The sequence below is a fragment of the Alosa pseudoharengus genome, unplaced genomic scaffold (assembly GCF_046254945.1).
Source record: "Alosa pseudoharengus isolate Yale_2024_CS ecotype anadromous, Long Island Sound unplaced genomic scaffold, YU_APseudo_1.1 YU_APseudo_1.1_scf_32, whole genome shotgun sequence".
NCBI lineage: Eukaryota > Metazoa > Chordata > Actinopteri > Clupeiformes > Clupeidae > Alosa > Alosa pseudoharengus.
This window is the reverse complement of record NW_027468729.1, coordinates 458,171-530,000: the sequence shown is the minus strand read 5'-3', so window position 1 is coordinate 530,000 and position 71,830 is coordinate 458,171. Positions and strand designations below refer to the sequence as shown.

Sequence of the window (71,830 nt, the reverse complement as noted above, 5' to 3'; positions counted from 1 at the left end):
TCCATTTCTCTCTTTCTGTTCTGATTCAGTACATTCCTTCCATTCGACTTCCTTCCTTCACTTCAGTCATTGTAGTCATATAACACTGCCCAGAGACTTTGATGAAAGAATCGTCCCCATAGATGTGCTTCACACCATGCAAGTTTCGCTATGGCTCCACTATGTTCCCATAAAACATCTCTCAAACACAATAATGAACATTCCTACACATAAAACATCTCTCAAACACAATAATGAACATTCCTACACATATAAAAGTCCCCATGCTTTTTACGGATAACAGCACTATAGCCATGTTATGTGTTGATTCATACACATACTGACCCATGTGCAGGGGATTTCACGACGAGACTAACAGCCCCAGAGGTTTGATTGTGACCAACCAGCCAAAGCCTTTTCTCCTCCAAAACAGTAAGTTTAGCAGGGGTAATGATGTGTGGACAGAGGGAATGAATCGAAGCACAAGAGTGACCAACTGTTCCTCTCTCCATATTCTCACAAGGGCTTTTGTTTGTCTCTTGTAGATGGAATAATTTAAGATAATCAACACACACAAAGGCAACAAAAAGTCAGAGCTCTGGGCGGGCTGTTTGGCCAGAATAATGAGAGGAGGGTGCCAATGCTCGCATTGCATGCAAGAGGGCCTGAAAACAGATGTGAGTTTGGAAGGGAGGGAGGGAAGGAGGGAAGGGAAGAGGGATGGCTGAAGTGTGTTTGGGGCAAAGAAAAGAGCAGTGGTCCTGTGAGCAGGTCTGCAGCATGGCTGTGATTCTGTTTCTCCTCGGCTAAATGTGCTGCTTTTTTACTCTCTCACTCGGCCAAATGGGTGTAGAAGGGGGGTAATGAAGCTCAAATGAGTGGCAGTGAAAAAGAGGATCCCTTTGCCAAATATTAGGCTACATGAGCTCTCTGGAAACGAAGTCTGCCGACCACTGTCTGCGTATGCACACACACACACACACACACACAGAGAAAATGTATCATTACTGCAGTTGGCACAATTTAAATCTGCCTGTTTATAGCTATCTCTCTGATCTTTGTGGGTACAAGGCAAACGAAAACCTTATGCAACACACTGAAACTAGAGAAGTTCTTTTGGGAGTGCAGTCTACTATGCATGTCATGTTATTCTGCTGATTTGATCAGTCATTTCTTTTTACATTGAGTGCAAATGAAATATCACCAAGTGATGAAATATAAAACATCTTTGTGTGTGTGTGTGTGTTTATGTTTGTGTGTGTGTGTGTGTGTGTGTGTGTGTGTGTGTACACGTTTGTGTGTGGCTGTGTGTGGGTGGGTGGATGAATGTGATTCACACATACACACACCCACACAAACACCCGCGCACACACACCCCAGCGCTCCGGCCCTGCCTCTGAGCTGTCAGCACTGATAATTAGCCCTTGCTCCTTAGCGGGAGGTGGAGTGCACCCCAGAGAGGAACCTGCTCTCTCCATTGTCCCTCGTTTTGTGATGTCATCTGGAGCGTCCCCTCCCACTTGGAGCCCTGCATGACACGGCTACAGGTCTCTTTCATCCCCCCGTGTCCCCATGCATTCATGAGCATCATTGACCAAGCAGGGGCCTTTGTCCCACGCCCAAGCCCCCACACATCTCGCCGGGGCCAGGATCCCAGTCGCCATATGGCCCCCTTAGTGAAAGGAACCGGGAGAGACAGAGAAAGTGGGAGAAAGTAATAAAAAAGGGCTAAAGCCACAAGAGCAGATGAAATTGATTTAAGGTTCCCTCCGTCTCCGGCTCTCCGTGCCTCTCCCACTGTTGCCTGGCCGTGCCCTGCCGAGAGGAAGAAAGGGTGAGAGTGAAGCCAGAACAACTGGAGAAAGGGAGAGCATGACAGAGAGGCAGGGAGGTATATGGGAGGTATATTTTTTTGTTGTTTGTCTCGAGGGCTTATCGGCTCACATCAGGGATTTGGAGCCATTTTCTTTTTTTCTGCACAGCCATCAGTCACTTTAGAAAACGCCTCGTCTGCCATCGTAGTTCTTCCGTAATCTGTTATTCACTGCATGAGCCTGCATGAACCCCCAGTCATCCGTGCTCATGACATCTACCAGTTTCCCTGCGATACAACTGCCCATGAGGGCCAAGATATTCAACTAGGTGTCAGTGTCCCACACATGTACATGCAGTACAAATAGACCAGAGCATGTACTACTTCCCTAGCGCTTGCAGTACAAATAGACCAGAGCATGCACTACTTCCCTAGCGTTTGCAGTACACATAGGCCAGAGCATGTACTACTTCCCTAGCGCTTGCAGTACACATAGGCCAGAGCATGTACTACTTCCCTAGCGCTTGTCGGTTGATTATGTTGTTGCATATAGCTATAATAAGGTGAGTAAGCACAGACCCTTCAGGCCGGATGCCAAGTCTGTATGCATTTGTCTTCACATAATTTGAGATGAACGCTCAATAGTATTGCTCAGATGAGACAGTGAGTAAGCTAAGCAGGTCTGCAGGCAAGGTGCTGGTCCAACCTGCTAGCTGTGCATCACTACAGGTCAGAGTGTAACCTGCGGGCAGAGACGCCGAGAGAGAGGCAATGTGAGGGCGGGATAGAGGAAAATCCATAGCCTCAACAGGCTAGATCCTGACCCAATTAAGTCAGCTTAGATCAAAATTCAACATCTCACAACCTCTCCTGTTTTTTTCTCCCTCTTTTTCAGCAGCCCTTGGCACTTGAATCAGAGGTGAGAAGAAGGTTTAAACGAGCGACTCCCCCCCCCACCTTACCTCAAATCCTGTCTCTGCGAGCTACTAAAAACAGGGGGTGGAAAACAGCTATTACTAATGAGCACGGCTAAATGCATCACTGACACGCTCTTCCTCAACCCCTCTTTATTCCAACAATGGTTCAAATGGAGGTGAGCAGAGCCTGAGAATGACTTGCCAAGGAAATTACCAGCTCCACCTGACTCCACAACAGCCTCCTGCTCCGCCGAAGACAGGCACAGAACAAGTGCTGTATAAAGCACAACAGTCAACAACGCTACTCACTATTCGCACCGTGCACGGTTTTTGTTTTCTGTAGGAGTCTTTTCTGAATTTAATCATTTGCAAATAAATCTCTATTTCCTGTGTGATTTTGAACATTACCCAAAAGCACACATTATTTCATTAATGCACAACAATACTGATGAGGAAACAAACTAACAACGGGACATATTTGATCCACTGATTCTTTTTACTTGTCATTCGAGCATTTTTATATCGATATATTGGTTAATGTTTTCTTTTCATTCACATTGCATTTTGTTGTCTCCTGCATTTCGTTGTCTCTGTACTTGTACTCTGCACAATGACAATAAAGTTGAATCTAATCTAATCTAATTCTGTGTTTCTCTTTGACCCACTCTTTGAGCCCAGCCACATCCTGCATATGGAAAGGCACAAAAGATTTTGACTTTGAACATACTGTATGGGATCTGAATTTGGATCTATATGTGTATCATACTATAGGCCCAAATTACTCAAACTGGTGTACTCTGTGTAAAGAAAGATCTGAGTTACTACGATGAGCAGACCTACATGAAAGCACATCACGGGGCATAGCTATTGCTCAGCTCTCCGTCACGCTGTTGCCCTAAATGTCAGGCCCTAAATATGGCACAATGTCAGTTTGAGTGTCTCAAACCAGCCAAAGAGATGTTGGGAAGAAAAGCAGAATAGCACAACTCAAGGCAAGACAAACACGTGAACAGAGTGAACAAAGTGCAAGGACAAGATAAGAGTTCTACTTGGCATTTCAAAAATCTCATCCTGTGTATGAAGCTGTTTTCAACAGCTGACTGTGTGTGAAAGGCAGCCCTGAAGACACGACACACCGAGCTTGAGAGAAAGGGGAGGAAATATGGTGGCGATCAGTGTGAAATAACGACAAAAAACTCCTTCAAGATTAACTTGTGTTTCCTTCCTACGCTTGCATTGCTCCCAACCCTATACCTACCCCCTCCATTACCCTTGTTCACTTCTACAGCATTCATCTGTACCTTTTCCAATTAGCCTGCCCTGATGCCGCCCTGTAGAAGATAAGATAGAAGCTGATATGACACCATTTTGTTATCAGTGTCTCGCTCGCTCACTCGCTCACTCCCTCCCGCCTCGCCCTGCTCCACTTGTGGCATTTCGGCGGGAACAGAGTGACAGCTTTGGCTGGCCGGATGCTGTGGGCTGATAGCAATTTCATCAGCGCTGCCACAGACGTCCTGGCCAAGAGATGCTGCTGTCTGATAGCCTTTTTTTTCATTAACACTCGGAGATCGCCGCCCGACCTGACTCAGGACTGGACAGGCTAGAAGCTTTGGCTCCCAAGGCCACAAACAGCTCTTGACGACAACAAAAGATAGAGATATCATTAGATGTTAGCATTAGGCTGCATTTCCCTCTTTCCGTGGATCAAAAACTAAAATCCTTCATAATCAAGCAGTGAATTTATATATATATATATATACATATATATATATATATATATATATATATATATATATATCTTCCTCTCAACTATTCCATGTGTAAATACGCTATGTGCACGACAGGCTCTGTGTGCTGGTTTGATTCCGGTGGAGCCAGGTGTGTTTGAAACTGGCGCTATTGTTAATGTAATTAGTGTCTACATGGACACGGTTGGGTGTTGCACTAGAGAATCAGCACGTTACGATAAAGAAGGATTTATGGGTGTGTTAAAATTGTTATTATCAGGCAAACAGGATATTCAGTGTCGGAGTAAAAACGTAAGGAGAAAAATATAATAGAAGATGTCATTACAACACAGTTAACCCTGCACCAGAAATACATGAGCGTACAGGAAAACCCTTTCATGCACATAGTCTATTCAATATGTCCCTCACATTAACCCAATGTGCAAATGCTTTAACCTGCAAATAAGATCAAATTTGCAGAAAGCAAATGCAGAAGTGCAATCCTTATTGCTGTAGGCCAGACAACTGACTATGTTAATTGGCTCTTGTGGATTGCTGTTTGGTGACACACTTTGTGACTGGGTTGACGGTGACAGGGTCCCTTTGTAAGGCTCCACGATGACCCTCTGACCCTATAAGCCCCTTTGAATAATAAAAGCCTTTTCAGCCTCTTGAGCAGTGACAACAGTGCCGAGGACAGAGGAAGACTGAGCCGTGATAGATAGCTCATTTTTAAGTCTCCCTCTCTCTCCCTCTCAGAGACTCTCCATCTCTGTTTTTCCCTCCTTCAATTGTGGGAGGTAAAGATCTCCCTTTCCAACTCATTATGGGTAGCTAGCCTGCTGAGGATGTGATTAGAAGCCCCCTGCTTTAATTAAACGTGCAGAGAAGGGAGAGTCAAATTAAACCTGTCGCACTGAATAGCCCATTACCTCCGAAAAAAGAGTTTCTGAAAGAAAGAAAGAGAAAGAGAGAAAAAGAAAAAAAGAAAGTAAGGGAGTTGAGGGAGGTGGTTTTCACGTTGCAAACAGTGCCGTGACCCAGAGATTTGAGGGAGTGTGGGGGGATTTTTGAATGTTTGATTATTTTTTAAAAGTTGCAAAAGGGAGGCAAATTATCGTTTTTCTCATTACATGGGGAACTAACTGTGATTATGAGGATCAGTGTGATTTGTATGCTTCCCTATGTTAACGACATGCACTGTGTTATTGGTCCCCAGACATCCAAATCTTTTGAACTTGGATGTTGTGTGGAAAGTCTATTTAGACTAGCCCTCTCTTGCGAATTACTCTCTCACTCACTTACTCGCTCACTCACTAACTTCACTTACTTGAACCCTCTGTGGACACCACAGCATGGATGCTTATGTCATAGTATAAAGAAGTAATGGAACAGCCATGTGGTCACAGATTGTGTTAAAATCTCTGCAATACTGTAGGCTGTCAGTGTAAATAATATGGGATGAAACCCTTATGACTGTGGTATCTTCATGACATACAGTATATATGAGTTCTGTCAGTCTTATGGCACAGGGTTCAAGTTTACAGACACAAAACACAGGGTGATATCTAACCCATAACAGATGCAGTGAGCTTTTGACTTCTGTTTCTCACTTATTCACTCACATACTCTCTAACATGTATCCATCCATCTAACACTACTTCAGTCTTTGGCATCCTTAGCGCACACTATAGGCTATGTAGTCTCAGAGCCAGAAAGACATTCTTGAAAGGACTACTTTTTTACTATTTATCCAATGCAGTCTGGCGCTGATTTGAATGAATTGCTCATTAGTGAAATCACTAATGCGTCCTGGTTGGTTGATTGGCTTCAGATTTTATCGGAATGTTTCTGTTTGAATCCCTTCCGAGCAAGCATGTATGCTTTATTTTGGTGTGTATGACACTTGACAAGTGACAGCTTTATGTTAATCACAGATGGTTTTCATGTTTTGATGTCAGTCAATACCGTGTTTTTTTTATAGCATTGGCAGGACCCCATAGGTCAGGATCAGAATGTCAGTTCTTGAGGTGATGTATGGTTCAGTTTGGTTTAAATTAAATTTATAGAGCATAATGAACAAATGGTATTGTTGTGTGGCACTGTGCTGAGCCTAAAGGCTTATTTATGCTTCTGCGTCGACTCCATGCATAGATTACGCCGTTGCCTCGACACCGGCGTGACCCTTTTGAAGTTCTGCGTGTTTGGGTTGCTCAGCACCGTAACGGTAGTCAGAATGAAAACTCCATAGACTGCCCTGCTGAAATATTAATCTTATTTGTTTACCCTTTTCTTGCTTAGATATTGTAAAAGTTATTGAGAAAATAAGTCTAAGGTTATTTGCAAGGTGTCTGCCAGCCAGTTTGTTATGTTAGCAGAGATTTTCTAATGAGGAGACACCCCACCAAATCCTCCATAGAAATGCATGGGGTTTGTTTGTAACGCCAATATGGCCGTTGTCTACACATATCCCACCCCTTCCTCGCCAAAACATCGACATGTGTATACATTGAGCCAATCATGTGGTGTGATGTGACTACATTGAGCCAATTATGTGCTGTGTTGTGCAGACATCGTGCCAATCATGTGTTGTGAACTCGTCGCTGGAGTACAGTTGGTGTCGTGAAGCCTTGCGCACGCGCATCTCTGCCGAATAGGATGCCCGATGAGTGCCCAAAAAGTGTTGCATTATGGCTGCTGAGTGGAGGGACTTGCCTAAAAGGGCTTTGATGTTAGCAAGTGTAACAGGACAAGGTCCACGCCCCTTGTCTAGCCCGGTAGTGCCATTGCAAGTAGCTCTTAGCATTCGGAGGTGAGCCAATCAGTTTACAAGAAGTGGCTATATAAATTTTTACTTTTAATTTAAATGCCGACGTCCTAGCTGCACAACGTTGTTGTCCACCTGACTCCTGCCTTCACCGCAGGATTCCTTGTGCGGTATTGGCCTCCTACGAGCTGCGCATGCATCCAGTGACATTTCTGGTAGGTTATTGTGGCATGGCGTTCGTAGTAACTTTTCTGGTGTCATGTAGGCCTATAGCTAACTCAAACTTGGGGGTTTTAGGACTGTTGTCGGCCGCAGAACATGGGCCTCATAACCGACCTCAGCTGATTGGTATGCAATTTTAACTGTTTTCAAAATAATATGTAGCTTGCGTGGGTTTTAATTGTATCTTTTTTGTGTAGCAGAGCTTGCGGTAACACAAGGAGCGGCAACATCAAGGCTACCTTGGTTCAAGTTCCGAACGCTGCTGTTTTGTCTGTGTCCAAGTTGTGTTGGTCGATCTTACATGTTTGTTGTTTTTGTTTATTGTATGTTTGCATTCCACACGGGTGAAGAACTGTACACCGGACACTCTCGTCCGGCGTTATAATGTTTGTTAAAGTGGCTTTGAACGCCCTGTGAGTTGAGTGTTAATAGAAGCTGTGGTTGCGAACTGAATGTGTGCTTCCAATTGAGAATGGACATTAACCAGAAGAGTACGCAGGCCTAGCCCGCGTCATGCCAACGTACGAGAAGAGCATCAGGCCTGCTGCATAAGATAAGATGTTCATCCCACTTGTGTTGTGAGTGCATATATTGTGTATTGTGTGTATTAAGATTAGTGGCTCCTTTTTTTAATCTTTCTTTCTTGCTGGACAGGAGCTGCAGGCCAACTGGGGTGGCGGGCTATCTCAAGGTGGTGGCGTCCCTTCACTTTTCCTGCTGTGGTGCACCTGAGTATTGATATTGACATGTTCACATGTGGTGTGTCTTTAGACCCTCTACTCTGATATACTCTCCAGCCCTGGGTAAGCTCCAGCCCTGTTCCTGGCTCTTCCCATCCTTCCACAGCCATTAATCTAATGAGCACATTCTGGTCTGTGTGCATGTATGTGTGTGTGACTGTGTGTGTATACGTGTGCGTCTAGGCCTTGTAAGCCATTTGTGTCAGTGCCTTAGTGGCAAAGGTTCTGACTGTCTGGAGAGAACCCACTCCCTGTATGTTTTTAATATTTGTTAATAAAGACAGAGTTTATTTTTGGAAACACGCCTCTAGTTTTCTGTGACCACAAACCTGTGTTGCCTGGTTGGGCTTCATGTACCAAGTTATAGTCCAATTGATGGAATATTCTGAGGGGCAGGGCCTCAGATGGCGTAGTCGACATTTCGTAATTAGAGAGCTAACCTACCACTTGCCACACAAGCAAACTTTCCCACAGAGTACTGCTTGTTGGTGAAGTGCTGATTTCAAAATGTTACTGACAAATAGACAAACGGATAACCCCGTCATTGTAACCAAAAAATGAGTTTATTTGCAAAGCTTATGTCAGTGAACTAGCATGTTGCTACTCCCCACAGTAGGCTGCTTGAAGCAGTCGACTATCAACACAGGGGAAGTCGACCAATCACAGTCCTTGCAGTCTTCGTCGCCTCGGCGTAAGATTAAAATGTTTTGCGGAGGTACGCCGTCGATTCGACGCTGAAGTATAAATCAGCTCCCTTAAACCCATGCTAGGCTTATTAGAGAAAGTGGGGGGAGGGAGGAAAACCGATTCAAAAAATTAATGTCATGTCCATATTCAACATTAAGACTTCTGCTATGTCAGTCGATCACTACTACAAGCAATGAATTTGGTATCTCCAAACAAGAGGCCACCCATTTGCCAAATATTGTCGTTTTACTACCGGTACATACAATCTACATAGCATCTAACACTCCTGTCATTCTTTGTTTCTTGAGTTACCACCAAACCATACCAAACTTCTTTCGAAACTTAATCCTTTTTTTTTTCATTTCAGTGCCTCTAAAGCATGAGCAACTAGCAAGCCAGTTGCTAAGTTGCTGTAGTTGATCATCTATATGCTCATTAGTAAAGGATGTTGAGTTGTCAATGTATATTAATTCTCCTGTATATACAAACATGACTTGCATCTAAATTGCTCAGATCTAAGATTAGTTTCATCGATCCATGCAGTTATTGAACATTACAGTTTAAATAGCATATATCATATGAGCATAATTAGTAGAATATTAGATTGGATTTAGTCATCATGACTGAACAGTGGAAGGTATGCTGGTAGATATGCACACATATACTGTAACATAGTCACATTGGTGGCAGGAGGACTGTGCTCAATGCAACGTTTATGCACCAGCCTATGTACTATATAAAGGATTTTAATCCTACTCACAAAGACTCCTTCTTTTATATACTACCATACCCACAGACGACTTGGAGACTGTGTCCACACACACACACACACACACACACACACACACACACACACACACAGAGGCTTGTTTCTAGGGAAATGATGGCCAACACGTAAGGCCGCAGATGCACCCCTGTGCAGTACTAGGGCAGTGGTTCTGGTCTGCAGCTGGCACTGTGCTCCATAAATCCCTGGCTCCCACATGGAGCCCCCCATCAGAAGGCAGCGCACCCAGGGACCCCTAAATACCCAGCGTCTTGCTGTGGGGCTCTGGAGGTCCTCACCATTTCCATTTCCATCGCCCCAAAAGCCTGGAGCCAGCATGTGGTGATGTTTTAAGTCATGCCTCTCTTTCCAAACATACACACACACACACACACACACACACACACACACACACACAAACACACACACACATGCATGTAATCAGTCCCTGTTGCTTGTTGGAGGAGACGTGGGGTGAATGTTGGAGTAAATGGAGAGAGAGGGGTCTTGTTTAATGGAGTCCAAGCATTGAAAGGACTAACAACTGTTTTCTGTTAATGATCTACTCACGTGAGGTTTGAGTGCATATGTGAGTGAGCTCATATTTGTTCATGCTAGTCCTTTTTAAGGTTTTATGAAGTAAGAAGAAACAGCCGACGAGTAAGTCGACTGAACATGTAAACTACTCCCCACCTTATTTATTTTTGCATGCTCGGCGCCATTCTCTTAAAACACTGCTTTTAAAAATAAACAGGCTCAACTGACTTGTTGAGTAAGGCTGTGTTAGCGCACAGTCATCGTCTTGATGAAAAACATCATGCCATGACCTGTTTCAGCAAATTCCAATTTTCAAATAGTCACATGCTTCTCCAGTAATCTGTCTCAGGCAAATTAAGTGTCAATCACACTATGTAGGGACACATATCCAGAGTAGCTGGACAAATCACTGGCATGTCAGTCCCGGCTTAATAGTGCCTCACAGAGAACATTTCCGACTGCCTTCTAAATGACTTGGCTTGTTTATTTGCTTTGTTCAAGGTGACTTCCTGTGAATCCAACATAGAGAGAAACAGAGAGAGAGAGAGAGAGAGAGAAGGCATGAGGAGAAGGTTTAAGAAACAGAGAAAGGAACAGACAGAGAAATAGGTGAAAAGGAAGAGCGGAAAATGTAGGAGGCACAATGTCAGGCTCAAGAAGCAGCGGGTGTCATGAGTAGTTGTTCTTTTTACTGTCCCCTCTGTTCCTCTGGAAGCCTTGCAGTTTGTTGCTCAAAAAACAAACAAGCAACCTCAGTGACCGTCAATGTCAGGCCGATTTGTCTCTTCTGAGTGTTCCTGCGCTGGAAGCAGGGCATGCTTTGGTTAGTCATAGCCTGGCCACACAGGAAGGCTGCCGAGATGGCAGTAGGCTCTGTTGATTCACAGACTGACACAGAAAGCCAACTCAGAAGTAAGGGTGGGGTGTGTGTGTGTGTGTGTGGGGGGGGGGGGCATGAGGGGGAAGAAAATAGGGAAAGAAGGCTTAACACATTGTACAAACCATCCATAATGAACACGTAATAAATGTATTAATGTATAATAATGCTACATATTGCAATCATATTCATATATACCTATGTATGAATGTGGTTTAGATAGTGGGTTATCTAGTCATTGCAAAATACAGTGTAACAAGGCGCTGTAATTTTGCTCCTTTGCTCAACAGACAGAACAGACAGTTGACACAAACACAGCATTCAAGTCTAATATTTGTTAACATTCTCAATTGGGTGCCATGTAATTGGGAACAGCAAGTAGCCTACTGTCTGACTTAATATAAAGGCCCCTCCATGGAGTTGTTTACAGATGTTGAGGTAGATTTTGATTTCAGCACCACCACATTGGCTGCAGTGTTTTGTGCTTAACCGCGGAGTTGCCCATTCCCCATGCTGCGCAGTCACAGTCAGACTACAAGGAGTCTTTCACTAGTCTTTCACAGCGCTGCAATAAAATTGTCGCCCTCAAGTCGACACAAATCTCAATATGGTCATTGTAAGCGTGCGCACTGCATGCATCACCCCACCAAACAAGCCTGTTATCCTTCATCACGGGCCGCATTGGGATCTAACGTCTCATAAAATCATAAAAAAAAAGTCGATGCTAGTGAAAGCAAGGGAAAGTTTGGTGTGTGGATGAATAACAATGAGCTTTGTCGGAGGCCTTCACGAACAGCGCTTATTGAAAGGCCAGACCATTCAAAAAGTTCTACCGGTCAGCTAATTGAATGAGGGATAATCAGGCAGACGAGGCGACAGATGCTCGCGTGCCTTTACAACGGTGGCTCCAGGACGAGCGACTGGGCGCATTCCGCTTAGAAAAAGGAGGAGAAAACTTTACCCCCACAGCTTGAGTCGAACCTCATCTCGATTGTACCCCCACCTGCTACGTCTATTGTCTGGACGGAGCAAAGTTCAGCATATCAATGACAGCCTTAAATGCATACCCTGACTTTATTGTCGAGGGAGGGCTGAGCAGCAGCAACGATGGTCTTGGTCTTTATTCAACATGATGATGATGTGTTATAAAGTTGTAGCTTACACCATGATAGTCAACTTATTTAGCTTGACTATTGCTGTTCTCTGTCTGTCTGTGGACAATGTATGCATTCATTCACCAATCCATCAACACATATCCCACATCTTCCTAAATGTGAGGCAATCTGAAAATAGCAAATACTTTGAGGAGTGGAAAATATTGCTCCATCTCTCAGCCAGTTTTTTTTTAGATCGACTGTCATCCTTGACTAATGCGTTTGTATCATTAGTGAATTTGTTCACACGTTTGAAGAAGTAAGAGTTTAAAACAGAATAGGGGATTTCTATTGAGAGACCATGCCTAAATGTATTAAGCTTGCATCTGCTTTTACTTAGCATCTACATCTTTTTTCATAGGAAAGGGAGGGGGCATTCCAGCGCCCCTTAAATGTGTGGAAATTCTGGCGGACTTTGACGTCTTTGTTCTGCCAATGTGATTAGCGCTTCGTCCCGCGCTAGGATAATTGCATTACAGCTCTCTGTGCTTGCCGCGCCAAAGCGAGCACCCGTCCGTATCAAACTAGGTTAAAAATGGAGTCTATGTGTTTGGCAAAGAAAATGCAAACGTTTTACAAACATAGCTGGTATGAAAAGAATAAATGGACAAACAAAAGAAAGGCATTAGGCGATCCCTGCCTTTAGTATTCCAAGGGCACAGGCACCCAAATTTAGGGGCCACTTGCTTAGTAAGTATTCTAAACAAAACGGACATTTCAGGCAGAATGAAAACGCATCCAAGTCAGAACTGGTTCAGTGTGGTTAGATGTAATAATAATATTAAGAAGACGTAGAAGAAGAAGATGATGATTATGAGGATGATGCTGATGGTGAGGAGGATGATGATGATGATGAAGAAAAACAAACCACAAGCCAGATTCAATGGCACCCACCATGCACAAACATTTCCATCCTTAGATGTTTAATAAAGCTGGTAAAATGTCATGCCATTAATACATCTGCTGATGCTTTTAAAAGGGCTTTCAGAGTGGTGTTCTTATACTCTTTCATCACTCCTTCCTGAGGGAGCAAAACGTGAGCTAACGGAATAGGATTTGTTTCGCTTTGTAAAGGAAACTAATTTTGGTCTTAGTATTTTGAATAGGAGTTTGTTCAAAGATGAATCTGCACAGTGACCGGGGTTCGGTGCCAGCGACCCTCGCCAGATGGCAACGGTATTGCAAGGTCCCAGTTGCGCATGTTCATCTTGAAAAGCTCACACGGATATTAATTTTTTGGAACTGATCGGCTATTCATCAGGGTATCAGAGCTTTGTAAACTGACATTATTCACGGGGACAAAAATGTACACCGGCGTGACTCAGTCTTCAAACCATTCGTGATGATTTGGTGGCGTGCTTAAAGACGATGCACGCATGAGAAAACGTCCCTTTCCATACAATTGAATTTAATTGAAATTAAGTTACTATTTGTCAATCTTAATGCTATGCGAAATATGACACTGATTGGAGCACATGATCGACCATAATACCAATAAACTGTTTTTAAATTCCTGTTTATAGGCTACTCCTTAATGTTACTTTGCGAGAGAGTGCATATCTGGTATATCTGTTGCACATTACCGCTTTCGTGTCTACTCAACCACCAAAGACCTTTTAGCCCGTGTCGATGAATAATTAAGACCCAACCAAACGTTGATGGCGAAAGTTTGTCTTGAGTTATTTTGTCTTGCCTCTGTTAGGCAGGAGGAGGGAGATAGGGGGTGTGGGGGGGTGGGGGGTACCCGAAAGGGCGGGGTTTGCCCCCCCCCCCCCCCCCCACACACACACACACACACGCACACACCTCTTACCCACTCTGTCGCTTTAATATGGATCTATAGCCGGTCTGTATTCAATGGTCACTGACTGGGAGGGTTGAGGGGCAGTACTTGATTTAGGAAGCGTTTTGTCCTCACGGAGCAAGGCTGAGGCGCATTTTTTCTCCCCAAAGAGCTGGGCTATTTGGGCCAGTCAGTCTGAAGTGGCAACCCAGACAGCGGGAGGCACTGCATCGAGCGCACATACACACATACTAACCACAACCTGCGCTCTGTGCTTAAGTGGATGCATGCAACAGATTTCTCTCCGGATAACACAGAAGATATTGTGAGTGTGGTCACGTTTTCAATAGATTTCGTTGGGTACCTCTCGCGTTTTTCAGCACACAGGGTGACCATTTCTGTGAAAATGCTTTTGAATCGATAACTTTGGGCACAAAAAAGTAATTTGGTCTGCAAAGCATTTTTTTCGAATTGGGTTCACTGAACATAAAAGAGAAGAACTGAGAACATGGATATCAACAGGAATGGTGCGTTTATTTTTATAAGAACATTGAAACTTCTTGTGATGATGATACTGATACAACATGTAACTGGCAAGACACTGAAGTACCAGGTTTACGAAGAACAAAGGATTGGAACTGTTATTGCACGACTAAAAGAGGATGTAGCTGATGTTTTGTCGAAACTTCCAAGCTCGGTGTCTTCGCGTTTCAAGGCAATGCAAAGAGGGAGCACATTACTGTCTGTGCGCGAACAAGACGGCGAGATCAGCATCAGGTCAAAAATAGACAGAGAAAAACTGTGCGAGAAAAATGTGAACTGTTCTATCGAATTCGATGTGTTGACCCTGCCTACGGAACATTTGCAGTTGTTCCACGTCGAGATACAAATACTTGACATTAACGACAACGCTCCTCAATTCTCGCGGTCAGTAATTCCCATAGAGATTTCTGAAAGTGCGGCTGTAGGCGCACGGATTCCCTTGGACAGCGCAACGGACCCTGATGTCGGAGATAACTCTCTTCACACATACTCCCTGACCCCAGCAACGGACTTTTTCATGATTGATATCCTCACACGAACCGATGGTGCCAAATATGCGGAGCTCGTTGTGCTTAGGGAATTGGATAGAGAGACACGGTCCAGCTATGAACTTCAGTTAATTGCATCGGATAAGGGCGTTCCCCCAAAATCTGGTTCCACACTCCTTAAAATCAACATTGCCGACTCAAACGACAACAACCCTGTCTTTGAGAAGCCATCTTATGTGATTAATCTATTGGAAAATTCACCTATAGGCTCCATGATAATTGATCTGAACGCCACAGACCCTGACGAGGGCACCAATGGAAAAATAGTCTACTCTTTTAGTACTCACGTGTCCACGAAAATTCAAGAGACATTCAAAATAAACTCAGACAATGGACAATTGACTCTGATTAAAAAGGTCGACTATGAAACAACCAACTCTTTTGATATTGATATACAAGCACAAGACCTTGGCCCTAATTCAATGCCAGCGCACTGTAAGGTCATCATTAAAGTTGTAGATGTGAATGACAACAAGCCAGAGATCAGCATCAATTTAATGTCACCAGGAAACGAGGAAGTGGCATACATATCTGAGGGCGCAGCTGTGGACACTTTTGTTGCCCTGGTGAGGGTGGATGACAAGGACACAGGGCTCAATGGAGAGGTGATATGCAGGCTTCATGGACAAGGGCACTTCCGGCTCCAGAAGTCCTACGAGAAAAACTACATGATACTGACTGATGTTGCTTTGGACAGGGAGAAGAGGTCAGAATACAGCCTCACCGTGGTCGCCGAGGACCGAGGTTCACCCAGCCAGTCCACCATCAAACACTTCACAGTGCAAGTGCTCGATGACAATGACAATGCACCACGGTTCGAGAAGAGCCTTTACGAAGTCTTCAAGCCCGAGAACAACGCACCAGGTGCATACCTCACCTCCGTGGTGGCCGTGGACCCTGACCAGGGTCTCAACAGCCAGGTGAGCTACACTATCCTGGAGAGCATGGTGGATGTCAGCTCCATCTCCACCTACGTGACCGTGGACCCGTCCAATGGTGCCGTGTACGCGCTCCGCTCGTTTGACCGCGAGGACGTGAGTCGGGTAGTATTCACCATCCAGGCCCAGGACGCGGGCAGCCCACGGCTGAGCAGCAACGTCACCATGGTGCTCACACTCCTGGACGAGAACGACAACCCGCCGTTCATCGTCTCGCCACAACTCTGGAACCACACGGCCGACGTGCCTGTCTCCCGCTACACGCCCGCCGGTCAGGTGCTGACCACCATCCAGGCCACAGACAAGGACGCCGGCGCCAACGGCGAGCTCACCTGCATCATCGTGGCCGGCAACGAGGCCGGCTACTTTGCCATGGACAGCAAGACGTGTGAGATCCGCACCAACGTCAGCGTGGAGCAGATCCCGGCCGACCACATGGAGGTCACGGCTCTCGTCCAGGACAAGGGGCCGGAGCCACTGACCGCCAGAGCTGTGCTCAAGTTCACCATCTACGAGAACATGGACAGCGCCATCCACACGCACACGGCCGACGGGGGGGAGGCCTCCCTGGACGTGTCCCTGATCATCATCATCTCTCTGGGCGCCATCTGCGCCATGCTCCTGGCCATCATGGTGGCCTTCGCAGTTCGCTGTGGACGGGAGAAGAAAGACACCCACTCCTACAACTGCCGAGTGGCCGAGTCCACATACCAGCATCACCCTAAGAAGCCTTCCAGGCAGATCCACAAGGGCGATATCACGCTGGTGCCCACGGTCAACGGGACCCTGCCCATTCGTGCACACCACCACTCGCCCGCGGGCTCGCCCCTGGCGGAGAGGGCGCAGATGAGCAGCCGGCAGAGCCACCATAGCCGCCAGTCACTCAATAGCCTGGTTACAATATCGTCCAATCACATCCCAGAGAGCTTTGCCTTGGAGCTGGCCCATGCTACTCCACCTGTGGAGGTAAGAGCACTCTGTTTTTTGCGTGGGAGGTTACACAGATGTAAGCTGACACATGTAAACACATACACACAGACACACACACACAGTTCACAAACCATGGCTGATACAATGACTAGAACTCATAGTAGTAGCTAGAAATTTTGTTTGTACAACATTCCCAATTTCTCATCCTCCTGCACTGTTTTCCTTTGTTCACCAGCCCTTATTCATATGTGGGTGTTCATCATGTGGTTGCCTGCTATTCGTTTCATTGCATGCATCCATCGACTGTCATTCCACCTCATTGTCATTCACTGTGTGTCTGTCTTGGTCTCCATCCGTATTCATTTTTTGTCATTTGTGTCACTTTTTTTTAAATATAGCAAGTCTCACAGCTTCTGTCACTGCTCCATCAGGGCCACTACCAACCAAGACCAAGTTTCCGAGGAAATAAGTACTCAAGGAATTACAGGTAATTTACCCCCCCCCCCCCCCCAACCCCTTTATCCTGAAATGTCATTTCAATTTGGTTGAGAGAACAGGATATTTAACAGGACACTACCCATTCAGATTGGGCTGCGGTAGCACTGGTGAAAGAGATTCTCTGTTGCCTTGGTCACCCAGTTTTGTTGCAATACCATTGGACAGCTCATCACATGAGGTCATAGCTTGCTGTTGTGATTTGTTTTGTCTCATTTGTTTGTGTTGACAAATCACACTGTATTCAACAGGAGAAGCAGTGTTGACAGTCATTTCATTTTTGCAAAGACATGTTTTTGGTATTGCATCTCAGTATGATGTATTTTCTCTTTTTATTATCATATTAAATGGACAATGGTGTTTCATCATTTTGTGATGAATGTACAGCTCAGGACTTTATACCAAAGGTTTTTACAGTACAATAAATGTTTACATGGATTTTCATTGACTAAATTTGGCTTTAGAATGTAGTTGAATGACACCCCCCCCCATCTATCTTGTTGTCAGGTATGGCCTCCAAGACATGGATAAGTTCAGCCTGAAGGACAGTGGGAGAGGGGACAGTGATGCCGGGGACAGTGACTGTGACATGGGTCGGGAGTCGCCGATTGACCGGCTCCTCGGCGAAGGATTCAGTGACCTCTTTCACATGGATGCCCATCAGCGACTCCACCCAGGTGAGACGGGCAGGCAGAGGCCAAGTGTCCCTTTCACTGACGGTCAGGGGGTCGTTTTCTCTGTGATGCTGTAGCCTATGGATCGATCATTGCCATCTACCCACAGGGACCCTGACCACTTACTTTAGGTCACTCTCTGGGCAGGCTGTCTGCCATAGGTCTGTTTCTCTATCCCATTGACTATTGTGTCCTTTGTAAACATATATACAGATTAGGTTGGAGAATGAACCCAATATCATCATTAGTCAGTAACCCTCATTATTTTTTGATTGCAAAACACCCACCTCGCTATCTCAACACCATTTTCAACAATACATTTTTTGTATTGTATCTTCTCTCCACCTAAATGTGTAGTGTAAGAGGCTAGGAGAGTGAGGGATGGAAAGAGAGAGAGACAGAGAGAGAGAGAAAGAGGGAGAGAGAGAGCAGGCGAGAGGGACTTTTGTCACTCATCTGTATGCATTTTCAGTTTGTGCACCGTGAGTGACAGCTCAGTGCTTTCAAGTCTGAACTGAAGAAAATTCACAGTAATTGCTTTCAGAATGATGTTATTCCCCCCTGGAGGCCTCCCATTTTAGCCAGCTCTCACAGTTGTTCTTGCTTTATGGAGAGTCAGAGAACAAGAGCACAGCATTGATTGGTGCCTTTTAACCACTTATGTGCCAGCCAGCCAGCCAGCCAGTCGCTCAGCTCCAGTCTCTTATGTAGGGCTCGTCTCTGCTCTGCTTTCCTAATGAAGAGTCTGTTCTCCTCCCTCATTTCCTTTCCTTTCTTCCCTTCTCGTCCCTACTCTTCTCTTTACTCATCTTCTCTTCTCCTTTTCTCTTCTCTCTTCTTCTCCCCTCTTCTCATCTGTTATCTTCTCTTCACTCCTCTCTTATTTTTCTCTCCTCTCCTCTCCACTCATCTCCACTTCTCTTCACTCTTCTCTTACTTTTCTCTCCTCTTCACTCCTCTCTTATTTTTCTCTCCTCTCCTATTCTCTTCACTCATCTCCTCTTCTCTCCTCTTCACTCTTCTCTTACTTTTCTCTCCTCTCCTCTTCACTCCTCTCTTTTTTTATCTCTGTTCTCGTTTCTTCTGCACTTGTCTTCTCTGCTCCTCTCCCATTTTCCTGCCCTGCTTGATTCAGTCTCTTTGTCGAGTCTTGACTGAACATGAGCATCCTATTAACCTCCATGTCTGTGTGTGTCTGTGTGTCTGTCCCCTGCAGCCATGAGACTGTGCACTGAAGAATGTCGCATCCTGGGCCACTCTGACCAGTGCTGGATGCCCTCCGTCCCCTCCCCAGCCTCCACCTCCTCCGACTACCGCACCAACATGTACATCCCAGGGGAGGAGGCCTCGCCACAGGCCCTGGTGGAGGAAGACCAACAGTCTGTGGACTCCTCTGGCGACCGCAAGAAGAGCTTCTCCACCTTTGGCAAGGAGTCGGAGGAGGAGTGCGGAGTAGGAGGCTCTCTCTTGTCCGAGATGAACAGTGTGTTCCAGCGCCTCCTGCCGCCGTCCCTCGACACGTATGGCGAGTGCAACGAGATGGCCGAGCGTTCCGTCGCCTTGGAAACCCGACGGGGCTTCCTCCCTGGCAAGTCGTCGTCGTCATCGTCATCCTCGTCCATGTACCCGCAGGGCGTCGCCGCCTGGGCTGCCAACACGCACTTCCAGAACCCAAGCAACACGTCGGGCAATCACATAACGACGCCAACGCACGGGCCAGCCAATCACGTGACGGCTACCACCCAGACGCACCTCAAATGGCTGCCGGCCATGGAGGAGATCCCGGAGAACTACGAGGAGGACGAGCTGGACAGTGTACTCGGGCACCTACAGAGCAAGCGCAGCGACAGTCGCCATGAGGTCACCATGGACACAGGCGAGCTCGTGGCCGAAATCAACAAACTCTTGGTCGACGTCCACCACAACTAGACTGCTCCCAATCCAAAAACAAAACGAACCTATTAAAATGTGAAATGGTCCCCCGTCAAAGTCTTTCTGATTTCCCTCGCCCACTGTTTCATTTGACCTGAGGGTGGAGAAATCAGAGAGAATAATGCACTGTATCAGACATTCTGTGGCATTGATATTGTGAAGGTGTGTTTAAGTGCTAGTTATTTGGAAATGGCTTTGTTTCTCACACATTTTTATTTCTTTTGGTATACAGTGTGCACATTGTGATTGTAACTACCTTTGTATTTTAAGAATACGTTTTTTTACACAATATTTATATATGTATGCTTGTATATATTACAAAAAACAAACGGATGTCTATTTTTATATTTTTCTGCATGTCATCAAAAGATACTGTATGTTACTGTATGTGTGTGAGTGAGTGTGTGTATGCACACTGGGGCATATATGTGTGTGTATGTGTGCTTATGGGAGTGTATACAAACAAAAATATTTATAAATAAGTTTTGACATTGCGTGTGTGTGAATATGAGTATTACTCCATAACATGCTGAGAAACAGTGTTTGTATTGAGATGTGTTTTGTCTCTGTGTTGACACCACCTGTACTCTGACTTCTAGAGAAGAAAGTGGCAAAATAATTCAACCACACCACAAACCTACTGGACGTTTTCTGTTTTCATTTTATTACAGTAACTATTGTCCAATTGTCAACAAAGAGCGAGAGTGTAAAAAAAATCTTGAAAAATAGATACTGAGATCTCTCGAACTGTACATGCCTTCTTTTTCTGGCTATTTATTTGTTTGCCACAATACAATCCTTGTGCCTCCTACTCTTGGATCTGAGCCTTTTTTCTTGCCTCTATGTACTACAGCTCCCCCTACTGTTGAGTGCAAGAACTTCACTCTCAGGCAAATCTGGTAGAAGAAGGACACACATTCTCAGTGCGCTCCTTATACTACTAATTTAATTAGGCTTGTGTGGATAATCCCAGACAATACATTTGCTTAATATTACTTTACATAAAGCACTGCTGTGTCTCATGCGATAGGCCAATTTAGCCTCATTCCCACCTCATTTACCTCGGGATCACTTAGAGTTCCCATTCCCATTATCCATCATTGTGGAGAAGAACATGCCTGTTGTTTAAACAGATGAGTTCACTTTTTGCTCACAGATTATCATTGTCAGTACTAATGCTATGCATCTGGCCATGTTAAACACCTGTTGGCATTTATAATTCAATAACAGGCAGCTGTTGTGTTTTGGAAATAAGCCAGTGGGCATTCATCTATGCTGGCTGACCATGTGTGGCGAGATGCTAACATGCTAGCATGCTTTTAGCTGGTCTCCTCTGGAAGCTCTCTGCTAGGTTCTGTTGAATCTTTGTGGGTTTTGGAGATCACCTTTTTTGCATAATAGTTCAAAAGGCATGGAATTCCAGGCCTGACAATGGGAATACTTGCTGATATATGTCTGGCTGCATGACTGTCTATCTGTCTGCTTGTGTGTTTGTTTGCCGCCACCCCCCCCCCCCCCCCCACCTCTCTCCTCTCTCTCATTCTCACACACACACACTCTCTCACACACCCTCTCTTTCTCTCTCTCTCACACACACACTCTTTCTTACACTCTCTCTATATCTCATGGTTTTATTTTGTTCAAGCCTGCATTATTATGTGCTTAAAAATAATTTCTCATGACAAACTTGAAGAGGCTGATCATTACCTGCATTTGTAACCAAATGTGTTGACCTTTATAGGCCTCTTTATTACACTCAACATGCTTTAACACTGACATCTACAAGACTGCTTATTGGTCCAGTGTATGCCTTTTGGTTTTCGCCTTTGAGGGGCTATGGATTGTTAGGACAATACCACAACAAAAATCACAAAATTGAAGTGCAGATTATGAGACAACAACGTACAGTCACTTTTTATTTTTATTTTTCCTCTATGCTTTTACCTACTACTGCTTGTTGTTCTCTGTTCTCTGATGGTGAAAATCACATACTATACCGAAATTATTGACCAAGCAGGAAGTCCATGCAAGATACGATGGAGGAAGCAGAGCAGAGGATACTCTACAACTTTACTAGGAAAATGTAGCCTTACGTAGCCAGACTCAATTCTATACAGTATTTTAATCTGGTACTACACCTTTGGGATGTAACTATGGGACATATTTCAACCAATACAGGGGAAATATGTCCCTGCACAGAATTGGATAGACCTAACCAATCAGAGCAACAAAATATTTGAATCCTGTTGGGAGAACAGCCAAAAACATCCTTTGCTATGCACAGACGCATTTGATAGACATCCGTGGCACCCAATAAACGGATATTTTTCAAATACGAGAAAATGAACGCTTGGTTCCCAGACCTCGTCTCATTGAGAAGTGGTGGCGCTAGCCAGGCTAGGCCTAAAGGCTTCTCAATGGAGAATATCCAGACCAAATTTCCCGACACTAAAGTTTTTGGGCGTGGTAAAATCGGGAGGGCTTCCAGGCTAGGGAAGATGGGTTTTGGACTGAAACTAAGGATGGACTATTACCTCAAGACATCTGTTCACACCAGTCATTCTAAGGATATGGCTGAGCTGAAGGTTTTTTTTACCTTAATATAACTCAGGGGTGTGATTGGCAAAGGTAAAAAAAAAGGAAAATATATGTAGCATGGAGTGCCCCCCCCCCCCCATAGTAGTGTACTATAATGTTGGCTACCGTATATATTTACATGACCTACACTTCATAAAATTCATGAGGCAAATCCTATGCAAGGGTGGCACTAGAAAAGGGTCTTAAAGAAAATAGGGGGGTCCGGGGGCATGCTCCCCCAGAAGAAAATTTTGAAAAATAACCCTTTAAATTATGACATCTGATGACTTTTATGGCAAGTATTGATACATTGAGATACATATATTTCAAACATTATAGCATATTACAATACAGCCTACAAGGCCTAAAGAAAACTATAGAGCAAAGTAGCCTAGGCCTACACAAGACTAAACCAAATATGGCTGAAATATATAGGCCATCATGATCATTTTGCCAACAGTGACGCAGAACCATGGATTTTTGGAGTTGAACCATGGAGTTTTAAAAGCGGCAGCGCACACACTAAATGGAGAGCTAGGGTTAAAATGCGGACTGCGCCTTTAAATTTGCGTCTTTTTATCTATCAGCACAATGCTACAGTAGGCTATTTCCACTAAATATTCAGCTCAATATTATGTGCCAGACGTTTACTAAGTATGCCAAAGCTTTGATCTCGCACCGTCACCATAACGTTACGTTTTCTCATGGTGGCCGCATCCTGAAATATGTTTTAGACAAGGGGCGCAAGGTTCACGGGGTTGAACGGCTGGACAAACCCGAAATGACCAGGTGTTCACTAAACAATGTAGGAGTAGGCCTAAGGTAGACAGGCTTTGGAAACCTGTAAGGTTAGGCTAGTCTGTCACAGCTAACTTCAAGCACAGCTTACACGCGCAGAAATTAAAATTCAATATCAGCAAACGAGATTCATTATCGGAAAATCCTGACGAACTCGATGCAAAGCCATGATGTCTTTTTAAATCAATTTGTTGACCCGTTTCATGGCTTCTGCTGAGAAACTCGTTAGCCACATACACTGACCTTGAATCAAGCATTCTTCAGAACGCAGCTGATCAACCCGCCTACTTGCACTTTCAATAAAATCCACAAGTAAACGGAATACACTTGCGGCGTGACCAGTGGCGTAACAAACAATGGTTGGCCCAGGTGCGAGAGCACTGTGCGGGCCCATACCGACATAATTTGGCCCAGGATGAATTAGCACTGATACATGCAATACACATTAAGGGTGATTTCAATTGTTTATACAAAGGGCCTGAGGCACCGAAGTAGTTTAGTAGTTACATATTACAATTTCAAATAAAAAACACACGACTACATCGGATGCATTACATGTGAAAACATTAAAAATAATTTTATTAAAGCCTGCAGGCCATGGTAATCTAATATTACTGCATTAAAAAAAACTCGCATGGAATTATGGGAACACTCAATGCGCTCAATGCGCTTCAACCCTCTGCTGAAACTGCAAGCGTTGCTTGCTTATAAACTCGCACTGCGCAGAAACAAAACTTAATGTAGCCTAACTTATTTAACCGTGCAGAAACCAAATAAAATCATTCATATGCATACAATCCCCAATATGTTTGAATTAGGCCATTAGAAGAAGGCCATCTTACGAGCCTTTCGTTGTGCAAAATCGTTAACGATGTTCCCAATATTTAATGCTCTGGATCTCATATTTTCAATGGACAGGATAGCTAACCCACTGAACCTCTCCTGCCCCATGCTGCTCCTTAGGTAGGTCTTAATAAGTTTGAGTTTAGAAAAAGATCACTCAGCTGTTGCCACAGACACAGGCAATGTCAGAAACAACATGAGAGCAGTACACACTTCCCTGAATGTGGATGTTACACTGTTATAATCTACCACCAGCATTTTGGCAAGTTGAAAAATAGATGACTTTTGAGAAATCACTGGTTTAAAGCAAGACCTGAATGAGAGGAGTTGTGTTGGGAATGTCGGTGCAATATCCCTGCTATAATGGTCTGACAAACGTCTTGCCTTTTCAAGCAGTTCATCATCACCTGCGAGTTGAAGGGTCATAGGACGTAAAGACTCAAACACATGACAAGTTTCCCGCATACTTGCAAATCTTTGGGAGAGCTGACTGATTATGATGTCCAGAGTTGCATTAAATACCTGCACTTTGAAGTATCTCTCTGCATCGGTTAAGCGCTCATCTTCCGATAGTTAGTCAAAGTGACGCTTCACTCTCCGTGCTCTAACATTTTCAAATGTACTCTGAACCCCCCATTTATTTGCGAGCGTCTGCGCTGTAGCCTTGGCCTGGTCAAAGGCACGCCGGTAGTCAGAAAGGACCTGTATAGAATTTTCCAGCAATTGCATTGCGGGGGTAGCGACGGGCCCCGGGAGGTCACGGGCCCTGGTGCGACTTGCTGCACCTACTATAGTTACGCCACTGGGCGTGATATTCGGAAAGATGTGAAGCACAAAACCCGTCGTCATTGTCAGCGGCCTGTTATAACAATGGCCTGTGTTATACAGAAATATAGCCTACCTCTGACCGACAGACACCCCCCCCCCCCCGAAAAAACCCCTCATCGGATCTATACGAATTGCGTGGGTCTCATTTTCAAGTAAAAAAAAAACGGAATTCCGTTCACACCCCTGAATCACAGAATCACACCCCTGTTACATGCATATGGAAAGGCTTTGCAGTAGGATTGTCCGATGGTCAAGCTGTTGCTTCAATTTGTGTTTTAATTTAGCCTATGCGACGCACCGATGCTGGGTTGATGCGCAAGTTCAAAATGTTTAGCCGACTTGTTCAATAAAGTCGACTTTTCATGTCCTGAATGTAACATGCCTATGGTAAGGCTTTGCAGTTGTCAAATATGGTCAATCTATTGTCTCAATTGTATTTAATGTGATGCACAGAGGTGGAAGTAAGTCACACATGTGCAAGTCACAAGCAAATCTCAAGTCTTAACCTTCAAGTCTCAAGCAAGTCCAAGTCATTTTTTGTGACAGTCAAGCAAGTCAAGTCATAGCCAAATCATTGAAATTCATGATGACTTACCCATGTTTTCATTTTAAAATAAGCTACAATAGGCTAGTTATAACTGCTGAAGTTTTATTTGTAACAAACAAATAGACATTGCATTCATTCAAGCCACACAGCCTACATCTGAACGGTTTATAGAACAAGACGAAATGTATACAAATAAAAATAAATGTATTTCAAGACCTATTATAAAATAGCCTATTATTGTTTCAATATGCCTCAAATATTAGGTAGCCTAGCTACATCAAATCATGAAAATATATTCAAACAGTTCAAGTTACACCTGTCCTGACCTGTCACATCTCCAGGGAACCAATAATGTTTAAAAAGTGAACTAATCAATCAATCAAACGCTGCCGCCGACGTCACTGCCAAACTTTGACAAGCGCGACAGCGCAATGGGTTTTAGGAGGGTTTAGGACCGTCAATTCTATATCATATTATACATAAGCCTAACATGTGAAATAAGCTACTTTTCTATGCTGATTGGCAGTTAGCTAGGCCTACTGTTGTTAGTCTACTACTAGGCTGGGCCCAGTTTCCCGATAACGACGGAGACACGCTCTTAAGAGGGTTTTCTACGATTCATCTTACGATCGTTCGTTTGGTTTTTCCGACTGTTTCCGACTGTTATTTTACATGCACACCGCTGACATTATATTGAGGAAAAAGTATAGCCAACCAAGCTCAAGTAGCTCAGTGTAGCAGGACGGACCTTACGTAGGCCTAAATTAGGACTTTAAAAAATATTGTCGCAAATTATCGGCCAGAATTCTGTTATCGGACCGATAATAATATTTTCATTTTTTCACTTATCGGCTAATAATATATCGGCCGCAGATATATCGTGCATCCCTAACGGAAAGTGTGCAATCATACATCGATGCCTGGCGATGCTCTGGCCGTCTGTGCCTCTGACTCCGCTGCCTCATTTGGATGGTAACTCGACAGGTGAGCGTGAAAATGGGATGTTGTGGATGCGTAAGTAAACTGTTTTTTGCAGAGTCCGCAGACTACATTCTCTTTAAGGGTTACTTTACCATCTGCAGTGTACAACCCAAAGTATTTCCAGACACCACATTTTAGATGAGTTGGGGACGTAAGTGTCCGCTCAGGCTGGCCGTTCTGTGCGTTATCTTCCATTTTCAAAACAGGGTGGCTATTGAGGGCTCTGGCTAGAATACGTTTAGAGCACCCGCTATGAGATGGCAAACAATAAAATAAAAAACAAACTAATCATAGACTGTAAAAATGCGCTACACATGGCACTAAAAACTGAATAGTTTATTTATAGTTCGACTACGGCTATTTCACATCATGTTCGAATGCATTTGGAGCAGGAGGACGGTAGGCAGACTGCTCTTCGTTAGAGCCGCTGTTATCCAATGAAATTAAGTTGCCCTTCAGGGCGACTCCACTCGGACTCCATGCGCGTTCCCGAGCAACTTTTTCTTCTTCTTGTTACGTGGCAAGCAATGTATGTGCATTATCGCCACCCTCTTACTGGAGGACGACTCTCTTTTTACAGAATATCCAATAAAAATCGACGTTGGTCCATGCGTCATTTCCAGCTTTGGAACTTGGCGCATGGTCAGAGCCCACTGGCGCTGGATCCGAACCCCAGTGTTCATTATGGCGTTGACTATGAATTGGCCGGATTTACTAGCCTAGCCTCCACCATTCATTTGTATGAAGGGCGGGACTTAGTCACTCTCTCCAGTTATATATAATTCCTCCATGGTCCGTGATATTTTAAGGTCATGTGACATGGTGTCACGGTGGTAAGTCCCTCCCCGGCTGACAGAAGTCGGACAGAATTTCTAACCAGTAAGTATTGCGTCCATCCCAGTATGCATTGTGTTCAACCCAGCATGCATCACATCAAGTCAGATCTGCACAGATCTGCCTCAAGTCGAACAAGCCTGTAAGGATCCTAATTACCAGGCTGATGATAATCTTTTCAGTCATATATTGACTCTTGATCAACTACTAAGTGTGGGCCTATTGTGGGCCTACTGTCACATGTCCACAGGAGCAGTTAACTATAGGGACAGGAAATGTAATCAAATACTGTACCTTGTCATGTCTTGATTGATTCACTCTCACTACAACAATGGTCTCAAGTCTCATCAAAGTACTCTCAAATCAGATGACCTCCAACCATGTGATCCCAAATCAGCTGACCTCCAATCATGTGAATGTAACCAACCACAAACTAGGTAAACTATTTAAGTGAGGTTCACAGAGCATTCTAGGAGCCATTCTGTAGTCAGAATCTCCCGCACCACTAAGGTGTGTAGTCATCATCCTCTGAGCTGGTATGTTCATTCTCTGATTGTTTCATATGGTTTCCTAAATGTTCCTTTAACCTGTTTTCTTAACTTTCACATTATTCATTTAGATGTACCTTCTATAATGTATTGGATGAATTGCTTGTACCTGACAAATAAATTGTGATGTTCTGACCCGCACAGACTTTCTATTGTACTTATAGTCCAGAGTAGCAGTTTAGGTAACGTTACTAGCAAAATGAACGATTGGGATTAGTTATCGCCGCCGTAGAAACTAAATCACCTGGGAGCTGGCAAGTTATTATGAAATGACCAAGCATTACACAGCGGTGGGCAGTTTGTCAGCGATGGTCTAGATTGGTCGTGAAAACCTAGCACAGCCTGACCCCCTGTAGCATAGGAATTTGCTTGACTGTCTAACACGCTGGTGAGTATCGCAGTCCGGATCAGCATGTAACCTCTGACCACTTCCAGACCAATACGTGTTATGTTTAGGAACCGCCCGAATTAATCGGAGATTAGGTATAGGATATAGGAGACCTATAGTATATATTCCTAAGCTTAAGCGCGTGTCATAAGAAAACGAGTTAGGCATTCTCATTAACCATATGCATTGTGGGCATACCAGCCCACTATGGATAGCCATGTTACTTTGAACCGAAACTTTTCTAATACTGAGCGGAGTCAGATTTATTAGGTTTAACAGGGGTTTATAATCAATTGTTATATTTCCAACAGCGCGCGGACAGCTTCACGACTTCCTTCGACCACTCTCAGTTCCCTCTTTGGTCCTGACGAGTGACGTCATTACAAGCCTAATGTCTAATAAGGGGAGAACCGCCACTCTCGGGAAACTTCTGGTTTCTGAACTGGTTGCAGTTCCTTTTCTGGTTCCACATGAGGGCTGTACCCCTCAAATCCACTTTTCTCAGGATATAATTTTTTGCCCAGAAATTCTAATGTTGCAGTCAAAAGAGGGGGCAGTTTTTGAGTTACTTATTTGTTCTAAAAAGCTTTTCAAATGTGTCAATGACGTCATTCATTAGCAGAAAGCTAGTGTGTTGTGGGCAACAACGACCCAACCTGTTAGAAATCGAAAGGACGTGACTACTAGTTCATTCAACTTTTGACCTATAATCCATATTGAGCATGCAGAAACCACAATCAAATCTTCAATTTCTCAACGACAACCAGGTGAAAGAGACACATTTAGCCGTCTAGCTCCATAGACCCCCATTGTTTTTGCACTTATTCGTGATCGCCCCTAGCGGAACTGCAACAGATTGCAGGTACAATGGAGTTAATAGGGAGTGATCCGGCTCTCCGTAAACGGGCTCTGAGTCGGACAGAATTTCTAACCAGTATGCATTGCGTCCATCCCAGTATGCATTGTGTTCAACCCAGCATGCATCACATCAAGTCAGATCTGCACAGATCTGCCTCAAGTCGAACACGCCTATTGTTGCTCCAGTTGAAAAATGTTTCTGCGTAATTTGTCAGCTGTGATCAAAAACCAATAGTGACCTCTCTCCAACACCAAACACGAAGGGGCAAAGTAGGAGACAGCTGTAGCAAGGGACGTGATAAAACCCATGAATATGATCATTTGTTATTTCGTTTCTTATACATATTTAGTCGGCTCTTTTACGTGACAGAACAACTCTAAATCGGGTAGGGATGTCACGCATGAAAAAATGCTGCAGAAACACGAAAATACGACTGAGTTTAGTAGGCTATCGTTTCAGTTCCTGTTGATATCTATTGCACGATGGGTAATAATTTAAAGGAATCTAGTTGCAGTCTTGTAAATAGTGACCCTGCAAGATCCCCAGTCATTGCAAAATTATAGTCTATGACTTAAAACTCTTTTACTTGTCTTTAGATGTGAGAGGGTCTGAGTCTGTAGTCTTTCAAAAATCTTTTCCAAATCTTGCAAATCCAATGTCTGTCAGTGTAAGGAGGGCTTAACATACATTTGGCCAAACTACCTGAAACAACAAAGTATACACAGTTTTCTGGAAAAAATCTTCAATGGACTCACTCGTTGCATTGCATTCGATAATCGACTTGTACGGACTTTCCTTCGAGAGGAGCTGGTAGGGAGACAGTTTGGTAAATGTTCTTAACAGTCTTCTGTGATAAACTCTGGGCTCGCTAACTAGGTTGTTGGTGCTTCGTTTTATGTGCAGGGACCCTGAGCAAGCTACTGACCAGGGGCTTTCTAGAAAGCATCGTTTGCTAACTTGCGTCACAACCTTGGTAGTTCGCTCCATCGAAAAGGGAAGTTTGAACTCTCAATCGCAAACAAGGACGCAAAGTTTGGCCGTTTGAACTACTGCCCCTGGGCAGTTGCACTTGTGTCGTTCCTTGGTAGTTCCAGTTGGTGTCCGGAGCGCCTAACCAAAAATCACAATCGCCTAACCAAAAAATACAAAGTGGATGTTTATCTTGTGACTCAATGATTGATCTGTCCTACCAAAGTATCCCGAGGTCTTTATGTGGTCGGATAGAGAGTCCAGAATAAATTTCATCAAGCCAGTACCTTTCCGGAAATGTTGCTGCAGCTGGCTAGGGGAAAGTCCGTAGGAGTCGATTGCCGAGTGTGGAGTAACACGCTCTGAAAATTCAGAAAAAAAAAAACATAGTCCAGTCCATACAACTTTATTTCAATTTCGAAAGAAATACTGGACTGGTTTTTAAAAAAAAAAAAAACGGCAACGAAATTGTGAATTTCCAGAGTGTGTTACTCCACACTCGGCAATCGACTCCTACGGACTTTCCCCTAAAGACACCAGCTGCAGTAGCAACATTTCCGGAAAGGTACAAGGTACTGGCTTGATGAAATTCATTCTGGACTCTCTATCCGACCACATAAAGACCTCGGGATACTTCGGTTTGGCTTTAGGGACCCTCTACTCACTACCACGTAAGTGTAATGTTGTTTGGAACTGTAGAAGAGGTATAAAAAAGTGTTTTGTAGCGGCAAAATGACTTGCCCTGGTCACTTCCAGGCTAACGAGTTTTGACTAAAAACGGTAAAATCGAACTTTCTCAAAACACATCCGAATTAGCCTGGCGGGGCCATCCTATATCATTGAGATGTATAGTCTGGCATCCAATCATTCACCTCGCTTAATCCAAGGGGCGGGCAGAGAATTGTCTTTCAAACTGCCTAGGCATGCAATTGGCCAGCGCTACGACCATATCCGTATCCGGTAGGCAAAACGGCAAACACATCCTTCTTCGAAAGGAATGACTTAAGTGCATTGTGTTGCTCAACTTTCAAAGAAAAGCACAAGTCCAACTCCTCCAAAGTTGACGCCAACGCCGATTCAAACAACCGCTCTTCGTTCGCCATAGCCACCTTCCTTGTTGTTCACCGTCACAGGACTGTCGTTATCCTGTTAAGCCCGCCTTAAGACTCTCTAATGAAATAGAGCGCTGTGATTGGAGAACATCCACGGTGTTAAGCCAATAGAAATTCCTATGGTTCGATACTAGACGTACAGGCTGAGCAAATTAATTTGCCGCCGCTAGGGTGCGTCTAGATTTCTAGGCTACATCCAAATGACATGATTTTGATTAAAATCATCCGTAAATTGATCTAAAGTGCATTTTACTCCGGATAATTCCTTTAAGGTGTTGCTTTGGTGTTGCTTTAAGGCATTTGCTTTAAGGCATTTGTGGAGAAGAAGGATGGTTTGTGTGTTTTCTTCCTACACCTCACGGTAAGCTATTTCGTTGCTCTGATTGGTTAGGTCTATCCAATTGAGTGCAGAGGCATTCCCCCCCCTGTATCAGTTGAAACACGCCCCATAATTATGTCCCAATGGAGCAGTATCAGACTCATATTCTGACTAGAATTGAGTATGACTACGTCAGGCTAATTATAATATTCACAGACGCTTAAAATCAGCACAGTGATAAATGGTTTAGTGGCTAAAGCAGGTGACTTGTTATCCCAGTGTTGTAGGTTCGATTTTCTTATGATGTGAGATTTGTCCTGTCTCGTAGGCCTACTCTTACTCAGAGGTGAAAAGAAAAGATTGGATGCGAACTCCGTCCGGCGTGCAGTGCGCCGACACGCTGCCGTTAAGCCACAAGACAGGTGATAAAATTTGCGATACCCAGACATTCCTCCAGGCTATATATTTTTTCCAACATAGATATTTAACACAAATAATGACTCATTGTAGTTCTCCTGTTTATTCGCTTGGAAAATCGCCACGTTTCATGTTGTGTGACCTTACACATTTTTAGCAACTACTCGTGCAACTGTATTTAAGTAGGGAAAACGTGGATGTGTTTGATTACTGCTATCTTCCTCCCTCTATGGCTACGTCTGAGCCCGCTAGCATAGCAACATGCTCACACATTTGCGCCGCGCACCAGAGCGTTTGAGTGCATGTACCGACACGGGATAGGTATGACTCGTGAAAGTTAAGGTAAGAACATATATTACTACTGACATTGGGTGGCGTTTTCCTTTAAGTTAACTGTTTTATATGCTTGCAATAGGTTTAGGTTTTTGCTGATGGCAATGACAATGCCAGTATTAATTACTCATAGAAAAATGTCAACATAGGCAGTGACAGAACATTTCTAGGGGGTGGGGTATTAGGCTACACGTTGCCACTGTTTCCACCAATGATATGTATCGCTGCATCATCAACAACATTGTTGGAACTATGGTGTTCGAACGTCGGAGGTAGCGAATTGCGACACAAGTACGATGCTTTCTGGAAACAGGTGTAACAATGTCGTTGTTGCGGCGTACCATGGTGGTTGAGCAACGTCGTTGCTAACTTTTCTAGAAACGACCCCTAGGTTTGGTGCTGTTTTGAACAATACTGGTTTTACTATTGTATTTGTATTTACTATACTATTTGGAAAACGTTTGGCATACCGCCCCTATCTACACCACTATTTGCCATTTGGGGCTGTAGCATATGCTGGGCCAGGCTCTGTAGTTGTTGATCGACAAAAAATACTGTCTCCACGGCTTATTTGACGTGTTTTAATGCAGAAAATCACCTATTGGTAGCCTAGAAATCTAGACGCACCCTAGCGGCGGCAAATTAATTTGCTCAGCCTGTACGTCTAGTATCAAACCATAGGAATTTCTATTGGCTGACGCCGTGGACGTCATCCAATCACAGCGCTCTATTTTGTCAGAGAGTCTTAAGGCGGGCTTAACAGGATGATGACAGTCCTACGACGGTGAACAACAAGGAAGGTGGCTATGGCGAACGAAGAGCGGTTGTTTGAATCGGCGTTGGCGTCAACTTTTGAGGAGTTGGACTTGTGCTTTTCTTTGAAAGTTGAGCAACACAATGCACTTAAGTCATTCCTTTCGAAGAAGGATATATTTGCCGTTTTGCCGACCGGATACGGATATGGTCGTAGTGCTGGCCTATTGCATGCCTATGCAGTTTGAAAGACAATTCTCTGCCCGCCCCTTGGATTAACCCTTTTGTGCCCGTGCCGAACATTCCATTTTTGGTGCTGGATGACCTCGTCACACAAAAAACCTTATTTCTTGAGTATAATACATACCATCAATGGGATATACATACCATTGTAATCAGAAGGATCATTTCTATGAAATTATGTAAAATACATATGGTAATGTTGATATAGTAATGAACAGTATTTGAAAATCCTCTCCAAATGTATATCCGGAATTTGTCAAAATTTTATTTCATTCACATAAAAATGAATTTTCATCATATTTCTCTACAAGATAGAGAAAAATATAGAGTGTATGAAAGTGCAAGTTGTAGGCTATTTAACAAAAAAAACTGTATTGGAATATCATTAACCTTTCAAAAGTTATGATATTTTTAGTGATCAGTGTAAAAAAATGCAGAAAAACGGGATTTAGAATGTTGACAGAATTCACATTCACTTTCTCACCAACAACATAAAAGTATGCATAAAAACTAATAATCAAGTCAGAAACAATGGTTTAGATGTATTTGGTCTATAAGAATAAACCATTTATTTGTATATAAGCAAATGCTACAGTCAATAAGAATGACATTAAAAAAAAAACATACTGTACCTTACCAGTAATACAGGAAGTAAGTATACTGTATTCATTGAAGACCATTTCGGAAAAGAGACATAAAATACATTTGATTCAACAAATACAACTTCCTTATATAAATCAGTATAATATGAAAATTATATACATATATAAAATGTATTATTATTCATCATAAAGCTAGGAATACAATCAACATCACTCAAAACTCAATGTGTTCTAAACATTTGAACGTGGATTAAATACTTAGAACAAGCCTGTGGAGAATAAACACATACACACATATACACACAAACTCATACCCACACACACACACTTACAGAGGAGGATAGGGAAAGCTGGGGTGGGGAACCTGAAGGTTGAACACAGAAGAGCTATGACTCATTACTAAACGCATCCCCTTTTGCAGAATGCCAAATCTGACAGCAATTTGTTTATCAATAAAACAAATTCGCCTACCGTTACACTCCAGGGCCATACAAGCTACTTTAGTTTTATTATGTACGTTGTTTTATAACAAGCTCCTGCTGTACAGGAATATGTACTTGATGGAAAGACGACAGAGTAGTAGTTGGAGCAGCTGAAGGTGAGGCTGAAATTTCAACGGAAATGCCTACCAGCTGTTGTGATAGATTTCCTCCAAATTCTTTCTGGTTGTAGCTACCAAACCTAGGTTCAACACCAGATTCTGCATTGCATTGTCGAACTTGAAATAACAAGAAACTACTGACAACGGCAATGTCAATGGAGAAAAAGTGCTTTCTGGTATTCTGCGTTTTTTGGAGTACACAATATGTATTCATCATTTGGTCAATGTCCCCTGATCCCTGCCAAGACTTGGTTCCCCAGTAGCAATGGATATTAGGGAGGGAAGTGAACCCCATGTAAATGATCAATCCCAGAAACCTGTGAAACTCTTCTGGGGTCTTTGTCCCATGCCCCTGCACTGTTTGCATACGATGGCCTACTAAGCACAAGCTCCCATTCCTTCCGGTTTGTAAAACCACATATGCCTGGGACAACAATGTGAGTAAAAAAGAACATAACAAGTCTATTTCACACAGTTTTAGTCTGCACCATCCTACGCATGGCACATAAATCTATACCTTCTTCCTCCATCCCCTCATGGTCTTCAGCATTGTGAGCGCAAGCTCATGAGCAGTCAGCTACCTCTTCAGGCTTGCGAGAAGGTCTGTGTAGGTCTTGTCATCCTCCGTCTGAAACAAGAGCGAAATCATACAAATACCTTTATTAATGTAAAACATAAAATCACAAAACTACAGATTTGTGCATGTATGCACACAAAAGAAGAGGTAGCCTAAACTATTGAAGCATCCTCAGAATATACTCGAAATATTTCTAAGTAGGCCTATGAAAAGTCATTGTATTACACATGGGTTTAGCTACCCTAAATCTGATTGCCTGGCTGGCATCAAGATAAAGACAGATTACATTTCACCTAGTAACAAACTGCTGAAATGCAATAATGACATTTCTGACAGAATATGTGATTTCACATCATGTTTTCTATAACTAAATATTGGGAGGAGTTGTGCTTCATCTATTTCAAGTCATGCCATTTTAGAAAATGTTGAGACAAGCACGTCTGATGTTTGTTATTTAGAAGTTAGCAAGCTAAAATAGTTCACTACAGACTGCACTACAGATAACAACCGGAGGAAAGGCAATAAGTTAATTACATTTCTGACAGAATATGTGATTTCACATCTTATTTTCTACAACTAACGTTACATATTGAGAGGAGTAAAAATATCGCTCAACTTATTTCATGTAAGAGAACGCAACTTAGAAACGTGGCGGCCATTGATTTATTCAGCTTTGGTTTGCTATACTGTCTTGCCAATATAATGCTTAACAAGCAAATTGGTACTAGAAAACAAACTTATCTACAGGTTATATACTAACAGGTTTTTAAATGAAACTGTCAAATGAAAATAACTGACATCAAAAGCAAACAATAATATTGCAAGCAGTTCAGAATTATACAGTTAGCTAAAGTTACGTGACGATGCACTAGCCCCCCGCTAAGCCATAATGTTGACGCTGATGAGAAAGCATATTACTGTCAAATAACATGATTTAACCCATTCGCGCTGGATGCTGCATGACGCAACATTGACCCTCCCGCTGGATGCTGCGTAGCGCAACATTGACCCTCCCGCTGGATGCTGCGTAGCGCAGCATGCTTTTTATGTCATGTTTCTAGGTGCTACAGAGGCTTAGATATTAAATTTTGGTAAACGTTGACAATTTTTAGTATGTTTTCAGAAAACCCTCAGGAAATAAGGTTATTTAGTCTAGAATGCCATAGGATTCTATAGGCGTTTTTAGCAGGCATTTTAGGAGTAAATGGGTTAAGGACTTCAAATTAAGATAAACCATAACTATAACCGATGTAAAAACAATATTACCTCAGTTTATCCAGCTTTGTGGTTTCCAGTCGAGGTAAACTCCAACTTAAGTGCAGGTGGCATCCGGCTGTCCACGTCAAATGCACCGACTCAAGTGAAAATATTTTTTCAAGACTCATCTTCAAGTATCCAAAACATTTCGCGCCATAAACCCCTTAACCAATCATATCAAATTGAAGCTTATGTTGTCAGCATTACGGGGAAGATTTCAGAAATAAAATCAGTCATTGGACAGCTGAGATATTAGATGATTGGTCATCGTTAAAATTTTAACGAAATTAGAACGGTCGGGCTTGTAAGGGTTAAGCGAGGTGAATGGGTCGATTCCAGACTATACATTTCAATGATATAGGATGGCCCGCCAGGCTAACCTATTGGTCAATTTTTGCTGGAATTACACTTTAAGTGAGACATAGTGAGATTAATCTGACAATGTAAAGCACCATACAAGTTGTACATGAAAAAGGTTTTCATATATGTATTCCCAAAAGTCCAAGCTTTCAAATGGTGTATAATATTAATGCTACATAACAATATGGTGCATAAAATTAATTTAGAATGGTGGGGGAGGGGGGTAGGTGTGCCGTGGAAGGCACACTGTTGTTGAATGTGTGTGTTTAATAAAAACATGAACGTTGTTTTAATTATCTTATTGTGTCTGTCAGTATTTGTGACTTAGATGAAGAGCAGATCAATTCACATACTTATTTTGGCTGTATACCTGGTAATTGTAGCTCTCTCCTGCGACTCCACTGACACCATAATACAGTAACAGGATACATTGGCACGTTTTCTCTTAACGTCTGAAACTCTACTGTTAAATTAACTGCCTGACTCATACCTACGATTCATTCTCAGTGGAACGTTAAAAAAAAGGTAGAGAGAGCAAGTCCGGTCAAGTCTGCACCTAATTAAATTAACAAATAAGAGAAAGTGCCTTTGTGTCAGCATTAATTAACTCATTTGTTGATGAAGGGCTGGCAGCGCAGCAGCAGAAAGAACAGATATCTTCAAAGACACAAGGATGTATTGCTTTTATATTTTATATTTATTCACACCAGGGGTGAATTTTATGCCTTCATTTACTTCAATTACTTATACCATGTAATTAACCCTGACTGTGTGGCCTTTGTATGAGTGAAAAAAGACTCCCTCACAAAAATATGATATGCTGACTTACCATCTGCTGAAGGAAGGCTTTGTGAAAGACTGCATTACTTTTTAATTAATGTCAAAGTTCGGCCTACAAAGCCAGAGAATGTCAACGTTTGTCATCAACAGTCTTATGCGGCCTTTGAAACATATTAACATACATGTCAAGTCAACCCATATTAATCCATCCAAATTATTATAACAACCTGTTTAATGATATCAGTAACAGACCTTGTGTGGCCTTAAATGACCCAGCTATACCATTGGGTTCTCCACAGCACTTTGTTCAACCTTGTGACGTGAACTTAAATGCTATGGGAGTTTTTACTATTAATAACCCATAATATACTGTATTTCTTCACCATAATAGAGATTAGTGACACATTAGGGAATTTTATTTACTGCTGCTATATTTGCATAATGAACTGTGTAATGGAATTCTCACCGTGCAGAGCAATTTCACTCTGCAAGATCATTATAGTTCGGAGTGTACGAAAGAGAGAGAGAGAGAGAGTGCTATCAACTTTCATCTATACAGTATAAATAGAAGTACTGTAGCACATTCATTCCTGAGATGTTATTTTGTTGTGAGTACAAGCATAGTGTAATGTGGCTTGGCTATGTTCCAAAGTTCGACATGATGCAATAGCTGTTATTCTTAAGTGATAATGACCAATGCACTTTAAATAACCTATTGCTGAAATAAACTAAATAATGCATATTTAATGCATTTAGTGAGCATTTGGCTAGCAATCATCTGTCAAACCTTAATATTTTTAGACTTCTCATTAATTCAATAGCGTGGGTGTATTTGTGAACAACAGATCATGTGTCAGTGTGACAGCCAATGTGTTCAGTTATTGGGCCTCATGCTGTTCTATTGCTGCTTGTGTTTTCCAGCATCCACAGGAGGCCCAAAGTTGTAAATCAAAGTCGCAAATCAAATTTCACTTTTCTGCAAAGGTTTATAATATAATTTATATCCCATAAATTCCTATAAATAAAACAATTAGACAGAACAGAAGAGAGAAAGAGATAGATAGAGAGAGAGAGAGAGAGAGATGCACTATAAAGATGTTTCCCTGAATGGGTCATGCAGCAGCCTCCATTAGGCTACACAGGGTCCATCTGTGAAATGAAAGGATTTCTGTGCTGCTTTTGAATAAGTGGGACACACACCCACCCACATTCATATATATTTTTTTCTCTAATACAATTTCTCTCATCTATAAAGATGATATGTGTCTTTTGTGGATCCTGTTCCCCCTGAGACACCAAACTGTTGTTCTTACAGGTTCTGGCCATGTGTATTCAGGTCCCTATTTATACAGGAATATAGAAAAAAGGTCTTTGAGTGTAGCCTCTATGGAAATAAATTTTAAAAAAAAGAACTAGCATTGATTTTAACTAACACACAGTATATGCTTGCTACGCTATGTGCCCTCTTTGGAGTTGTATACAAATGTAAATGCACATTCCTGACAGAAACACTTTTAATGGTTCACTCTTAAAACAAATGTGTTGAAAACAACAAAACTTGCTTTGTTTTTAACACATCTCTGTGTCCAGATAGGGACAAGTTTGTTTGTTTTGTTTCTTTTTTTATTTGTTACACAAAATAACACAACTTGCATTGTAAACAACACAATTTGTGTGTGTGTGTTTTTTAACACATCTCTGTGTCCAGATAGGGACAACACATTAGTTTTAAGAGTGCAAAGGTCGGAATAGTGTGTTGGGTTTTGGCATGACCACCAGATGGCGCTGTGTCTATTCCTCTCAGGAGTGTGTCAAGAAGACCATTGTTCTTGAGGCATCTCCTGCTTGCAGACAGCATATTTGGTTGCACTCTCTCTCTCTCTCCCTCTGTCTGTGTGTCTGTGTTTGTGGTGTGTGTGTGTGTGTGTGTGTGTGTGTCTGTCTGTCTTTGTTTACATGTGAGATAAGGTGTGTTGACTCTAATGCACTGTATAGAATATAGATTTCCAGATCCATTTTACAAAGCAATTCAACGTACAGTGCAGCTTTGCTGTTTACCGACGTGATACCAAGAAAACAAGCTATCACTTAGACAAGCTCTGATAATAATAGCTAGCAGTGTGCATTTGAGTGTACACAACATGAAGTCTACAACACATGAATATCACCCATGAATGAGCTGCTTAACCTGAAGAGATGGCAACTTCAGGGACACTCTGCATCCTTACAATAGCGGCGGCCTCCTATACCTTCTACATCCTGACTCAAGACTGACTGCTACTGACCTGAAAGGTTTCTGAAAAGGTCCTCAGGCATCCAGTGGCCGTGACTGAACCCCACTCAGTTCATTATTCTGGACCTGACCTCAACCTCTCTCTCCAACAAAACAAACACTGGCTGTCTCCTCTTCAAGGCCAAACAGTGCATTTTTTGGAGAAATAGTTAGTAGAAAATCATTACATATTATTTCTCCACAAGGCAATGATGACTTGTGGTTGGCCATGTTATATGTCCCCACAGGGAAACCCCACTCTGTCAACACCCACACCCTCTTTCTTTCTTTCTTTCTTTCTTTCTTTCTTTCTTTCTTTCTAAACACCATATACGTTTGTTGTGTGGCAATATCATTCACTATCAGAGATTCAAAATCATACAGACCAGCAGCAGTGTGTGGGTGTTTGTTTTTGTGTGTGTGATGGTATGTACGTGTGTGTGATGGTATGTACGTGTGTGTGTTTGTGAGTGTGTGTGTCTGTGCGCGTGCATGCGAATGGATATCCAATCCAATTATTCCCCTGTCCTTATACATGATTGCATAGATTAATTACCAAGAGAGGTATCATAAAAAAGACATTAACAGTTGTTCCTCATTACACATCGTCAGGTCTCTGAATCATGCTCCCTCTGTGACTCTCTCTCTCTCTCTATCTGTGTGTGTGTGTGTGTGTGTGTTTCTGTGTGTGTGTGTGTGTGTGTGTGTGGCTCCATATGCCCATCCACTCAAACGCATGCAACACCTCAGCTGACACGGCACTGGACGAGAGCCAGACAAATCTGCTGTGTGTGGGAATTTGTGTGTGTGAGTGAAAGAGAGGGGGAGAGGGATGAGGGGAGTGTTGTCCCTGAGCTCCTGCGAGACTTAAAAATCTTATCTGATCTTTCTCAAATATATTTTGCTCTGTGTCCCCTAGCTGCCTGAACCCACGGGTATTTTAGAAATCTCACGAAAGGCCAACAGAGCAGAATTAGCCTGCGCTAATGAGCAGAGCCAAGAACAGGACACCTGTTCAGAATAAGGCCTGGATTTAAAGACACAACTCAAATTCAGTAGGGAGACAGCAGGCATCGGACCAGCCTGTGCCGTGCCCAACAAGACAAACAAACGAGCGAAATTGAGTAATATCATCTTGGAGCAAGGATACAAGGATACAATATGAAACAAATAACAGTCTGTTTGGTAGATATCCAGGCCATGGATGATGTTTGCACATTAGAACACACTTCAGTGGCTACGTTTGCCCAGAGGACGACTTCCACTATGGACAGATGGTCTCATAATTGGGGATTCCTTCAGCAACGTGAGGAGCTTTGCTCTAGATTTCAGACATCCTTTGTCTGTCTCTTTGAAACACACAGGTCCGATGTCCATGTGCCAAGGTGTTGTGGGCAGATAAGAATGGGGCCGAGAACGAGAGAGAAACGTGGACGGAATCACCTGGCACCGCTTTTGAGTTATCCGCTTGAGAGCATGTCGTCTGAAAGATTGGCCGTGTCTATGCTCCACATATCAAGGTCACAGGTAGGGCTCCACATATCAAGGTCACAGGTAGGGCTCCGCATATCAAGGTCACAGGTAGGGCTCCACATATCAAGGTCACAGGTAGGGCTCCGCATATCAAGGTCACAGGTAGGGCTCTGCGTATCAAGGACAAAAGTGCTATTACTGTTATCCTTGTTACTGTGGCAGCAGTGAAGCAGGTTTGCCTATTCGTATGACCGCATTTCATCTACCTGGACTGCAAATCAAAACAAAAACCAAAAGTTTTTGTCAGCCTTGTCAGCCCTCAGTTCTGGGCTGGATGTCGACCTTTGCTCAGCTCTACAGTATGTCCAGTTCTGGTCTGGATATCGCTGTCCTGTAGGAATCTGCAGCCTTTACTGGATGCAGTGTTATATAGATTGTAGATGACACCTCAGTTGACCCCCCCGTCTCTCTCCCTGTGACCTACTTCCTGATCTTCTTTGTAAGTGTCTGGTCCGCTCGGCGTGGAGATTTGTTTCCACGGTGAGGCGCATGCACATCAGGTCCCCTATAAAACCTCACCTCACCTCACCTCCTGGCCAAAGCTCCCCTCTAAAGCTGACACTGTAGTTCCACCTGGGGCCACTCCAGGGAATCAATGACTGACAGGGGTGTTGTGACACCTCTGCTGGGAGAGGGTGTGTGGCGTGTGTGTGTGTGTGCGGGATGGGGGGCAAGGGAGAGGCTAGCAAAAGAGGGAGAGAGAGAGGGAGGGACAAAAGAGCAGCAGAGAGCAAAAGCAAATGAAAAAAAGAAGGCAGTAAGAGAAAGAGAAAAAAATCTTAAATTAACCTTTTTAGTCTTTGCCTTTGTTTCTGTCTGCACGCTCTCATTACCTGAGGCTAGTGGGGGCTGCCAAGCTATATGGGCTGAGAATAGATCGTGTTTGCTCTCCTTGTGCGGCTCCTCTCACCCATGTCCTCTGGGGGAATGATGATATTGAGCTAGCGCGGCCCGCTAATGATGAAGAATACCTCGGCGCTGCCGCTTCGTCCGTCTGGGGGGCGGCACGGGGGCAAAAAAACAGGTCAGTGGCCTCCAGCCCAGACGCCACAGAAGAGCGCAGGAGGAGCCTTTTGGCTGCCAGACGTGAAATCTAATAGCACAGCCTTGCTTAACACAGGAGGGGGGAGAGAGAGAGAGAGAGAGAGAGAGAGAGAGAGAGAGAGAGAGAGAGAGAGAGAGAGAGAGAGAGAGAGAGAGAGAGAGAGGGAGAATCAACAGTGGAGGGCAATACTAAGAGTATGAGAAAACGATTGGTTGTTCTTTGTGTTATCATCTTATTTGGCCTGGCTCTTCTGTTATTTGGTTTTTGAAGGGGATGACCAGGCCTCCCCTCATTGTCATACAGAAGTCATTCAATTTCTCAGAGTCGGAGTGGCTGTACCAGGACTACAATCGATGGTCTCGCCGGTGTAATTGGCCGGTGGATGGTGTGCCTTGTGAGGATATGAACTGCCTGCATGGCGGGCGGCTCTTCAGTACGGTCATTGTGAGGGCTGCTGACAGGCTGACCCTGGCGCTAGCGGTGGTGGAGTGAGGTCCCAGCTAACTCGCTCCCCATTCACACTCGTTAACCAACCTGCGAATGCTAACGGACTGCCGTGTCATGTCCTTTTTTTTTTGGTCAGTGGGAGAAGTGACAGTGAATGGCTTGGCAGTGAGTCATTCAGACCTCTGAAATAATGTGGTCATGTTCCCAGGGTGAGGGCGTTTGGCCAATGAGCTCAGTCCCCTCCATCCAGCCACAACTGGCCTCTCAATAGGCTCACACAGAGAGCTTCTTTTCACAAGGGCGTGTGTGTATGTGTCTGTGTGTGTGTGTGTGTGTGTGTGTGTGAATAACAATGAAGAGAGACTGAAACGGACTTAAGAGAAGGCTAATAAAAGAGTAAAAGAAATTGCATTCTATGAAGCTGTTCAAAACAGCTGTCTCTATGCATGTCTACAGTATGTGCACACCAAACCGTCTATGTGTCTGTGTTGTGTGTTTATTTAGGTGTGCACAAGTGATGGAGGAAGGCTGAACAGACAGCTCTCTGAGCTAATGGATGGCTGTATGTATACTCAGCCATCTCTTATACAGAGACTGAGGAGACATGGGCTAAGTGGCTCTCTTTCATCCCCGGAGCCACAATGCACACTGACTCACCTCCAGTTGATTCAACCTCCAGTTGATTCATCTCTGTGAGTCTTCAGGAGGACAACCAACTACAAGTCTCCTCACTCCCTACCCCACACCACCTCCTCACATCGCTTTCCACTTCCTTTGTTAAATGCAAATGTCTCCATAGTGCTGGATAAATATAACACAGTCAGCCAGGAGTGCAGTAACCTGTCGCCATCTCTCTGACTCAGAGTAATAAAGCCTGACAAGCTTTAATAACACTCTCTCTGGTGCTGTCCATGTCACCACCTACAATTTATCTTGAACTATAAATAGGTCGCAACTACCTCCATCCTAGGGTACAATTTGACATTTTCTGGGAAAGCTTCAAGATAAGAAACATGATTAAAAGGGAAAAAAAACAGAAAAAAACTTGATTGGTTCGATATCCTGTGGTAGCTTCATCAGAGCCATTGTGAGACGGTGATGTGAAAACGTTTTCTGTGAACCGAACTAGGAGCCGATTATGCTGTGCGGGAGATGCACAGAATGGCTCATCACAGGCTTGCCTGAGAGAATCTCCAATCCGAGGGTGTATTGCTCCGAGCGCTGCGCTAGCACTCCTAGCATCTTCTGCCAAAAAACCCCTGACGCTTCTGAAGACGTGGGTTGACTGTACGACATCCCACATTGTTTTTATTCTGTTTGTTTATTTCAGGTTTTTTTTTTCTCCTCGTCTCTTTTCTCTTCTCCATCTGTTGTTGGAACACTTTTGTTTGCTACCCAATTGCAGAAGAAAAGCTTTGTGTGATAGCAGGAGCAGGTGGGGCCGGGACACTCTTAGTCGGAGGAATGAGCACTGCCAAGCAATGCATATTTGTGGCCACTCCAACTATGGATGTTTCTTCTTCCTCTTGTTCCCTCTCTGCCGCCTCTTTGATTTTCCTTCCAAGCTGGTTTCCCATGACCCTCTTTGAAGGCACTCCCCCTCCCCTCCTCCTCCTCAGCTCCCTGCTTTGCAGTGATTCAACAGCAGTTGAAACCACAGAGCTGGAAGTCATTAGTGTCTTTCCCTTTGTGGGTTTCATGTATGTAGGTGTGCATATGTTTGATTCTGACTGTGTGTGTGCGTGTGTGTGTGTGTGTGTGCGTGCGCGCGCGCGTGTGTGTGTGTGTGTTTGTGTGTGTGCATGCAATAACTTTTTTTTTCTAAAAAAAATGTGTTTGTATAGTTGTTTGTGTGTGTGTGTGTGTGTCCATGTATATGTGTGTGTGTGTGTGTGTGTGTGTGTGTGTGTGTGTGTGTGTGTGTTCTCTGGTAGGAATGAGGGGGAGAGGTCTCCTGTGATGCTAGCAGGCTTTGTAGCAATTTCACTTGATCTCACTAATAGGATGGAAAGCAGGTCTCTGCACCTTTCTAAGTTGCACAACTAGGCTTGTTAATGAATCCACTAGAGAGGACACTACCTATTCATGTGCAGATGGGTATCTAACTCAAGGATGTGCACATGTACATCCGCACATGTATGAGTTCTAGGTTATTTGAGGTTATTTGAGAGAGTGTGGTGAGGCACAGCACACAACTCACATTACATGTATAGATAAGTGGATTGTCTGCAAAACGCTTGTTGAAATGACAAAATGGCAACTGAATTATTCTGTCAGACAATGCAACACAATACATCAGTGGCTTTGTTTTACAAGCTGAAACACTATACAGCATTGCAAATGTCATGTCCTGAACACGGTCTCTGTGGGGGGAGAGTGTCAGGTGACTATTCATCACGAGAGCCCAAAGGAATCACTCAGAAACAGGGGCAGGGCCACGCATGGATCCAGTGGGGGTTTCTTAGTGTCCACACATCTGTACTTAAAGGACCTTTTTTTTTTATCTCTCCTGCCGACCACACACGTCTCTCACCACAGAGGACAGAACATTAGAGGTCAAAATGCCCTGACCACCAGGCCATTAAAGCTCAAGGATCAATAACTGCCTGGCCTGGTTAGATGATGCACAGCTGATGCATGTTACTTTGGACATTATATATGGTTGGGTCTATGCGTAGATTATCATTGTGAAATCCACCATGTATATGGAGGTTCTGGGCACAGTGTTTGACAAAACCACCGTGTGGATGGAGGTTCTGGGCACAGTGTTTGACAAAACCACCGTGTGTATGGAGGTTCTAGGCACAGTGTTTGACAAAACCACCGTGTGTATGGAGGTTCTAGGCACAGTGTTTGACAAAACCACCATGTGTATGGAGGTTCTAGGCACAGTGTTTGACAAAACCACCCATTAAGAGCTGTCTGGTCAGGACAAGTTCTGGCCAGAGTCTGAGAAAAACACATGGTGATGTTGCCACTTGAATGGGAGCAACATGATGCATCCATCCTCTGAGAAAAAACTAAAACTCTCTACGCACCTGTGAACAGCTCTTTATGTCTGTGATCTTACTGAGACAAACATTTTTTGTCTCCTCTGTTATTTACTTTTTCAGAGTCATTTCCAGCGGGGAGTTAAACACAACACCTTGGAAAACACAATTTGAGCAAATATTTGTGTGATTTCAGGCGAATGGTGAGGAAGGATAATGGCATGTTTTCTTTGTCCCCATTTCCCCCCATAAGTGAGGGGAGAGAGGCGGGTGCGAGGGTTCTTGGGGGCAGTGTGGTGGGCTGTTACACGTGCACTCTCTAACGCTGAGAGAGGCGGGTGCGAGGGTTCTTGGGGGCAGTGTGGTGGGCTGTTACACGTGCACTCTCTAACGCTGAGACGAGGCGGGTGCGAGGGTTCTTGGGGGCAGTGTGGTGGGCTGTTACACGTGCACTCTCTAACGCTGAGACGAGGCGGGTGCGAGGGTTCTTGGGGGCAGTGTGGTGGGCTGTTACACGTGCACTCTCTAACGCTGAGACGAGGCGGGTGCGAGGGTTCTTGGGGGCAGTGTGGTGGGCTGTTACACGTGCACTCTCTAACGCTGAGACGAGGCGGGTGCGAGGGTTCTTGGGGGCAGTGTGGTGGGCTGTTACACGTGCACTCAGGGGCGGACCTGCCATTAGGCATGGTCAGGCAATTGCCTGGGGCCTCGTCATCCCCGTATCGTATTTCGTTTTTTTTTTTTAAATAAATGATCACCGCATCCAAACAATATATTCTAATCCAAGATAAATCCAAGATAAAATCAAATGACTGCAGGTCCGCTTTCTGTCACCATAGCAGCAACAAGCTATGAACGAGGTCTTGGTGAGGTGTGGAGTTGAGCGATTGACAGCAGCCATGAAACGTTTCCAGAGTGGAAGTGATAAAAGAAATAGAAAAAGCGAGGAGGAAGAATTTAGAAAGAAATTGCCCAAATTAACCAACTTCTTCCAGTCGAAGAATTCTTCCACGGAAGAAAGTAATTTGGATAGCTCTTGTAGCCTACTACATATTCTTCTACTGATGATGATGATTATGATGTTGATCTAAGTGAAACAGTCGTGAGGGATCACTGTCACTGCCGAAGTCTGCACTGGTGCTGTTGGTGCTGCTACGGACACCATTTCAGTAGCAGAAGCTTTGGGTGCAAACGAAACCAGTAGGCCTACGTGAGTAGCCCTAACACAATACCTAGCACTAGGCTACAGTTATCAGTGACGACCCTGCGTTATGGCCAGACACCGTAAGAGATGCAGAGCGAGTTGAAATCGTTAAAAAAAAGGCCCTGTGCAAATTAAGAACTTTGAATTCCCCAAAAATGCAGATAAACCACCCAGAAGATTCACGGTTGAACATTATTACATGGAGAAAAAATAAACAGAAAATGGCTAGTTTATTCGGTCAGTGCAGACGCTGTTTATTGTTTTGGTTGTCGGCTTTTTGGAAGATCGAACACCTCAGTTCGCACGCACACACTCACTCTAACTCTCTCTCCCTCTCTTCTACACATAGCCTACACAGACAGACACTCATACATAGCTAAAAAAGAGTATATTCACACACAGAGACCCCAAACCCCTAGCCTACTCTCTCTCATCTCTCTCTCTCTCTCACACACACACACACACAGACCATTCATAATTGTAATACTTTCAAAGGTTTTTACTAATGTATTTTGATTGTCATATGGCAATAAATATTTGTTGTATTTGAGTATGCCTCAGCGTCCCATTATTACAGATAAAAGTGTGTTTTAGTTTTAGGGTTGTGGTGTGTGTGTGTGTGTGTGGGGGGGGGGGGGGGGGGCTGGGAGGGGCCTCGGGATCTTTTGCCTTGGGCCTCAAAGTGTCCAGGTCCGCCCCTGCGTGCACTCTCTAACGCTGAGACGAGTCCACTCTGGTCTCCACTGCATGGCCTCCTAATGGGTCTGTGCTCAGGGACGGAGACACTAATCACCGACACACACACTTCCTCCCTGACCAGCGTGTCAATATAAGGCTGTGTGCGGTGGTGTGCAAGGGGAGACCCTCAGGCGACCCCAGGGGCTCTGTTTAGCGGCTTTCCATTTTACATAAAGATGACCATTTGTCAAGAGAAATTACCTTAACGGGGGTATCGTGCTCACTCGGAATGGTCAATAGCAATATGTGGTTGCAACAGGACTGATGACTCATGACTTATCTGGTAACCCCCTCACCCCCCCCCCCCCCACCCCCGCCCATCATGTCCTGTTCTATTTTGGTCCCCCCTCTTGCCTCTCCTCTCGGCCCCTTTGTCTCATGGCAGTCATATTTCATGCTCAGTTATCTCATGAAAGCTCTCTTGCGTCATATTTATGCCAGCGCCTTGTATCATTCATGTGGCCCACGTAGCGTCCTGTCACAGTGCATCAGGCCCCCTAATAACTCAGCCAGAGCATATGATGATTTTATCAATTAATGGACTCTGATAAATAAGGTTAGTGCCATCTCCCTCCCAAAGGGCAACAGACTTCACTGCTCCTTGCTGGGCCAAAATGGAGGATGGAAGCCTCGTCATCTGAGGCTGTCCAGCAGGCTGAGGACAGTCTCCTCGACTCCCACAGCAAGCCATTAGTGCGTCTTCAGATAATATGAAGTATCTCTGTGTAAAGGCTGTCCAGCAGCGAAAAGAGATTTCTGAGGACAGTTTGCTGTAGCGGAGAGTAAACACGCAGGGAGGAGGCTTTTTGAAGGGGCACATTCAGTGATGAGGAATAGTCGAGGCAAATGGTGTCTTACTGCGCTGTGCACAACATGCTAAATTGGGATGAAAATAGCATTGTGTGTTCTCTGCTCTGTTGGTAAATGGAAGTGTTTCCGCATGTGCATTGTCTCTGCGTGACAATTGTCAAAATGCAATTTATTTTCTTTAGTATTTAACGATAGCAAACATATTTTTAACAATGGTTCCTGTGCAGCCTGGGCTGACTGCAAACATGATATGTTTTCTTACTTAGACCTCCTTGTTTACTGGAAAAGCTTGCTTTGTGTGGGTTGGACAAGCTTCTCTGGGCTGAAATAACAGTTTGTATTTTCAGACAAACTGGAAAGGTAAAATAACTTTTTTTTTAAATCTGTTCATAGCTTTAAAATGAAGTGTTGACAATAAAATCTATGTGCCTGAAAAATAAACAATATTTCAAAGCCATTGTATACACAGTCATAAAGGTATAATCCCAATCAGGAGATACAATCGTCCAGCAAAGCATCAGCACTCGTTCGCACAGCAGAGGTCATTGTCCTCATGAATAAAAGATGCCCGAGGAACGCATATGTCTCATCTAATCGTACATTTGTATTCAGAGCATGAGTTTATTAACCACAATAGTCCTAATTGTGGCCTGGAGCAATGACTCGATGACGCGCCACCGTTGAGAAATATTGGCTGGGCGAACACAATGATAAAATGGAGTATGCAATATTGTAATGGACTTCTCAAGTTCCAATACCCGGAGCCTTGTAGTACTCTCTCAGGAAGTCAACGCTGAAAGGGAAAACAGATTGAATAAACAGTAAAATAATGTGCTAGTCATTAGAATTTAGAGAGGAAGCTCATTAGCAAGTATAATACAATTCTGAAAGTAATGAATGTTGGTCTCTGAAAGCATTTACTTAAAAGTTATTTTGATACAATATGAAGCAAGGATTGAATGTCCCTTTATTAAAGGTGGATTTCACTAGTAATTATTTAGTTTTAAAAAATCATTGGGTTTGATCAGATAAATGTGTTCTCTAGACATTTTGTATTGATTTGAGTGCAGGTAATAAGGTAACAAGACAAGACAGTGTCTGTGAAAATGTATTAGCAATAGCATAGACAATTTTCTCCTTAAACTGTAATGAGCAAAATAGATAGTTATTGAAGTGTCTTCAAAGCTGTTTGTTCATTAATGGTAAGTCATGACCGCTGTCTAGATACAATCTACCATCAAACGCAAACTTTTTTGTTGCTAATTTGCTGTGATGCACTGACATAAACATGTTAAGTATTCGGTTTCTATCGTTTCTACCTGGAGGAAAGGCATATTTGGATTTCTAACAACATCAGTTACTTTAAATTCAGTAAGTTCATAAGTCTGACTCCGATAGTTGATGATGTCACTGAAGCCTTTTTTTATTCTATCAGACTTTTCACTTTAGCAACACTCAGTGAGTAAAAATCTTATAAAATCATGGTTAATATCACGTATGGTTGTGTGTATGTGTGTGGGGGGAGGGGGCACTAATTATTTCAGTCTTGTGGGTGATTATCCAACTTGGAATAAGCCCCTGTCCAACAGCAAAATAAAGACAAAGACACTAATTCTCAGCCCACGTTTAACATCCTCTACACATGAAAGCTCTTTGATGTGGTGCCATCTCCATGCGCAGGGTGGAGCTCACTGCCTGGCCTTGGACGGCCCCCTTCTCCACCTGAATAGCCATCCCACCCCTCCCCCCCCCCCTCCCATCCAAACCCATCTCTTACATTACAAAAATAAGCTTTCACACTTGGGCGCCATGCCACATCCTGTGAAAAAGCTTCACTGGTCACAGCGCTCAATCACCCAGGCTGATCAGCGCAGCTGACTCTCTCTCTTGCTCTCTCCTTGTTTGATTCTCTTTCTCTCCCTCTCTCTATTTCTCCCCCTCTCTCTCCCTCTCTCTCCCCCTCTCTCTCTGTGCATGAGGGGAGGTGAGCTGAGGTGATGTTCCTGGCTCCATGGCTCTGTTATGTCGTCAGTAGCCCCAGCAATGGTGCGCTTAGTGCCTGTTGTCAGGGCTGCTCTGGTGAGCTCAAACACATTCAACACCACTCACTCTCTCTTTCTCTCTCTCTCTCTCTCACTCTCCCTCTCTCACTCTCTCTCTCACTCTCTCTCTCACTCTCTCTCACTCTCTCACACAGGCAGCGGCTATTGGGCCAGATGTGGGTAGAATATTGCCATTACTCTGTCTCAAAACTGCTGGCCAAAAATTGAGCAATTTGACCAGATGCTGCTCAAGTCACACTCGATATTCAAATAGGGTTGGACGAAGCATCACAGCTGAGTTGGTGTTTGAATGGTGGCTGGTATGGTGTATTTCACTTTGGGAGTTGAGGTGGAGGCAGTCAGGTGCACTAAGCTACCAGGAGCTGAACCTGAGATGATCGATCAGTGCATCCTGCCTCTCAAGCTGCAGTCACAGTCCAGCGCACACAGGAGCCCTTGTTAAGATAGGTCAGGCTATAATCTACAACTAGCTGGCCATCCAATATACATTCATATATATATATATGCAGCCTGCAGAATGGTCCTTCTTTGTCTCTACCTCTACAACATTGCCTACTAAATATGACAAAAAAAGAGATTAACAGTACTTCACTTCTAAATATCTTTCTTGGGTAAAAGATAATCTAGTTTAAATCCAGCAAATCTGTTTGAGATCAATATATATTATGTTACTGTCATTATAATGATTATTACACAGTTGTGACATATTGTGCATTTCTATTCCAGACAAAGGTGTGTTGTTTCTCCAGGCTCTGGCTGGGGAGCAAATCCATTGTTGTCTCAGAATTTGTTCCAATAATCACACCATTATTTTGCACGCTCCACCTGTGAAATGCAGTCATGAGTCATGGCAATGCATTTAATTCCTCAAATCCACAGGAACCTTTCTGTAAAGACAAACTTCCTGTCTGTGGGAGTATATCTCAAGGCGAATGGAAGTCACAGCTGGTCTATATGGCAACAAAAAAACATCAGGATTTCGGCACTTTCAAATTTTTGTTGTAAACATCTCCATCCTGTACTTGGAGGGTGGCAATGTAACTATATTGTAGCATTACAGTATTTGTTAAGTTCTATTTCTGCACAAGACACAAGACACATAGCTTTTACCATACGAGTTGTGCAATGTGTACACTGTCCGTGGTGCTGAAGGTTCTCTCATTGTCTCACGTTAGGCAAATGGAACAGACTCAAAGAACATTGTGCTAAATTTGTATGTAATAGACAATGTAACTATGCAATGTATAAGAAATTATAACCTATATCAAGTCAATCAAGCTTGCTTTGCTTTTCTATCACAGAGTTATCATTATAGCAACTCATGCCTATCAAGTTTTCCCTTATGGTCACCCTTGGTGACATATGTTTTATAGTAGATACTTAATCATATTGAAGACGACGTATTCACAATTATGTGATTGGAAATTAAAAGTCTATATTAAAGTTAGGAACAATGGCTAACTATATATTGCATAGCACTGCACTGTCTTGCAGTCATGATAGAGTTATCAGCTTGTGTGAGCCGAGTGTGCTGGGCTGGAGCAAAGGGAGGGTGTTTGCCTGTCTGCCAGGCTGGCTGAGGCCAACAAATAAAGGGATGAGACAGAGGTTTGGTCAGGTTCAGTCTCGTTCCTGCTGACCACGTAAAATCTGAATTATCTAGAAAAGGATTGGGCCCAAATTAAGGCAAGCAAATCGGCTGCTGAATAGAGCATTATCTCAAACAAGGCAGCCAGCTCGCAGAATTCTGGAATTTGGGTCAGCAGAGAACTTGAGAGAAAAGCAACTACCTTGGCCAAAAAAAAAGCTTCACTAGTTAACCATTCTAGACCTTTCTATAACCTAGACAAACACACAAAAAGAGACATTTCATATGTAACTAGGCACAATAATTTATTCTATATTCTTATTTCTTTTGTGAATGAATATGATCTCCAATGATGTGCAGTTAAAGTCTTATTAATATTTAAGGAATTTTTATATATCAACCTCCCCTTCCCGGGCTGTATGACCAGGAGATATTTGATCCAAATTTCAAACAAGGTTTATCACTCTAACACCCCCACCCACCCATCCACCCACACCTCCGTCACACGCCACTATCACCCCCTCCACCTCTTCCCCAAGTCTATTAAACCACCCACTCATAAGCTCCCCCCTCACTTTTTTCTGTTCCGCACCTCTCTTTCTCTCACACCATCTTTTTCCCCAACACCTCCCTGGGTGTGTTGGCATTTGAGCTTATATATTCATGTGGTCTTCGCTATAAATCAAAGGAACGCATATTTGGGGAAATGTTCAAGCCCAGTGGTGGGTTTCTGGGTCACAGGTAGATAGACAGGCACAGGAAAGATATGCTCTAATGTTTTTCATTACAGCCAGGGTTTCTAACAGCCCTTGTCGGAAACTGACTTCTACCTTCATTTAGCAGTCTGCAAGTAAAAGCCAAGCTGATAGACACAGAATATCTGTCAGTCATTCATGACACATGGGACAAAACAACATTGACCAATGATAACACAAGTAGCGTTTGATAATTAGAATAATGTTCATTTGTAAATGTTAACACAACATAATTGTGTAAATGTTAACGTAACACAATTATCGTCCTAAAATGTATTATTGTAATACATTTGTGACACTTTAACTGACTATGACTAAAGCCGTCTGCCCATCATAGAGGAGGGTTCAATGACAAGCAACATCTAAAAATGAGCAAGATTGTTTCCCAAATTACACATGTATGTTTTCCTAACGTTACAGTTTCAGAATTGTGTCTGTACTTATTACCAACACCATCAGACATTTAATAAAATGAAATAAAATGAGGCAATAAAATGAGGACAACTGTCACTCTGAAGGACCCGCTTGTCATATTTTACCTCTGAAGGATACAATAGTGTCAAACAGATTAGTTTAATAGGGTTTCAATATTAAATGCAATGCTAACATTGCCTGTGTAAGAAATATGGTAAGTCAACACTATCATCAGATTTCTGAGGAAATTATGCATTTTTAGATAATCTGTGAAGTAAGTTTTGTTAGCTACTAGCATCAACAGAACCGAAACACAAAAAGGTTAGTAGCCTACATAAACACCATTTGTTTTGTGAAAATAATGTCTAAATTATTCCCAGTTAACAATCAGATGTCAAATCAGATGTGCAATGTTTCTTGTAATGCAGGAACTGATTATTTAATAATTAAAATGGGTGAAAATCCAACCCTTTGTCACCAATGTTAGACAGGTGTCAACTCTGTCAACAAATGTCAGTTCCGTCATGTTAAGTTTACAGTATGTATGCATGTAGTGTATTTTATCATAGCATAACGTTTGATTTTCAAATGATTTGCATCATTTATACCGACTGAGTATCACCGTTTGTTTATGATGTGTGCGTATGGCTGCTGATGCATTCATTCCGACATGGTGATTCAATGCAAGACGAAACACACACAAAAAAATACATGGAGCCTATTGATTAACATAATGTACAAGCAAGAGATGATTAGGTAGCAGGCTGGTCCAAACATACAGTAGCCTCTGTCTATGTCTCTGACTGAGCATGTCGATTACACACTCTCTTCAGGAGCCTTAGCCACTAGTGGATATATCTGGCTGACCGTTGTGTTCTTGTATGTCTGATACCATCTGATTCAAACAGCTAAAGTGAATGTAATGATTTGTGTATGGCTCAGATCCGTAGTAAATGTAGTGTGTTTCCCAGGGCAGGCTACTAAGGTGTCATGACCAAAGGGCTGGCCTTGTAACCAGGTTGACAAATTGTTGTCTATATAAAGCTGCAGTGTTTGGACTGCATCAATCATTGCTGTTGCAGAGTGAGGGGACTCTGGGAGTTTACAGGTGGCAGCATCTAAACCATAGATCTAAACATATATCTCACACGAGCAAGATTGTTTCCCAAATTACACATGCATGTTTTCTTAAGGTGTCCCCACATTCTGTCAACACCATCAGACATGTACTAAAATGCAACAAAATTAGGCAATATACTCAAGGACAGCTGAAGGACCCTCTTTCCATATTTACGTCTTCAAAATACATTGGCATCAAGCAGATTAGTTGAATCGTTTTTCCGTATCAAATCTTAAAGCTAATATTGCATGTCAGAAATATGGTACGGAAATGATGTGGACATTTTTGTGTGTTTCCCAGGGCAAGCTACAGAAGTGTCATGACCAAATGACTGGCCTTGTAACCAGGTTGACAGGTTGTTGTCTAAAGCTGCAGTGTTTGTACATCAGTCTGTCACTACTGTTGCAAAGTGAGGAGACTATGGGAGTTTACAGGTGGTGCAGCCATCGCATGATGTTGAATTATTATGTGGTATGGCTGAATTGATTTCAGTTCCAATATGGTAGCAGTATACAAAATTGCTGTATTGCACCCAGACTTGTACCTTATGCCATCTTTTAAGCACAGTGACTTTTACATCCTGTATTTCTAATCGTTTGATTCATTTCCAGGATTGATATCTGTCCAGATCATACATTGCCTTTGTTTACTTGTATCTATTTGCAGGGAATTCTCATTTTATGGTATTTTATGTTATCAGCTTTTTAATTGTTGGCATGTAAAAATAGCATTATGGTATGATAATGCTACTGTTATGCTTAAAATGTTGTTTACACATAACACTTACAATACCACCTAACGTTGGCATGCAGAGACAATAGAGTCGGTGACATACTGGGTCAAATTGTGCTAAATGGCTGAAGAAAATACCCTCTTCTCAATGCTTTCTGTTGTCATTATCTGTCCCTTCATTGATTTGCCATCTGTCCTCCCTTCATGAGTTTTTCAAAAATTGATCATCGGGGTCTCTTATGTTCTGCATGCCTTGCTCACTTGCAGGTACCTGAAACAAATGAATGCTGATTTACTGTTGTGGGGTAATGGATTAGAGGATGGGGCTGACAACTCCCAGTGGATGGCTGAATTGTATTTTGTGAAAATGGTGGGCGCTTCTATTTTAGTCTCAATGGACTTAATGGCTACTTCATCCACTAACCGCAGGTCATCACTGGTAACCACCACGCTGCTGTTTTGAAATAGGGATACCATTTTCAGGAAATGCACTGCTCATCTCCTCATGCCTCTCACTTTCAGTCTTACTGTTTGACAATGGGATCTCTACTATTTGGACCTTTAAGCAGAGGTTTGTTAACACAGGTGTGGTGCTGGTGTGACTCCAGAAGAGCTATTACTGGATCAAAACAGCAACTTTGTTGAATTTGTTGACACATCTTGTGAAGTATAGTGATTGGATACTTCCATTCCCCGCCAGCAGATGGCAGCTACACACCATACCTATTGAGGAGAACATGCACTTGATGTGTAGCCATGCTGCGGGATTCGAATGACTTCAGCGAGCACTTGCCTGTAAAACATGACAAAAGGAGTAATTGTGAATGCAGAGACCGTTTTTAAAGATAATGATTAAAAAGAGGCTTGAGTTCTTCCTCAATTACTACCTGCCAAGAGTGTGTAAGTCCGTTGACTTTTAATTGGTGGGATCATTAAAATGATTAAGAAGAGACCGCTGTACATCTGGGTGGTCTAAGAAAGAACAAGGGAGTGATCAAGCCAGAGAGAGAGAGTGAGAGAGAGAGAGCGAGAGAGACAGAGAAAGAGAGAGAGAAGAGGTTCAGTTGTTGGTAAATTTAACAATGTCTCCATAGCAACAGATGGTAGTTTTCAAGAGTAAAGTGCACTACTCCATTATTTGTGGCTATAGTACCAATTTCTAGACGCGTAGCCTCTGGTTTTCTGAATGTACACCTTAGCAACCTCTTTGGTTTTATTCCCTATATTCTTGTCTTTGAAAGGCAGGTTGCTTGTCTTTTTTTTTGCATTAATAACTGCATGTTCCCTTGCCCATGAGGTGAGAAAGCAACTGTGAGCAGACATTTAGCATGTGGAAGAAGCAGGAGATTGTCCACACCCACGGCTCCTGTCCCCACCGCCTCCACTCCTCCACTGGGCAAATGCTTTCTGGCTGGGGCTGCCTGTGAATACTGTTGGACCAATTCACCCTGTTTCAGGCTGCAGTTCCATCCAGTCATTTACCGTATGGAAAAAAATAAATAAAAATAAAAATATTTTAAAAAGACAAACTGTACTCCCATACACAAATCAGCTTTATCCTTTATCTGCTGTCGCTCTCATCCAGTCCTTGCCTAAATCCCTCTCTCCCACTCCTCTTAAAGCAGAGGCGTCCATTAAACTCCACTCTGGACGTTGCGTATTTCCATACTCCAGAGAGGCAGTGAAGAGGAGAGGAGAGGGCGAGCCTTTTGGGAGGCATCCTCATTAGTGCAGTGTGAGGAGAAAGACAGATAGGGGGGGAGAAATGTAGTCAGATGGAGCGCGGCACTGGCCGCACCAGCCACTTCTTACGATGAACGGAGTGAAACGAGAGAGTGGGAAAGAAGAAGCAGAAAGAGGCAGGGAGGGGGGGGGGGGGCACAGTGATTTAAGCCTTGAGCGCTTTTAAGAAACAATCTATGCAACGGGCTGGGTGCCTTTGTGTGAATGCAAATTGGTTTGTGGATTTAGGGTGATCATCAGTGTTGCTTCAGGGTAATTGCTGATAGTTTTCAGCACCGGAGGGACTACTGGAGATTCCCAGCCATTATCAACAGTATTGATGAAGTAATTTTATGGGCTTGCCTCCCTTCTCTGCTAAGGGTCTGCCCAGTGCTTGAGTCTTTGAAAACAATGTGATTCTCTCTCTCTTTCCCTCTCTCTCTCTCTCTATCTATCTCTCTCTCTCTCTCTCTCTCTCACACACACACACACACACACACACACACACACACTCACACATTTATGTCTATGTTCGCACACTTTCTACCTCAGCTATTATACCCCTTCTCACTACCTCTGTTTAAAACCCCGTCATCTGAATTTAAACTGCCATGTAAGTCCTGTCCAACAGTGGACAGAATCAAAATGAAGTTAAGAACTCTGCACACTTTTCAAACTCTTTTCAGAAAGGAAAAAAAAAGCCAGATAGACATTTTGATTAGTGTTATGGGAAAGAGCCGGATATATGAGAGAGGACGGCCGTATTGATGATGGCAGGAGATACGGGTCTTGTTATCTCCTCACAGAGCTGCTGGGACAACTAGGCCGCTGGCGGTGGAGCCTGGGAGTATTGATTGGCAGCAGTAACACGGGTCTGTCCGCAGCGAGCCCGTGAGGAACCAGTCTGGTGGCGGGCACATGAGAGAAGAGGCCGGGGTAACAGTGCTACAGTAAAGGTGGGATGGTGGGTGGTTGGGCGGTGAGAGGGTGGTTGGTCCGGGGGCAAGAAAAGATGTTCCTCCTGTGAAGCTACAGCTCTCAGCATAGCCGTGGGAGGGCCACTGACAGGACAGTGTGTCCAAGAGAGAGACTGAGGAAAGATTCCAGAAAGTTTATTATACATTTTTCGTGTCACATTCAAGTCTAATGTGACTCACTACCATGACACACAGTCAGAAAACTGCACATGCACAATAACAGAAAGAAAACAGAACAGGGAACACAGTCTATTTTCTTAAATCAATGTCAGAAAAAAAAAAACAATTCAGCTCAGCAAACATAAGCCTATTTTGTAAGCATCCCTGTATAAATAAACCCAAAAACACAACTGTCAAAGGAGAATTTGATAAAATACATAAACAAAGCAAAACAAAACTAAATAAGTTTCATCACAATTTTAACTTTGAAACAATTTTCCTTCAATAGTGGAATTTTTACCTGTCATTCTCCCTGCTCTCCCTGCAATGGCTTTTCTGATAAATATGATTCAGCATGTAACCAAGCTCTCCCCTGTGGCCCACCGAAAACATTTCAGATTTCACCAGATGGAAATCTTCAAGAGACTGAGCCAGACTGTACGCTACTAAGCTCAGGATTCTGCTACTTTCCGTTCGCCTGTAAAAAGTCTATAAACATTGTCTGCTCCCGTATTCTCTGTAAACAGGCTTTCGTGTTCGACTGAGTAATATTGACTAAGTAAAATCATACCGCGCAGTATTATTGGACCATAGAGACTACCAGACCCTCTAGCAAAGGGGTGGCCCACCCATCCAGTATAAAGAGCACCCCTACCCCCACCCACTCTTAAAGGAGAATTCCGGTGTGATATTGACCTAAAGGGCCCTATCATGACATTCTAAAGTGCATCGTCACTCGTCAAAAGTCCATTCAAATTTAGTAGGATGTCCAGTTCACATTGGGAGGGGTTTCGCTATCAAAAGTGGAGCGCATGGCGTAACAAGGTGTTCCTAGGTCTTTTAATCAGTCATATGGGTGTGTTTGGGGCGTAACATCATTTTAAACCAATGAGAATGACATCTGTCATTCCCTTTAACGGCGCAACGCGCGATATGTCAAATAAATGCATCGGTATTTTGAATTCAAAGGCGCATTTGAAGGAGGCTGCTTGCGAGACTGTATAGAATAGTCATTCTTAAACCATGCTTTACTAAACCTAGCATAGCCTTCACACATTTGCACTCGTCTATTTGAACTCATTGGCAAAGTGAAACTAACTTCACCAAGGAGTCAGTCAACGACAAGACAGTTATATGCAGTTACTTTCACTATTGACTGACAATGGGTTACCACCGAAAACATAGGCTGGAAAAAGCAACACTTACCCTAATATTGCCCAAATGACTGAATAAAACAACATTTATCTTGCAGAGGAGTTGCTTATATCTCGTGACAGTGCGTCTTCAGCTGTGCTCCATACGTGTCTCTCGCCTCTCCCCTAATCACTTTTAACTGTCATTACCAATTTGCGAATGATGGTGAATAACTACTCATCATGAGATGTACAGTATTTCTTAATATCTTTATTCTAATTATGTTTCCCATTGTAATCGTGCAATTTAATGCTTTGCATGGACGTGCGCTGGTGTGCGTTAATGAATGATAGTGATAATGGTGACCCAAAATACAGCCCAAAGTGTGTTGAAACATGATACCGAGTGTGAACGTATGTCTTATAGCCCATCTCGGCTTGTCCCCTGCACTCCAAAATCTGGCGCTAGTTAGCCGATGCTACCAACAGCTTTTTCAATGGTGGTGTTTCGGCATCGGGCTAGCCATGCAAATAAATCTCTGTTTTACACCATTTACGAGGCTCAATGTATCTCCACACTTCATTGATAGACTTCCGAGGGCCCTGACATTTAAAACGAGATATTGAGAACTTTGAAAAAGCACTGGTAGTTTACTTACAAGACGATTTATGCAGACAGTATCTTCACGAAGTTTAGCGTTTGCAGCCATCTTGAATTTAGTCACGATAAGTCGAGCGACGAGTTAGAATGAACAGGTATGATAAGGGATCAGATTCCAAAAATAATTCAGTGGAAATGCATGGATTCCAGTTTCTTCCAGTAGCAGCAACTGGAATCCATGCCTTTCCACTGAATTCACTCTGACGGAGCAATTTAATTTCATGGGCGTATCACACTTTGAATGCCGCACTGTTTTTGGAAGCTTTGGCTCAGAGTGCCAGCAATCTAGCATATTGGGAGCCAGTGTAGGGAGGCTACAACAGGAGTGATCACCAAAGCTTTTCATGGCCTTTCCCTTTGTAACTTTGTTTAGAAAAGTGCTTTATAAATAAAGCTTATTATTATTATTACTATTATTATTATTATTATTATGAGACATACAGGCACAGTTTGAATAGCTCTTCTTTTTATTTATTTACAGTGGGAGACGCTTCAAATTATTGTGTTCAGGAGTGAGTATAGCGACTAACAGATTTATCATGGCATGTTACAAATTTCCCCTCACTGAATGACTTATTATTAGCGCAAGCAATGTCCCATGCCAACTGATATGATGCCAATGTAATCGTTGTTAGCGGAGTGCTCCGCTAATTATTGAAAAAATATTTTTTTATATATGTTTACTTTGTTTGCTTACTTGTTTACCTATTTTGGGTACCTACTTTGTTTGCTTGTTTTGTATAAAGTTCTGGCAATTCTTGAGAAGTGTCCAGGTTTGAAGCTTTATATGTGACAATTATGACTTGATTATCAAATAGAAGTTATACAAAAAGTACAACAGGCAACCCCTCCCCCCCCATTCTAGCATGTCTTTACAATATATAACATTTATCAGGGGATACATTGGCCTTCCCATTTCTGACTCACTCAAGAATCAGACCATTTTGGTCTAGAAATGCTCAGCAAGAACATGCACTCAGCTGAAAGCACTGATGAGCCTTCTAATTTCACCTTTGTGGGTTCTTTGAGATATTTTGAGATATTTTCACGTCAGCTATACTTCTGCATCATTTAAAATGTTCACTTCCAAAATGCCAGCATTCCGAAGCAGTGAAAATAGCTAGCTCCCTGTGGAAAAAGCTTGTCAGTCTGAATGGCCCCTTAGACTGATGCCATTTGTTTAAGTCTCTGTTTTCACTGAGATATTGCAATGCTAGGAATTATTTTCTGTGTGTTTTCTGTTTGTAACTATATGATTCAGTGCTTACAGTATGTTATTAGAAAAGGATGTCAAGCCTTGACATTGATCTCTTCAAATGTCAATGTCATCTGCTTAAGCATTCTTACATTTACCCCTTGGTCAACGCTGCTTGAGGCACCACTGACACATTCCAATGCCGGCTGAAGCCATGAAAGCCTGCATCACCCCTGAGCTTCATTGCAGTACTGCAGCATTACTAGAGGTAATGTTGTCTGAATCCCACCTCAAAACCATACATGAGTCTTCAGTGAGACATTTTTAACATAACCAGTAGGGCATATTTCCCGCAACCAATAAAGCATAATTAACATCTCCATGCCAACTATGTCCCCCTGATGTTACTTTTAGAGCCTTTTGAAGGCCTCTTCACACTTCACGTCACACTCAAGACTGCCTAAGCATTGTATCATTTAGCTCTGGGAAGTCTTCTGCAGTCCACCACAATTGGAAATCTTTCAGCATTGAGTGCTAGGTGTTTCTCACAAGAATGCATCATTTGCCTTTGAGATTCATTAACGAAAGAATGTGATGAACCAATACTGTTGAAACAATATTTAACACAAAACCAGCATGACTGACATTGCAGTCATTGCATCTTAAATGGCTGCTTTGTCAGTAGGCAAGTGGACATGCTGAGTTTAGAGGGCAAGCAGTGCTGTTTCAGGGCAGCAATGATTACTGTGACAGCCTCACTTAAGCATTACTGTATGCCTCAGTTCTTAGACAAAGCCAGCATTATTTTAATGTGTGTGTGGGGGAATGTGTGTGTGAGCAGCAATGTTATATACAGTATGGTGTGTGTGTGTGTGTGTGTGTGTGTGTGTGTGTGTGTGTGTGTGTGTGTGTGTGTGTGTGTGTGTGTGTATGTGTGTGTGTGCGTGTGATCCAAGCTGTAACTCTGTGCATCGGCTTCATCACGGCCCCAGGATGGACGACTGCATGAAACTTATGGGGCTCCAGGCGTGACACAAATCCATCTTGGGGGGCTGTTGACATTCCTGTCCAAATTTACAGCCCTCCTGCTCCCAGCGAGCCAAGGTCACGCAATTACCCCTGGCTGACCAGTGGTGCGACCACCCAAGAGTAATGTCACATGCGTCCAGCCAGGGAGTTCAGGCAAAACATGCTGTCCATCATTCTCTCTAACCATTTCGACCGGAGGTGAACACAGCGACGCGAATGCAGCACCCAAGAGAAAATGCACGGACATGGAGCCACTAGCATTTCCTTCATGTAATCTCACACATGCAAATGCTGTGCTTTCACATGTGAATGAAAGACTGACAGATCATCCATGTTGTGTGCCTGTGCAGTCAGAAGCTTGCTGGGAAAACCTACACACTGTGGTGGCAGGGGCAAGCAGAGCACAGGTTTGCTGAAGCAGCCTCGGGGGACTTCAGAAGGTCACGAAGGGACTGCTTTGGATTGAGCTTCACAGAAGAGAAGAAATTTACATGAAAGTTCTTTAAAAAAAGAGAAATGGCAGATGCATTATTTGCAGACATGCTCCTGTGTGTATCACAGACATGGTAATGTGTTACATGCATACATACTGTACACACATGCTAAGAATTTCCATGGGTAACACTTTACGGTAAGGGTACATAACTATAATGACTGGTGAATAATGACATGTGTTCAGAGAACTACAAAGTTGTGTACTGTAATAGAACGAGTGATTATCAGTGCTTCATTACATATTTCTGAGAAAAACGCATTTAGGAATTATACTCCCCCCCCAGCACCAGAGTGTGAGGAAGCGTCAGACAGCATGTTGAATCTCACACGAGTCACGCTCGACGCCACTTCTGCATGCCTCACCTGTTCTGTTCCCTAAGAATAAGCTTCATCGTAGAAACGGATGTGTCTGCAGAGCCTGGATGTAGTTCAGTCCACTCAACTGTGTCAGAAGTGGACAGGGACGCCAGTATTTCTGTTTATCAAGGAGTAATATAAGAGGGTGATATATTTGTCTTAGCGCGAGGAAGCAATAAAATGCAATGTTCCTGTACCATCAGGTTATATGACCTGTCACTTACCCACAGATTCACCCCATTCCATTTTTACTGGCGAGCAAGGGTCATCTCTGCGGTATTCAGAGTGTGTAGTTGTGTGTACAGTGGCACATAAGAGTTTCTTATTGCACTGAAGACTCTAAAGATAGTCAAATCCCGGACCATCTGTCTGTAGCTCTTACAAAGCACTCATTTCCCAGTTACTATTAAGCATTTATTTTGCATGACATATGTATCTTACAGCATGCATACTCCTTTTTCTGCGCTCTGAAGTGTTTTCTAAATTACATGAAGGCTTAAGCGTAGATCTAAGCGGCCTGTTCAGATCAATGTGTTCCCCCGGCATGTATACAAGTGTGAGAATGCCCTTCTTCTTTCCAGGCCAGTTCTCTGGACTCTGATGATTGGCATCCCATGTGATCAAATTGCAATGATGCCAGGCGCGATTAAGAGCGAGCTCCGAGCTCTGAGTGAATTAAAAATCTATGGTGGAATGCAGAGCAGGCGCTGGTTGACGTGGCTGCCTTTTGATTGCATTGATTGCCAATGCCTCTTGGATGATGTGATGGCAGTAGCTAGGCCGACTACAGCTGCCTTTCTATGCGAGGCGAGGATGAAGAATGGAGACGAGGGAAAGTCGATCCCAAAATGAATATTTCACGCAGACACGAGAGGAGCTGCCGATGTCGAGCTGTGTTGAGGACTATATTATGATGGTGCAAAGCCCAGCAGACTTTGAAGAGTACAAAAAGCACATGGAATGTGAAGAACAGAGAGAGAGAGAAAGAGAGAGAGAGAGAGAGAAAGTGGGGGAGGCAACTATATTTTTTCAAAAGGAACCGTCTGGATGTGATAGACATGTCTATATCCACACTACACAAATGAAGATACATTGTTTATCTGCTTGAAAAAAAAAACACAAGACAAGACAACAAAATTGCAAAAAAAATAAATTAAATAACAACAACAATATTTCCTGACCAACTTAGAACAATAAAGCATTCAGCATGACAATTTATTTCTCTGAAGCACATGAGTTGTCAAAGGAGAAACAGTCCTTCCTATTCCCCTACTGCCCAGGGCTCCAGGGAGGTCTGCAAGCGTGTGGGTTTGGAGGAGAGGAGAGGGTGCAGTCTGGTGCGGGTCAGGGCTAGCCGCCGACAGGCCAGGGGATGACAGACTGCCTGCCTGTCAGTCAGCTGCCTGGTGGCGTTTGGCCTCTGGGACCACATTTCACTGGCTTATCCCTGCCCAATCGGACAGTGGCACTCTGCAAAACCGCACAACCTTTAAGCCATGTCCATATCAATAATACTTGCCTGTCACTCACATAATGCCTCTCCTTGGAGTGACATAGTTAAGGTGTTGAACCTGCATGGAATATTTATTTAAAATTGCAATATTTTTATGTGAAACACTTCTACTACATAAATAATAATAATAATAATAATAATAATAATAATAATAATAATAATAATAACTTTATTCTGATTCAGAGGAGGAACAGAAAGGGTAATGACATCCATTATCTATTAGATTTTAAAATGTTTTAAAATCTAAATGCAGTACTCACACACGTCAGTAAGACTTGTAATTTTGTTTTACTTATTGTACATTCTTTTCTACTCTTGTAAGACGTCACTCGTCAGGACCAATGAGGGAACTGGGAGTGGTCGAAGGAAATCGTGAAGCTTCCGTGCGCTGTTGGAAATAACAATTGATTATAGAACCCCTGTTAACCTAATGATTCTGACCCCGCTAGATATGGAGAAGTTTCAGTCAAATTAATATTACTATCCATAGTAGGCCGATGTAGGCCTACCCACGATACTGTTACAAGAATGCCTTCTAGCTATTTAATTAGACTCAACTTCCCCAAGAATAGTGTGCAAGGCCCTCCTCGGCCGATTAATTCGGGATGCACCATTTACTGAGTAATGATCCTAGTGTGAAAGTTGGTCAGAGGCTATAGTGCTGGCCTGGACCACTATACTCATCTGGACAGAACATCTTACCTAAGCTACAGAGGGTTCAAGGTGTGCTAAGGTTAGCTGTCTAATTCCAGACTACTAATAAAATCAGTGACCCACCACAGTACAATACGATGGCCAGTTCTCCTGGTAGCATGCCTACTTTCACTGATTTAGCCCCACGGCCCTAGGGACTAATCCTAGCCGTTCCCCCTGGCACATCTTAAACTTTGAGGGATATCTAAAGAAATTCTAGAAAACTATGCGGGTCAAAGCATAAGAATTTATTTGTCAGATACAAGCTATTCATCCAATACAATATAGAAGGTACATCTAAATGAATAATGTGAAAGTTACGAAAACAGGTTAAAGGATCATTTAGGAAGCCATATGAAGCAATCAGAGAATGAACATACCAGCTCAGAGGATGATGACTACACACCTTAGTGGTGCGGGAGATTCTGACTACAGAATGGCTCCTAGAATGCTCTGTGAACATCACTTAAATAGTTTACCTAGTTTGTGGTTGGTTACATTGATATGGATCACATGATTGGAGGTCAGCTGATTTGGGATCACATGGTTGGAGGTCAGCTGATTTGAGAGCACTTTGATGTGACTTGAGACCATTGTTATAGTGAGAGTGAATTAATCAAGACATGACAATGTACACATTAATTACATTTTCTGCTTCCTAGTTAGTTTCTCCTGTGAAAAAGGCAAAGGTTAGAGATATAATCAAAAGTTGTTGTAGCAGCAATTTGTGACAATGGGCCCACCATTAGGTCATACCATCATGTGGTAGGGTAATTAATCAACAGTTCACATGATCAGGAGTTTGATCAGTATAAAAACGTTAGGACTCCTTACACTCTCATTACTAATATATTACTTTAATTACTTCAACTTTCAAACTCAATCAAAATAAATGAGCCAGTGTACCTAATCTGGGTTCAGATTTCAAACAATTTTTTTTTTTAAATACCCTCAATTTATTAAATTATTTACTGTTTTACTTTCTTCTATGTTCCGATAGAATAATATGATAGAGATTTATGGATTTTCCTAATGCTTACTGTAATTCAAATGTAACTAGATGTACCGCAAAGCGGTAGAAAATATGACCGCCACTCAGTCCTGCACATTCTCTCCGCAAAAATAAATCACGCTTGTCAATTTGTTCCCATCTCGTACTCCAGCCCCTACTCTTGCAACTTTTGTGTATGTAAATGAGTGTGTGCATAGTGTGTTTGTTTTTGTGTATATGTGTGCTTCTCTGTGTGTGTGTGTGTGTGTGTGTGTGTATGTGTGTCTGTGTGTGTGTTCGCTTGGTGTGTATGTGGGGGTAATGGGGTGTGTGTGTGTGTTTGTGTGTGTGTGTGTGTGTGTGTGTGTGTGTGTGTGTGTGTGTCTCCAACCTATAGAGGTCTCTGATGTAGTTGTGGAGGATCCATCTGTTGTTGTGGAAGCCAGGCTGCACCATAACAGCATTGTTCACCTGCTCCAGAACATCCAGGCAGACTTTCCTGTCTATTCAGAGAGCCCAAAATATGGAGTCCAGTCTAAAACTACAGGGAAAGTTGGCCAAACTGCCCTTTGCGGACCACTCTGCATCACACACCATCTATAGCAATGCCTACATCAGTGAGGAGATCCTTATTTTCTGTATAAAAGCACGTCTACAGGTTCTTCCCACCAAATACAACCTTTCACTGTGGTTTCCTTCCATCCATTCACCCCTCTGCATGCTGCATGACCAGGGCCGTTTCAAGGAATTTGGGGGCCCCAAGCAAAATGGACATGGAGGCCCCCCCCCACACCGCACGCAAAAAGCCTACAGGAACCACCACATAGCCATATAGTTTAAGTTCACCCATAGTTTATATAAATACAACATTTTGACAGTGCAAATACTGCAGTTGCATATATATACTGTACATTTTGAACATTTGAACATTTGCAAAAACACCACCGTACCATAAAATCCAATATAAATGTAAAAAAGTGCACAATAACTAAATCCAACATACTTAAACACACACACACACACACACTCACATTAACATTTTTCAGTTCTCACAAAGTGAGAAAATAAAACACTGCCATCTTATGCAGAAAAAGGATGCATTGTTCAAACTATAAAGAGTGCAGGTTGTATAGCAATTTAAAAATCCAACATAAAAACAAGTACACACACAGTCACACACACACACACACATAAGATTAACCTTTCAGGCCATCTTCATCAGTGGAGGTATCCTTAGGAAGAGCCTGAGGGCTGAGAAATTTAAGCAAAGCACCTTGAGAGAGAAAGAAAATATATGTTAGCATTTCCATATTTTGATATTTAGAAGGGATGCAGCTGCTTTCACAACTACCAATGCTTAAAAACATCCCAAGCTAATGTTATACATTGACCTAGGCCTACTTGTAGCTTAACATAGCATTTAAGCATTCTGCTGTTTGAGAAATAGACAGACGCACCTGGTGCTTTAAACAGCTGGCGTGCATGAATACTACTAGACATGAAAGTTCCAGTCTGCTTTGATGCACGAAATTTATCGTGTGGTTTTCCTAACCCCCATTTGGTAAATAGATTATCACGGTCGAATAGTTAGTAGGCCTATAGCAGAGAAGCTATGCCACTTTCATCAAAACCTATTACAAAGCTATAGCAATGTTATGTCATTAAATACGATAAACAGTGATTCTGGAACAGATCTGCGTCTTCCTTATCCCGTTAATAAACATATTACAGTATGTAACCATATTCCGTCCGTTCGAAAAAAAAGTTGCGCTAACTGTTCTAGTTTGTTACAAGCAGCATGGGCCGTCAGGCAGGTAGTTAACATAAACATTTTTTGCTAGGCTAGCCTTCCTGCTGCGACACCATTTGTATAAGACAAGTAGAGCTATTTTATCCAGTGTAATTTATCACTTACCACTATCTTGTTTTTTCTTGTCATCCTCTTCCTTTCTCTTCTGGCTTCCGGACGCATAACTCCGCTTCATTATGACTGCCAAAGTTTTATATTTTCGCGGCAGCAGCAGAGACCACAAACCTGGCTGGCTGGCTGCTGTCAGCGCCTACTCTACACGGTAACAGTGTCGTTGCACTTTACTGCATTGACTATCAAAGGGGCGCTAACAGTTTGTCGTTGCATTTTATTCTTAACCAGTCGTTGTCTTGGGGCCCCTGGCCAGCTCGGGGCCCCAAGCAATTGCTTGGTTTGCTTGCCTTCTAGCGACGGGCCTGTGCATGACCCCCTCAACACCTGGAGTCAGTAGCTCACATTATGAACAATTGCACATCACTTAAAGGACTGTATATTGCCAGACACAACAGACTTGTGGATCTCATTGCTGCTTAGATTCGCTGTGTGGCTGATGAAAAGCTCTATAAACACACTACCAGTCTGATTGGTTTAACTCTCCTGCAAACACTTTTGTAGGAATATTAAATACACCAGATATTGTTGTCATATCTCAGCATTCCAGAACAGTTAGGGACTGTTCGTTATTTATTTAAGGGGCCACCGGAGGAGTTTTGGGAGCGTTAGTCAAAAAAGACGTGACCCTCCCTCGCCAGCAAGACATTTTTCTATGACCCTCCAAAGTGATTGAGAAAAAAAGCATGACCCTCCCCAACAATTTATTGATGCCTTCTGTACTGGGTCAATTAGAGAGCTTGCATGCTACCACTCCTTCCTTGAATTGCCTTGAAAAGGCTGTCGTTTGCACAATTTCACAAATAATCACCGGGACCGAAACATACCTGTCAACTTTTCCGGGTTTATCACGTATTTGAACTTTTTTTCCGCTGTCTTAGGAGGAGCTGCAGGGCCGTCGCGAACTTGACAGGTGTGAGGCCCTTTTCACTTACGTGCATGAAATCATGCGATAGCCTACTCCACGTAGCCTACCTGTCGGTGAATTTTAATAGTAGGCTAATAAGCTACAACAGCTTGTCTAAGAGGGGGAATTGTATAGCCTATAACATTAGCTGAGTCACATAGGCTATTTGGCCATAAGCCGTTTATCATAGGCTACATCACAAAACCAAACTAGTGTAATAAAGCACTTTAACAGGAGGAAATAATTGGACATGAATCATTGTGCTGAACGCTATTTGTCAATGAGCAGAAACACACTCGACATTCAAACTATTGATAAGATGTGCACTATGGAAACTGGTCTGTAGACTAAATACTTGGACAAATAAATTGGACAAATAAATGACACTGACTCACCATATCCTGACTCAGAATAAAAAACATTTTCTTGCTTACTTTGCCGCAAACTCAGCCATGAAATCATAGGCCAGCTTGCAAATAGTTTTTAATAGCCTGTTCGAAAAGCTTCGTTTACCCGATGCCAGTCACTGATGGCAATTTAAAAGTTCGGGAAGGTTCATCTTTTTAACTTTTAAGTGCAGTAGCCTAGGCCTATCTGTCCCCTTTTGAATTATATATTGAGCCTATTATGAGGTAGCCTACAGTGCGTTATGTCCTGGGATTCGGACGTGCTCCAAAAGAAAAAAAAAACTTTGGGATAGATTTTTTTATAGATGGTTATGAGGAGCAATGTGAGACGTCAGGTAACCTAAAGATTCTTAGTGATTATGAGGAACAATATGAGAGAAATCTGGTGATCACTGATTGTTGCTTATAGGCTATAGGCGTTAATGAAGAATAACCGCTTAGGGTCATCTTTTGCCAGGTGCGAGGCCCATCAGACGCGAGGACATGGGCGACGGCCCAAATATTGCTGTTTTCATGAATACAAAAGTTGGGTGACCCTCCTAGAATAAAAAAAAATGGATGACCCTCCCCTCAACAAAGAATAAATAGACATGACCCTCCCCTATTTTCCTCCGGTGGTCCATTCCATAAACACAGAACGGTCCCTTAAGCTATTTGAAGTGTGCATTTGATCTTTTTATGGAGGACTCTTACCTTTCTAAGACTCTATATATCAATCATTAATATATACCATTGAAAACCTTGGCTACAGATGCCAGCTTATTGTGCTGGTGTTTGGTAGTCTAGGGCATGTACACAGGCTGGTGACCGAGGACTTTGTATTGGGGGGCTATTGAAAACAAGAGCCAAACAGTTGGTAAAATACTGCTCAATTTCAGCAATTATAGGAAGCATGTTTATTTGGAAAAAGAGATGTTTTCTGTACCCCTGAGATTGTATTGTCATACATAACAATGTGCTGATATGGTTTAATCTGTTTGTGTTAAATGATCTGATCATTTAAAACATTTGATTCCTAATGAAAATTTACTTGTAATGTGAAATTGAATAAAGTATCTGAACTGTGTGTGTGAGTGTGCATGTGTGTGTGTGTGTGTGCGTCTGTGTGTGTGTGTGTGTGTGTGTGACTGTGTGCGTGTGTATAGCTGATATGACCCCCCATGAATGGAATTTCACGAAACTTGGCAAACATTCAGAGGGTGTCATAATGATCCTACACAAATTTCATACAGTTTTGAACCTGTCAACCAAAGATAGCTGCGATTACAACGCATTGTTTTTGCCATTTCATTTTTAACTGGGTGGCGCTACCTCTCAAATGAGTGGATATGGGATGTTTTGACATGACCCCAGGAGAACAACCAAAATAATTTGGTCATCAGATCAGATATTCACAGAAAACTGTGTCCAGCCATCTACAGGCCGATTGGTGTACAGTCACAAACTGTACACATATGAGTTTATTATATAGCCCCTAATGAACTGAATTCCACGAAACTTGGCATGCATCCAGAGGTTGTTATAATGATCCTACACTTTAAATTTCCTGCAGTTTTGAACATGTCAAATTTCATGCAGCCTGATATTTCAGTGTCCTGGGAATCGTTGAATCAAAATCCGGAAGAAAAAAAAAAGTTGCTAGCGCGGTGGTCATTATAAAGGCAATGTTTAATAGCTAAACTACATACTGAACTGGGAAAGAATAGTCTGGTTTCTGTAACACTGCATTTGTTCTTGACGTTAAAATGATCTCTTACCATAGAAATGGATTCACACGGTATAAAAAGTGTGCACTGGCTCAGACAAGTGTTTTACGCTCTCCATTCTAATTCTGACGGCTGACGCTTGCTCATCCATATATTTGAAATTTCCCTTGTGTGCAAGGTCCTCAACATATTCATGTGGTTACATAAATGGCAAAAAGCAAATATATGAAGTACAAATGAGTAGGTGGTTGACAGCACAGCCAAACTCAATTTTTTTACCTCTCCATATTCACAGCTCCAGCTTTTCTTCCTTTCGGAGGTGGCTAATACCTGCGCAGTGCAGCCGAGCATATCTTTGACATCGCAACAGCTTCATTCTCATTCAGATCTCCCCAGCGCGGCAGGATGGCGTGGCGGCTTGAGTGAGAGACATAATTTAATATTCTGTTGTCATCATAAAACCCAGAGGTGGCTCTGGGGCGTCACGCGAGCGAAGATGGCCGTGATTTAGTGGCTGCGTCAGCGAAGGAGCTCTCTATATTTCAGGATTCAGTGGCTGTCAGGGGGTGACACATGATGAGAGTCAGTCAGGTGGAGGCTGTCCATCCCTCCTTTTATTTGCACTGTTTGCATGCGGACCCACCCCCCATCCCACCCCACCACCACCCTGCCCCCCCCCCCCTCCCTTTTCTCTT

General features: G+C 43.1%; 1 protein-coding gene across 1 annotated transcript; it reads left to right on the top strand.

The window, feature by feature from the left end:
- Positions 1 to 14,100: 14,100 nt before the first annotated feature.
- pcdh18a (protocadherin 18a) lies at positions 14,101 to 20,828 on the top strand. The gene is made up of 4 exons (XM_076264642.1): positions 14,101 to 16,967; positions 17,330 to 17,418; positions 17,934 to 18,103; positions 19,317 to 20,828. Exons 1-4 carry the CDS (start codon positions 14,481 to 14,483, stop codon positions 20,027 to 20,029), a joined length of 3,459 nt encoding a protein of 1,152 aa, XP_076120757.1. The 5' UTR covers positions 14,101 to 14,480; the 3' UTR covers positions 20,030 to 20,828.
- The last annotated feature ends 51,002 nt before the right edge of the window (positions 20,829 to 71,830 follow it).

Bases quoted from the DNA above. Each gene is read 5' to 3' on its own strand.
- pcdh18a (XM_076264642.1), top strand. From the start codon at position 14,481: ATGGATATCAACAGGAATGGTGCGTTTATTTTTATAAGAACATTGAAA. The intron at 16,968-17,329 runs GTAAGAGCACTC...TTTTAAATATAG, and splicing joins ATGCTACTCCACCTGTGGAG to CAAGTCTCACAGCTTCTGTC. The intron at 17,419-17,933 runs GTAATTTACCCC...TCTTGTTGTCAG, and splicing joins AAGTACTCAAGGAATTACAG to GTATGGCCTCCAAGACATGG.